Raw genomic sequence first — 72,089 nt, 5'->3', positions numbered from 1 at the left:
ACAATAACAGATAAATAGTAGCCTTATAGCTTCTTTAGCATATGCAGCCACTAGCCAGTGACGTTAACTGCATCCAACACCGCCGAGTCAGTTTCAAGTAACGTTACAAGAAACCCGCAAAATTTCTGGAGATAAAACACCAACAACTGTATTTAGACATCGTGACCGTGTTATAAGTGGAATAATTGATGACAGACCGTGTAAAAATAATGAATGTTATGTCTGTGTTATGTTAGCCTAACGGTCGCTAGTTCGACAGACACAAAAAACCGAGGATTCGTGTAATATAAGGGTCCGTCGTCAATAATTCATAGATAATTTCAACATAATTTCTTATTGACTTTCTGACTTCGTTGACTAATAACGTTAGGATAATTTTAATAAAACACTGTTACTCACCTTAAGCTCGCTCCTGCTTGAACCTCCCCTCCTGTTGACGTTGATTCAGTGTGTGAGGACAAAAGCGCGCGTAGAGGTGAGCGCTGGGTCAAAAGTTTCCAAAACAAACCCAAATGCTGGGTCATTGTCAGCTGATTACAGAGAAAATAACCCAGCAACATAATCAAAATGCTTAACCCAGCATATGGGTTTAAAAAATAACCCAGCATTTTTTAGAGTGTAGCTTTACGGTAAACTATACAGTAAACTCCGTCCATTTACGCTTCTTTCCATATGGTGGAGTGACTCCTCTTCTGTTCGGCGTTAACGGCTGCAGTATACTTGGCGCGTCAGCACACACGAGGGCTGCAACTACAGTGTGGTCTCCCTAGTGGACCAGCACCACATCCGTCTAGATTGAGACGTAGCCTTTGCCTCTACTACAGATTTATTTGCTGACCACTTTCTACCAGTTTTTAACACAGGGGCTGTCCCCTTATACATTTGTCTTGTGACTCTACTAAGGTCATTTCCAGCCTGATCTTGGCACACTTAAACTCTGGCAGCTGTAATATTCCTTTACTATAAAGTCAAACTCTGCTGAGGCACTGTCGAACATTCAACCATTTCCTGATGTATGAACTTCCAACTTATCAACTGTTGTCAAAGAAACCTTGTACACCGTCAGTGGCCACAGCAACCTTGGCAGTAGACCAAACTGAAAGCACCAGAGCTTTAGTTTGCCTGGTAGAGCACAGCTGTTTATGCTCTTCAACCCTTTCACTGCTTGTCATCTAACTTCTCCCACTCAAACTGTGTCCTTTAGATCCCCATCGTACCATCTCTCAAGACTCTTCACTGGCTTCTCAGAAACTGTTTGTATTGCCTTACCATTAATGAAGAATGTTTTATCTACAAACTTTCCTTAAACTATCGAAATGCACCTTGATTTAGAGGGCTTAAATTGCATTCGTGCCCATTCAATATTATCGGTTAACTTCCCCAATAACTGATTAGTGCAGGCTATTGATGTAGTCATGGCATACATGTATGCTTTGATTAGTGGTAGTCGCATCCCAAAAGCCAAGCGCTCTCCTCCTACTACCCATCTTGATCTAATGATTACTTACATTGCTTACTTACTTACTTACAATGGTGCATCCTGCCATTATTCCAACCTCTAAGCATTGCCATGCAGTGCCGAATTTTGGAGTTGAGAAAAATAAATTGCAAATCTCCAAAATAGGCTTTCACTAACTTAATAGACATTGGTACTCTGAAAAAATCAAATGCTGCCCAAAGAAGCTCATGTGGTACTGAACCATACGCATTAGCTAAATCCAGGAATGTAACATGGAGCTCCTTCCTCTCCTTTTTAGCAGACTGAATTCGTTGTCAGATAACTAAGCAGATGTCTAAGCATCCTGAGAACCCTGGAATGCCCGCTTTTTGAACTGAAGTGTCAATGAAGCCCTTCTTAATAGGTAGGAGGACAATCTCTGGGCAATAATGCTGAAGAAAATCTTACCTTCAGGGTTTAATAGCGAAATAGGACAAAACTGACTGATGCTTGTAGCATCTTTTTCTTTAGGTATATAGACTCTACCTGCTCTGCACCACGCTCTAGGTACAATCCGGTACAACCGGGTTCACAAGTATAAAAATGTTCATCACTGGGGGCTTCCGGTCTGAGCATGTAGCGAGTAGACGTGTGAGAAGTGGCTCCCGAATTACTTTTTATTTTCTACCTAATTTTTTCGACATAAAGCCTGGCGCACCCTGAGTTGACAACGTGTACGTTAAGGGATAACTTTACACAACTAAATGAGACCAAAGAGACGTGACTGAGGGCAAAAAACGACCGAGATGGATGAAAATGGCGCAAGTGAAGACAACATGGCTAACGTTACACAAGCTAGCCCAAGCTCGCAATTACCTGCTGATCTTGCTAGGCTTCACTCGGTGCTTCTGTCCGATCTCGCACAGCAAACGGATTCCCTCTTGAAAAAATCTCTCGGCAAGGCATTGGCATCAATTTCGGCATCGCTGGAACTGGTAAAGGCGTCTCTTGACTCTCAAGAAGAACCCATCCATGACATGGAGGAAGGCCTAAACGATCAAAGTGATAGGATTGAGGCTATCGAAACAACATGCACCGCACTTTTAGCTGAGAACGAGAGGCTAAAAAACAAAGTGGAGAACTTGGAAAATCGCTCACGTAGGTCCAATCTGCGAGTTGTCGGTATTCCGGAGCATATGGAGGGACCGGATACAGTCAAGTTCATGACTGAATTCTTCGAGGAAGTCCTGGGTAAAGAATTCTTCCCGCAACCTCTCATTATCTCCCGCGCGCACCTAGTGGGACCGAAGCTGACCACCAACTCCGGCGCTAACTCCAAACGGCCGAGGATATTCCTCGTTCTCTTCCACAGCTTCCAAAACAAACACCGTATCATAACGAGGAAACGAGAGCAGCTGTTTTTCAGGGGGCATAAAGTATTTTTCTACGAGGACGTCAGCGCGGAACTCGGCAAGAAACAAGCTGCCTTTAAAGAAGTGAAATCCCTCCTGTATAAGAAGAACGCGTCCTTCACGATGGACAGGTGCTGTTCTTCGAGCCAAAGAGTTTTACGAGCTTCACTGGGGAGAGTAAACTATGCTGGAGCGCAGACTTTGTATCTACGGGGAGGTGAAAGTTAGCTTATCTTTTGATATAGGCACTTTTGATTCCTTGGGTCTAATTTTTATTTTAATTATTTACTTATTTTATTTTATTTTTATTTATTTATTTTTTTCTCTTTTTAATTTTTTTTTCTTCACCAAGTGATCTACAAGCCTACACGGTAATGTTAATTGTCATGATCCTGGTTCTTCTCTCTTTCTCGCATTACGCCCTCAGGATCTCATTATCTCATCTCTTTCAGCTGAGGCTACTCTTCCTATTATCTGTGCTGGTCTGCACCAGCTGTTTCCATTCTTCCCCTGATTGTTTCTCCTTCTTCTAGCGCTTTCTGTCCCTAGATCCTTGTCGGATTATTCTATGTTGTGGCTTAATACTGACGCCGGAATTATCTCTCTCTACTTAGTCCTGTCCTGTCCTGTCCTGGTGTGAGCTGTAATTCATACCTGCATATATTACTGTGTGGTTTTGCTCTCTGACTTCAGTTCAGCACTGGAAGCTGTGGTCCTTTGCCTCGCCACCAACCTACTGCTGACCTCACCGCATTCACGGGAGGTTCGGGGTTTCTCTGCCTAGCGAGTCGCCGTCCGAGGCTGCATTCGGGGCTCACCAGAAGAGGGGATTTCTGTTCTCGTTTAGTGCCGTGTGGCCGTGACTGTTTTCTGCTATTATTCCCCTGAACTTCTGATGATTACTGTTGGTCTGCTTACTATCCATTAAAGACTATCAGTTGACCGCATCCTCGCTGTTGGGTCCTCTTTCCATCCAAACGTTACAGAATAATCCGACCACGATGGACTCAGCGAGTGGCAGTCCCCTTCATGCGGCTGTCGAGATGCAGGGTGTTTTACTGGGCCGACATGATGAGGACATCTCGTCGGCAAGACAGGCTGTAGAATCTCTGGCTGCTCAGATGACGGGTCTCTCTCAGCGGGTTCATCAGTTACGTTCAGAGCCACCTTCTTTTCCTGAGACCCGCGGAGTGTCCGAACCCCGGATAAATAACCCGCCCGTGTACTCGGGTGAGCCCACGCAATGCCGCTCCTTTCTGACACAGTGCGAGGTGGTCTTTTCTCTCCAGCCCTCTACGTATTCTACTGACCGGTCTAGGGTCGCTTTCGTCATCTCACTCCTCACTGGCCGGGCACGGGAGTGGGGCGCGGCGAACTGGGAGGCCGAGACCAACTGTGTGTTTGACTTCTCTCTTTTCAAGGAGGAGATGATAAGAGTTTTTGATCGCTCAGCCTATGGTGAGGAGGCTTCGCGCTTGCTCTCTGTACTCCGTCAGGGGAGGCGTTCGGTGACTGACTTCTCCATCCAGTTCCGCACGCTCTCGACGACCTGTAGGTGGAACAATACGGCTTTGGTGGCCCGTTTTCTGGAGGCGCTTAACCCGGAGCTCAAGGACGAGATTCTGGCACGCGAAGCACCCACCCAACTCGACGCTCTCATCGATCTGGCGATTCGGGTGGAGAGACGCTTTGACTCACGCCGTCGAGCCCGCGGAATGGAAGCCGCCCTCTTCGCTCCGCCTGAGGGTACTCCTTTTCAGCCTGCCACTCCGAATCCTGAGCCGATGCAACTCGGAGGTCTTTGTATCTCCCGCAAGGAACGTGAGCGACGTATCATGAATCGTCTGTGCATGTACTGTGCTGCCGCTGGACACTTTGTCTCAGACTGTCCAGTAAAAGCCAGAGCTCGTCAGTAGGCGGAGGGTTACTGGCGAGCGCTGTTTCTAGGATCCCTCCGTCCACGTCCTGCACCACTATGCCTGTCCTCCTTCGATGGTCTACAACCTCAGTGTCCGGGACCGCCCTGGTCGACTCCGGTGCTGAGGGAAATTTCGTCGACGAGACGTGGGCTCGTGAACAAGGTATTCCCCTCATTGACTTAAAGAGCTCCACCCCCCTGTTCGCCCTAGATGGCAGTTCCCTTCCTAGGGTGCGGAGAGAGACTGTTCCCCTTACTCTCTCCGTCTCAGGGAACCATAATGAGACTATTTCTTTTTTAGTTTTTCACTCTCCCTTTACACCGGTAGTTTTGGGCCACCCTTGGCTCGTTCAACATAATCCCCATGTTGACTGGTCTAACGGCTGTATTTTATCCTGGAAACTGTCGTGTCATGTTAAGTGTTTGACTTCTGCTGTTCCCCCCGTGTCATCTGTTTCTGTTTTCCAGGAAGGGCCGGGTGATTTGACAGGAGTACCGGAGGAGTATCACGATCTGCGGGAGGTTTTCAGCCGTGCTCGGGCCACTTCTCCCTCATCGCCAGTACGACTGTAGCATAGATCTTCTCCCGGGGACCTCTCCTCCTCGGGGAAGACTATATTCGTTATCAGCTCCAGAACGTAAGGCGCTCGAGAATTACCTGTCAGAATCTCTAAATGCTGGTCTGATCGTTCCATCGTCGTCTCCTGCAGGTGCCGGCTTCTTCTTTGTCAAGAAGAAGGATGGCTCTTTGCGCCCTTGTATAGATTATCGAGGGCTGAACGAGATCACTGTCAAGAATCGTTACCCCTTGCCACTGATGTCTTCAGCTTTTGACATCTTACAGGGAGCAAAGATTTTCTCTAAGCTCGATCTCCGTAACGCTTATCATTTAGTTCGAATAAGGGAGGGAGACGAGTGGAAGACTGCGTTTAACACACCCCTGGGGCACTTTGAATATAGGGTTCTTCCTTTCGGTTTGGTCAACGCTCCCGCAGTTTTTCAGGCTCTCATTAATGACGTCCTCCGCGATATGCTCAACATTTTTGTCTTTGTCTACTTGGACGACATTCTGATTTTCTCTCCGTCCCTTCAGGTCCATATTCAGCACGTCCGCCGAGTCCTCCAACGGCTTCTAGAGAATCGACTATTTGTCAAGGCTGAGAAGTGCACCTTTCACGTGTCTTCGATTTCGTTTTTAGGCTCTATTGTCTCCGCAGAGGGGGTCAGTATGGATCCAGGCAAGGTGTCGGCGGTTACCGATTGGCCCATACCCGACTCCCGCGTCGCGTTACAGCGATTTCTCGGATTTGCGAATTTTTATCGTCGTTTCATCCGAAATTTCAGCCAGGTAGCCGCGCCCCTTACAGCTCTGACGTCCGTCAAGTCCAGCTTTAGGTGGTCAGATGCCGCACAAACGGCATTTGATCGGCTAAAGACCCTTTTTACTACGGCTCCGGTCCTACTCACTCCCGATGTCTCGAGACAATTTATAGTGGAGGTGGATGCTTCAGAGGTGGGGGTCGGGGCTGTGCTCTCCCAACGGTCCGTCGCTGACGGTAAAGTACATCCCTGTGCTTTTTTCTCTCACCGCCTCTCACCTGCTGAACGCAACTACGATGTCGGTAATCGGGAGTTACTCGCCATTCGCCTAGCTTTAGGGGAGTGGCGACAATGGTTAGAGGGGTCCGCTGTTCCGTTTCTAGTGTGGACTGACCACCGTAACCTGGAATACATCCGTTCTGCTAAGCGTTTGAACGCACGCCAAGCTCGCTGGGCTCTGTTTTTTACTCGCTTTGATTTTTCGATATCCTACCGCCCAGGTTCCAAGAACGTTAAGCCCGATGCTCTCTCCCGTCTCTTTGATTCATCTTCTGCGCCAGTCAATCATGAGGCGGTTATTCCCCCAGGGCGCTTCGTGGGGGCTATTGTTTGGGGAATCGAGAGACTGGTCAGAAGGGCTCTCTCTCGAGTCACTGCCCCTCCTGAGTGTCCTAGGGATCTTCTTTTTGTTCCCGCGTCAGCGCGTCAAGCGGTCCTTAGATGGGGACATTCTTCCAGATTAGCCGCTCATCCGGGAGTTCGGGGTTCGCTCGCCTCTATCCGTCAGCGTTTTTGGTGGCCCACGTTAGAACATGACACGCGTTGTTTTGTTGCCTCTTGTGTCGTATGCGCTCAGACCAAGTCGGGTCATTCTCCCCCCGCCGGTCTCCTTCGACCCTTGCCTGTGCCTGCTCGTCCGTGGTCGCATATAGCACTTGATTTTATTACCGGACTTCCCTCCTCAGCTGGGAGTACAGTCATCCTGACTGTAGTCGATCGTTTTTCTAAGTCGGCTCACTTTATTCCGCTCCCTAAACTTCCCTCTGCTAAGGAGACTGCCCAGATCATGGTAAACCATGTCTTTAAACTGCATGGGTTACCCTCCGATGTAGTATCTGATAGAGGTCCGCAGTTCGCCTCATTGTTCTGGAAGGAATTTTGCCGCCTTATAGGGGCCACCGCCAGCCTTTCGTCGGGCTATCACCCCCAAACTAATGGGCAGGCCGAACGGGCTAATCAAAGCATTGCTCGCATTCTCCGTAGTCTGGTTTCTCGCAATCCCGCATCGTGGTCTGAACAACTCCCTTGGGCTGAGTACGCTTATAACTCGCATCCGTCTTCCGCCACGGGCCTTTCGCCTTTCCACGGTTGCCTTGGTTACCAGCCTCCTCTGTTCTCCTCACAGGAGGTGGAGTCTAGGTGTCCGTCCGTTCAGGTCTTTATTGCTCGCTGTAGACCCACCTGGAGGAGAGTTAAATCAGCACTTTGTCGTTCAAGGGGACGCATGAGAACAGCGGCCAATAAGCGTCGGGTAAAGAGCCCTCGTTACATTCGTGGTCAGAGAGTGTGGCTCTCCACGGCAAATTTGCCTCTCCAATCCGAGTCTCGTAAATTGGCACCCCGTTTCATTGGTCCTTTCCGCATTATCAAGATCATCAATCCTGTCACTGTCCGTCTTCGTCTTTCGTCCAATCTCCGTCGAGTCCACCCTGTTTTTCATGTCTCATGTATTAAGCCGGTCATTCGCCCTCCCTCCCGCCCTTCTTGCCCCCCCGTTCGTGTTGAGGGCGTTCCTGTCTACACAGTCAGCCGAATTTTGGACAGACGCCGACGGGGTCGTGGGTACCAATATTTAGTCGACTGGGAGGGGTATGGTCCTGAGGAGAGAAGTTGGGTTCCCTCCCGAGACGTCTTGGACCCCTCGCTCATCGAGGATTTCCTCCGGTCTCATCGGTCTTCAGCCCTGGGAGCGCCAGGAGGCGCTCGTTGAGGGAGGGGTACTGTCATGATCCTGGTTCTTCTCTCTTTCTCTGTCTCCCTCTTGTGGCCGTTTGTTCACTCTCTCTCTCTTTCTCGCATTACGCCCTCAGGATCTCATTATCTCATCTCTTTCAGCTGAGGCTACTCTTCCTATTATCTGTGCTGGTCTGCACCAGCTGTTTCCATTCTTCCCCTGATTGTTTCTCCTTCTTCTAGCGCTTTCTGTCCCTAGATCCTTGTCGGATTATTCTATGTTGTGGCTTAATACTGACGCCGGAATTATCTCTCTCTACTTAGTCCTGTCCTGTCCTGTCCTGTCCTGGTGTGAGCTGTAATTCCTACCTGCATATATTACTGTGTGGTTTTGCTCTCTGACTTCAGTTCAGCACTGGAAGCTGTGGTCCTCTGCCTCGCCACCAACCTACTGCTGACCTCACCGCATTCACGGGAGGTTCGGTGTTTCTCTGCCTAGCGAGTCGCCGTCCGAGGCTGCATTCGGGGCTCACCAGAAGAGGGGATTTCTGTTCTCGTTTAGTGCCGTGTGGCCGTGACTGTTTTCTGCTATTATTCCCCTGAACTTCTGATGATTACTGTTGGTCTGCTTACTATCCCAGGGCTCCAGACTAACTTTTTTTACTAGGAGCGCTGTTGCCCCTGACTGAAAATTTTAGGAGCGCAAGCAAAAAATTTAGGGGCACACCTTAAATAAGCTTGCAATGCAATTATTCAAATTTCCCACAAAATAACTGTAATACTGACAAATTCTTTAACAATAAATAGACTTAACATTATGATATGCTGTTTTATTTTAACTTCACAGGGCTCCAGACCCAAAGTTGAGGGCAGCATCACCTCAAATGAGAACTCACAGTTCTATAAAAAAAAAAAAAAAAAAAAAAAAAATCTGGTAGCACTGGGGCTAACAATAAATCACTAAGCTTAATTTAGGGTGTAGATGAAATTAACTTTAGTTTTTATCATTTATAATGTCTTAATATTAATTAATAAAAGTAGTGAAAATATGTATATGGAGTGAAAATAGCCAATAAACATCCTACTGTTTACAATGGTATTATTATTATTATTTTAAGTGTTTAAATAAGAGTTTTCCAACATCTTAAAATTGTTCGTTTAAGGGCAATCTTTAAAGGATGAACAAAAAATGTGTTGGTATGGTAATCACATAAAAAATACAAAAAAATAAAACATTTATATGATATTATTGAAGTGCTGGGAAAGGATGTGTAGTAGGCTACTTACACATTATCATATTTATGGTAAGAGTTAACTTGCCTAAATTCATGGTTCTGTTAGGCTGATTTGTGGACTGAAAGCCTTCTATAAGTGTTTTTCCTGGTTTCCACGTCAGCGCTGTTTGATCTGATATGGTTTATAACAGAACTCTGCGCCGAATCGGAGTGTTCACTGGATCTCGTGGTGTTAATGTTATTAATTCTGAGGCGAATTCAATGGATTTCTTCACTGGCTCTAGTAACAGTGTTGCGTGAGCGAGATCGGCCCGCGACTGGCAAGTTCGGGGCTTTATTTTGTCAATGGTTCGGATCGCTGCTGCAGCTCCACGGTCCTAATCATACATGAGTGGCGTATTTTCGTTCCACTTTCATTTTGTTTGCATTCGTTGCTAGGTAACGACTAAAGAGTCAATAGATCGCTGATTGCTCAGACGCACATCAGTTTGTGATATTTGTTTCCGTCTCCTTCCCACAAACGTTTACGCGCGCTATTCTTGTCACAGATTCATTGACGCGCCTCTTCCCTGCTTTACCATGCGTTTAACGTGTGGCAAATTTACTGGTCGCACATGTGCGACTGGATGTAAAATTCAGTCGCACACTCTCAATTTTTGGTCGCAAAATGCGACCATTTGGTCGCAGTCTGGAGCCCTGTATCCATTAAAGACTATCAGTTGACCCCATCCTCGCTGTTGGGTCCTCTTTCCATCCAAACGTTACATTAATGCGGTTTTTGCACATGTTCATGGTAAAATAACAACGCAGTTGCCTCTGTGATTTAAAAATACAACGGCTATGTGTTATATGTTTTCTTTTCTTTTTTTCTTTCCCTCACCAAGTAATCTACAAGCCTACACGGTACGTTAATGCGTTTTTCGCACATGTTCTTGACATGGTACAATAACAACGGCCTCTGTGATTTACAATGAAACAGCAATTTGTTTTTATTTAATTTTTTATTTTTATTTTATTTTTATTATTATTATTATTTATTTATCCTTCTACACAAATGGTCATTTTACAGACCGGTCAATTTTAGTAAGGTAAATAAGTGGCAATATCTGTCCCAAGGGGGATTGTTTTCAATATTTATTTATTTATTTATTATTATTATTTTTCCTCTCTGTTCTCAAGGTGAGCCAACTAGATAATCATATATAGGTAGAATACAAATCACTTGCTGAGAGTGGGGCCACCCTCAGGTTAGGTTAGAAGTTATAGACAACACTGGATGTCTTGGAGGTTTTCTGTCTGGGAATTCCTGCGGTTTTCTTCGTTTGGGGAAGAAGATCTAGGTTTGGGGTGTTCAATGTTTTTTTTTTTCTTCTAAAGTTCAACTTAAGTTGCACAAGAACTGGGGAACATGTTATTTATATGGTAACACCTTATCTTCTAAGGATACACACAGCTATGTTAAATTGTATTTTTAGTTCAGTATTATGACTATTTTACTTTACTTCTACACAACTTCACACACTGTGTTGACATCGCTTACGGTCACAAATGCACTTCCATAATATGGTTCAGGCTAATCATACACATTTTGGAAGTCTCCAATTATAAATAACACGGGCAGTACATTTAATATTAATCAGTTGATTAATAAGCGAATTCAATTCTCATTAAATACAATAATTGCAGACACCAATGGGCGATATATCATTGTCTCAGGCCTCCTATTTCAAACACCTGTTCTTTTGGTAAATATGTATGCACCTAACTGGGATGACACTGATTTTGCCAATAAGCTTTTGTCATCCCTCCCTAATTTAGATACACATAGATTGATCCTTGCAGGAGATCTCAACTGTACAATTGACCCCTTGCTTGATAAAAGTAGCCCTAAATCTGCCTCACCTTCTGCAATGTCAAGGGTCTTCTCAGACTTTATGAGACAGAATGGCTGTGTAGACCCATGGAGGTTTCAAAATCCAACCTCCAAACAGTTCTCTTTCTTTTCTCATTACTTCCTTCATCTGGAAGAATAAAGTTCCAAGAGTTAACAAATGCTTGCTTCAGAGGGGTCGTGATGTGGGGGGATTAGCTCTCCCCAGCTTTATTCACTACTATTGGGCAGCTAACTTACAGAAAATTTTATTTTGGCTTCATGTGCCAAACACCGTCTGGTGTACACTTGAGGCACACTCTTGCAACTCGTCATCACTCCCTGCTTTGGTGTACTCCTCCCTGCCCACGAAGTGGTCCAGGTTTACCTCCAATCCTATAGTACTGTCTACCCTTAGAATTTGGGCCCAGTTTCGAAATCATTACAAATTCACCTCTCCCTCCCCCTTAAGCCCTATTTGTAAGAATCATTTATTTCCAGCCTCCTCTCTTGACTTAACATTTACTCAGTGGGACAGGAAAAAGCTTTCCTGTTTTAAAAGCTTGTATTGTAAAGAGGGGTTTGAAAGCTTTGATAACATATGCCAGAAATATGATCTTTCACGCAATAACTTCTTTAGATATCTTCAAATACGCCACTGTGTCAAAGCACTGGTCCCTTCTTTCCCGGTCCTCCCTACTGAGGCACCATGGGAAGAATTGACCCTTCTCTGTCCAGAAAAAGGACTGATATCACGGTTATATTCTCGACTAATGTCTCTGGAAAACTGTGACCTTTCAAAAATTAAGACTAGGTGGGTAGGCGAGCTGATGGTTGAGTTGTCAGATAGACAGTGGGAGGATGCACTACAAAGGATTAACTCATCCTCAACCTGTGCACATTTGGGGCTCATCCAGTTTAAGGTAGTACATAGGGCTCATTTCAGTAGGGCTAGACTAGCAGATATATATCCAGGAACGGACAGGAGTTGTAATAGATGCTCCCTCTCTCCAGCCGATTTAACACACACGTTTTGGTTGTGCCCCCATCTACATCAATATTGGTCATCTGTTTTTCAAACTTTATCCGAAGTTTTAAAAATTCAAATTAAGCCCTGTCCGTTGATTGCAATATTTGGTATTCCAAAGGAGAGCTTAACTTTAACGCGAGACCAATCGGACATTATTGCTTTTACATCACTTCTTGCTCGTCGTAGAATCTTATTGGTTTGGACATCCGCTACTCCACAAGTGGTGGCTACATGGTTAAGGGATGTTTTATTTTTTCTTAAAATAGAAAAAGTTAAATTCACATTGAAAGGGTCAGTCCAGAAATTTTACTTAAAATGGCAACCCTTTGTCAAATATTTTGAGAATCTCAAAGTATTGCCTGAAGCTTGAGACAACTTTTTATTTTATAATCTACCTTTTCTTCTCTCCTTTTTTTGTTTTTTCGTCCTCTCTTCTTGATAGGGATGGGAATGGAGTAGCCTGACTGACAATTGTGATACTGTGAGTCTAAAGCCTAGTTAACCAATAGGGGTCAAAATGTGGACATGCATTTTTTTTTTTGGGGGGGGGGGGGGGGGAGGGGTTTGTTATAAGGTTTTGGTTTCTTAACATGAAAAATGAAACTGGAGAACTATTTCATTGCTTGTCAAATGTAACATGCTTCATCCTCCAATAAAAAAAATATAAAAATGTTCATCACTAACTGTGCAAGCCCTCCTCTCCTCTATGACAGGGTTGCTGATATCCTGCGAGCTATGGTTTGCTTCCTGGATTTCATTCGACTGACTTGACTGACTTCATAAGAAGTACTGATCAATTCGGTCCCTTCCCCCTCAAGCATTTAGTTTTCCCTTGATGAACCATCAAACCCCTGACCATTGTCGTCTTGCTCCAGCCACAGACACAAACTTGGAGTTCAATGACTTTTCTAACTGAAGATCCTGAACTAGTCTTACTCTCCATAGTCATATCCATTTCCATTCCGAAGTCGTTAACCATGTTGTCCAACATTGAGTCATCTTCCGCCCCCGCTCTCGCAGACTCTAGGGGTATTTTCCTCTTTAATTACTAATACTGACAGAAAAGTATATATATATATGGCCTATACTTGTTTTCTGGGAGTATTAAGTATTCTGGGAGTCATTATAATATAAAACGTATGACTCCCAGCATGCATTGCAACATGACGTATGTCACCATTGTTGAGATTCATAAGCTGATTCTTGATTTCTGTGTCTAAAAAAATACAACAAAAAAATCAAAATCAACAAAATAATGTTGGAGAAAACATATCAATATAAAATAACTAGTTTTGGTCAAGGATAAGATAAGTGATTTATTCTACTTCATGGTGCTGAAAACTACATCATCTGATCATCTTTGTTTCTGGCATCCTTTTCAACAATTTATGTTGTACTAAAACCACAAATTCACATAAAACCAGGAGTCAAAACTAGCCAACTAAACAAATACTGTTCACCGCAATGGTGACCATGTTCAATAAGACAGGGTTTCTCAACTCCAGTCCTCGCGACCCACTGCTCTGCATATTGTGAATGGGTGTTTCTCAAAACCAAGAATGCAAAGAACGGACTTGTGCTCTTGGGAAGAAAGCTCTTGCTGGTTGTTCTTGGAATAATGAACTCACAAGGTGACGAGCACACTGAATGCTGCTGACAGTTTGAGATGATGTGTTCTTGCTGGTATTGCGCAATAGTACCCCCGAACAGACGCCGTCTGCAGTGCCCAAACAAAACGAGAATTACTGACGATAACATCCAGGCTTTATCGACCAAGCCTACCCTCAGCTTAAGGGATTACTCTACATACACTACAATGTAATGTATATTCATAACAATAAAGCAACACCTGTGTCATTTTAATTCTGCTTCTGTTGTTTGTTTGTGTACATCACTAGCCAACGGCGGGAAAAAATGCCGGTAATATTAAAATTGACCTGCCTCTCTCTCTTCCCGACATAGAGTCTATCCTAACGAGCTGAGGGTCTGAATCAGATGTGTTAAATAAGGGAGACATACACAATATGCAGAGCAGTGGGTCGCGAGGACTGGAGTTGAGAAACCCTTCAATAAGACATCATCATCTAAAGCTCTGTTAATTCTCAATAAGAACTTCTGTAGACGTATGACAGAAATTAAGTCAGTCTGGTTTGTAATAAGAGAGATTTAATGTCTTTTCGGTTGATTACATCTAAGACTGTAGTTGGACAGTCAGTTTTACAGTTGTACAATAGTTCTTGTGTTTCTCTTTTCTTCAGTGATTCTGCTCGGTATCATAAGGTGTCTTCAAGGTTGGCAGTAAAAAAAAAGAGTTCTTAATTCATCTTTGATGTCTTTTGTTTAAATTTTGCTTATTTTTTGTGTGCTATTTGCAGTTGAATGGAATTTAAGGAATTCATTTGATTAATTTTAACTCAATAATTATTTGTTGAATTTAAACAAATATATTGCTTGTAATCTGTTGCCACAATTTTATTGAGTAGATATAGTGTATCCTTTAAGTTATATGATTAAATACATATTTAGAATCTTATCCATGTTGGTTGGTTCAGCCAGTAATTGCAAAATAAACTTTTATATTTTGTTATATTTTTTGGTTTTATCAGCAAACAAATGTTCTGCGTAGAGAGTTAATATCTGTTGCTGAGCAGTGATTTTGGTGGTTCACCGATGTATTAGATTTCTCCAATACATAAAATAAGTATGTTTGACCAGTTCTTGTGGGAAGAAGAATTTATTAAAGGTTTGTAGTGTAGCAGTCTGTCACAGGTCGGGGCGGGCCAACCTGACCTGCACCCGCCCCTCGAGATCCGCACCACCCTTGGGGAGCTTGACAGAGGAAGGAGCAAGGAGGACAGACAAGGAGGGAATCAATTAAAACCAAGTTTTTATTAATTACAAAAAAAGGATCTTTAAAAGAGGGCAGGGTCAGGGCTGCTTTGGGTCACTTTCTCCAGGGGTCAACCAGGGGAAATTTACAGCACTTATCCCTTTGGTTGCAGGCTGGTGGTCGCGAACTTGCAGCAGGAAGCTTCAGGCTGGAGGTCTCATTCTCTTCACTGGCGGGGTCAGCAGGCACAGAGCGGCTAACGTTTTACTGCAAAGCAGACTGGTTGTATGCCAGAGGATTACGTACCTGTATGCTCACCTCACAATCCTTGTCTTAGCACATAATCCTCTTCTTCTCCCTAGACAGACAGAGAACTTACGGCTAGTAGCTCCACCAGTGTTGTAATGTAACAGAGTACAAATACTTTGTTACTGTACTTAAGTAGAAATTTCACGTATCTGTACTTTACTTCACTATTTAAATGTATGTCAACTTTCACTTTTACTCCACTACATTTCCTAGATAAAATGTATACTTTTACTCCGCTATATTTCCACTATGCATTTTCGTTACTCGTTACTACAAAATAAAATCAGAAGAAATGTGTGCGACTGCAATAAGGGAGGTTTGGCGAATCACTGCGCTAGATTGCATCACGCTACGCTTACGCACGCTCTTTTTCAGCGCGAATGCTTGTTTGTTGCCATTGCCAAAGGAGGAGGAAGCAGCACAACTGTATACCGCCATGGAAGCACCCGAGGGACCTACCGTTATCGCAGACGACCACCCCGACGATAGTGATGAAGATAATGTTATACACCCGTGGCCGTATTTGAAAGAAATGTTTTTGTACATTGGATCGAAAGATTCTTCCTACCGGATGAAGTGCCTCTTATGCCTATCGAAAAAAATTTAAATTTTGGCGTTCAAAAACTCTCCGTCCAACCTGAAGAAGCACATCGAGGTAGGTTAAATTAATAGTTATTCAGTAATGCCACAATATTAATGTGATTCAACACAGTTATCATAAGCCGTATCAGAGATATCTGGCTAACGTGATGGCTAGGCTAATGTCTGCTTGTTAATGTTGCTAATTAGCTGATATGGCGCACATGTTTCACTAACCCTAACTTTAACGTTAACGTTCTTTACACCACTGATTTTCCCCTGAATTTAATTTAACAGAGAACTCTCAAATACATGTCTATAATACTGAAACACACTTAACTGGTCTGGTATAGCATAACGTTAACTGCCGGGCCAAATATTTACTCAGGTAGGCTAATGTTAGATTGAGAAATATTATTTGAAAACTGCGTTAATCAGTGGGAGGTTAGAAAGTGTTAAGGGCTATTCATGTCTTCAAAAGCATAATACGTTTACTTGATACGTCAAACCTGAGATTTACTTTAATGTTAATTACCTCAAAACTCAGTGGTTATTGGATAATGTTGGGCTAATGTTATAAATTGTGAATATAGGCTTGCATTATTGATCAAAGTCACAGTGCTTTTTAAGGTACATGCAGTGTGAGATAAACAATAACACAAGTACAGTACAGGCTACAAAACACAAACAACAGTTAATAGTGTTATTAGTGTTAATAGTGTTAATTGTCTAGTAAGGGTGGCAATCAGAGTGTTTAGAATTCTTTTGTAACATACGGACAGAGACGGTCGGATCCATGTGCAGCACTTTATTATACTTCAAACAAGCAGACAAACTTAGATACAGAATCAAACAAAGGGGCAATCCAGAAACTCGTGGTCTAAACAGGCAATGGTCGAGGCAGGCAGCACAGGTTCGTGAACAGTCCAGGAAACAGGCAAGGGTCAAGAGTCCAGGGAAACACGGAGACACAGAACAGGGAGTAACGCTCGGAATTGCACGCTTACAGGGTAACAAGACTTCGCAAGGGACACAGGGAAAACTTAAATAAGGAACTCAATAACCAATAATGAAACACAGCTAAACATAATGAAACACAAAGAGTCCATGGGGAAACAACATGGGGAGAGAGTGCCCTCTAGTGGCTCTCGAGGGCACCACGGCTGCTGATCGTCACATAACCCCCCCTCTAAGGAGCGGCTTCCAGACGCTCCTAAGAGCTCCGGGGGGAGGTCAACGGGGGCTGGGATGGAGGGCCAGGCCCATGGAGAGGCAGGAGACCAGGCACATGGAGAGGCCTGGGGCCTGGGGCCTGGGGACCAGAGCAGGGCAAGAGACCATGGGGAAGTAAGCTTGGAAGAGTACCAGGATGGAGCAGACTCAGACAAGGGCGGAGCAGACTTGGGCGGAGCAGACTCCGACAGAGATGAGGGCGGAGCAGACACAGGCGAGGTCCATGACAGCCTCGCCTCCATGGCCCTCACAGACTCAGAGGTCCATGTCAGGATCACCTCCATGGCCCCCACAGAGTACCTACTGCCCCCCCCCAAAAAAAATACTTGGGGAAATTCACGGGAGGAAGCTCTGGGTGGTGAACGGGTACAGGAAAGGCCTCCCGGAGCTTGAAGGGTGCAGGCAGAGCGAGGCGCAGAGGCGGGGCCGGCAGAGCGAGGCGCAGAGGCGGGGCCGGCAGAGCGAGGTGCAGAGGCGGGGCCGGCAGGGCGAGGCGCAGAGGCGGGGCCGGCAGGGCGAGGCGGGGCCGGCAGGGCGAGGCGCAGAGGCGGGGCCGGCAGGGCGAGGCGCAGAAGCGGGGCCGGCAGGGCGAGGAGTCTGGGCACCCTCACCGGGGCCTGGCGAACCGAACGAGTCCTCCTTCTCCTCCTCCTGCGGCGGCGCGTCACAGGGCTGGACAACTCACTCACTTGAACTGGAGATTCAGCGCTCACTTGAACTGGAGATTCAGCGCTCACTTGAACTGGAGATGCAGCGCTCACTTGAACTGGAGATGCAGCGCTCACTTGAACTGGAGATGCAGCGCTCACTTGAACTGGAGATGCAGCGCTCACTTGAACAGGAGATTCAGCGTTCACTTGAACTGGAGATTCAGCGCTCACTTGAACTGGAGACTCAGCGCTCACTTGAACAGGAGACTCAGCGCTCACTTGAACAGGAGACTCAATCACTTGAACTGGAATTATTATTTATAAATGGAATTATTTCCCATCTGCCTTTCTGCTGTTATCTCGGGACGCTTGTCCCGAGAAAAATGGCGTTCGTCAGGTCCAGTTTTGTGTCCAGCCTCTCACGGGGATTTCGGATGACCCAACGCCTGTGATGAGACGACTCAACGCCTGTAAAGAGACGACTCAACGCCTGCGATATGTTATGGCGCCGTTTGATTCATAAACAATATTTATATTTAATATTTATATTTAAACAATATGAATGTAAGCCAGAGGAGAACTGGCCCCCGACTGAGCCTGGGTTCTCCCAAGGTTTTTTCTCCATCCAATCTGATGGAGTTTGGTTCCTTGCCACTGTCGCCTTGCTTTTGGCTTGCTTTGAGCTTGCTCAGTTGGGGTTATTTAGTGTTTAGCAATGTTGTTGATCTGTGTTGTGCTACTTTCATGTTATCACTGTGAAGCTGCTTTGATACAATCTGTATTGTGAAAAGCGCTATATAAATAAATGTGACTTGACTTGACTTGAACTGGAGACTCAATCACTTGAACTGGAGACTCAATCACTTGAACTGGAGACTCACTGGACAGACTAAATTCAACACTGGACACACTTGATTCACTCGGCTCAGCACTTGACTCGGCACTCGATTCACTCAGCTCGGTATTTGACTCACTTGATTCACTCGGCTCGGCACTTGACTCACTCGAGTCGGCTGGCACGCGCTCAAACTCCGGTTCGACCCGCGACACCTCCGCTGTCTTAGGAACAGGGCCAGTGCGGGATACGGGCTCGAGGGGTCCGACATAATGAGTGGGTTTGGCAGGAACGATATGCTTAGAAGCTCCTCTGACGGTCCTTAAGGGAGGATCAAACAGTTTAGCGAGTTGAGGCTTATGCGGCGTGTGGAGTGAGTGAGAGAAATCCGCCGCATACAAACCTCCACGGCGCAGGGAAAAGAACAGTTCCTCGAGACCCTCCTTTTCTGCGGGGAGTTCAAAAGCCTTTCTGAACAGGGCGGTAAACACGTCGAAAGAAGGAAACGACATCCGACCTGGTTCCCAAAACGCGCCTGCCCACTCCAGAGCCTTTCCAGTCAACAGTGAGCAGATGAAAGAAATGCGGTCGATATCCGAGGCGTAAAACTGGGGCTGATGACTCATGTGCCAGCTGCACTGCTGCAGAAATTCTTCACACGCTTCAGGTGAGCCATTAAACTTCTCGGGAAACGGCGTACTGGAATTACTGCATGCGGTACTCACACTGGGTTGCGGTGGAACAGGTGCAGCGGGGGTTTGGGCTTGATTAGCCGCTGTGCTTGAGCTCTGCGGAGACCATGACTGCACGGAGCTAGCTAGTTCCTCGAGGAGAGAAGTTAGTCTCGCCAGCTGAAAACTAGGTCAGGCTAACATAGAAGCTCGGGTCTTGACCACGGCGGATAGATGCTGAAAGTCTGCTGGATCCTCGTTTGGCGAAGTCTTCTATAACGTACGGACAGAGACGGTCGGATCCATGTGCAGCACTTTATTATACTTCAAACAAGCAGACAAACTTAGATACAGAATCAAACAAAGGGGCAATCCAGAAACTCGTGGTCTAAACAGGCAATGGTCGAGGCAGGCAGCACGGGTTCGTGAACAGTCCAGGAAACAGGCAAGGGTCAAGAGTCCAGGGAAACACGGAGACACAGAACAGGGAGTAACGCTCGGAATTGCACGCTTACAGGGTAACAAGACTTCGCAAGGGACACAGGGAAAACTCAGGCTTAAATAAGGAACTCAATAACCAATAATGAAACACAGCTGAACATAATGAAACACAAAGAATCCATGGGGAAACATAACATGGGGAGAGAGTGCCCTCTAGTGGCTCTCGAGGGCACCACGGCTGCTGATCGTCACATCTTTGTTATTGAAACAAGATAATATGGTGACATTTAAGTTAACACGTTTTTAAAAATGAAACCATATTCCCATCAGTGATGCAAATTAGATCTAGTTCCTAGTAATTTGCATCATTGATGGAAATATAGTTTCATTAACTTACTTGCAGTTAGATAATGTTTAACAGTCAAATGACAATTGTTTGTGTTGTGTGACTTAAATCTTGTAGCTAAAGTTGCTCATTAAATGTCTCTTCCTCTGAAACAGAGAAAGCATGTACACCACCTCAAAAAGTATGAAGAGCTGACATCAACAAAGAGAAAAAGGGCTCCTGAGACTCCCAACACCACCTCCAGCATCAAGCAGAGTACATTGGTGAACACCAGGACTGTGTCTCAGAGGTCCATTGACAAAGCTATAGTGACTTATGTGGTCCAAGGACTCCGGCCATTTCATGTTGTTGAAGAACAACCATTTAAAGATTTTGTGAAGGAACTGCAGCCTAATGCAAAAAATATGTCACGGCTGACTCTGCGCTCCATGATTGATGATGCCTCCATGGGAATGAAGAGGGCTGTTACTGAGGCCATGAGAGGAGTTGACCACATCGCCACCACCACCGACTGCTGGTCTGTCAGAAGACAGAGCTTCATTGGGGTTACTGCCCATTGGCTTGACCCTAACAGTCTCAAAAGATGCTCAGCAGCCCTAGCCTGTAAACAGCTGAGAGGTTCGCACACATTTGATGTGTTGGCAAGTGCCCTTAATGACATTCACTCTGAATTTGAAATCCGAGGGAAGATTGTGCGAACAACAACAGACAATGCACAAACATCTCCTTCTCTATTGTGGAATAATTCAGTTGGTGTTTTTTGAACTTAGTTGAGAAATAACACACAGGTTTACACATGTCTCCATCCCCTCTCTGCATCAGCACCGCCCCAGCCCCGGTAGCACTAGCATCAACTTCTAAAAGAAAAGGTTGGGAAACGTCAGGCGCTATCAGTACAGGTGCACTGCACAGAAGAGACTTGGCAGCTTCAAAAGCCCGATCACACCCATCATCCCAAACAAATGGTACTAAAGGACTACACAGTCTGGTGAGTGGAGCAACTACCACCGAAAAGTTTTGGCAGAAACACCTATAATATCCCACCATACCCAGAAATCTCCTAAGTTCACGTCTAGTGGTGGGAGTCGGTAACGATAAAATCGCGGTCACTTTGGCATTCAGAGGTCAAACCTGCCCCTGACCAACCTGCTTACCAAGGTAGGTTACTGTGGCCTTCCCGAACTCACACTTGGCCAAGTTCAGTGTGAGGGAGGCATCTTCCAACCGCTGACACACCATCCCCAAACTGGACATGTGGCTACCCCAGTCCTCAGAGTACACGACCACATCATCAAGATATACACTACAATTGGGCAGATTTCCCAGTACCAGCTGCATTAGGCGTTGGAAAGTAGCAGGAGCATTTTTCACTCCAAAGGGCATTACAGTGTACTGCATGAAGGCGTCGGGTGTCACAAAGGCAGAGATCTCTGAAGCACGTTGGGTCAAAGGCACCTGCCAGTATCCCTTCAGCAGATCCAACTTGGTAATACAGTTAGCCGGTCCAACCCTATCAATTAAGTCATCCATGCGGGGCAACGGAAAAGAGTCAGTCACAGTAACAGCATTCACCCTTCTAAAATCGGTACAGAAACGAAACGTCCCATCAGACTTAACCGTTAACAGACAGGGTGAGCTCCACGGACTGAAACTAGCCTTTGCTAGTCCATGTTCGACTAGGTAACTAACTTCCTTACGCATCGCTTCCCGCTTTGTTAGCGGAGAGCGATACGCATGCTGCTTAATAGGGCTAGCATCCCCCACGTTAATATCGTGCTCTAGTAAGGTGGTGCGAGAGGGCACATTACCTAAGATGTTAGGGTGAATATGAAGTAAATCGATCACATCCTGCCGCTGAGATGTGGGTAAGTAAGACAATTGCTGATCTAAAGTAGCCATAAACTCAGAGTTAGTCAACCTGCCACATAGGTGATCTTCACACGGCGTTGCTAGGTCAACGTCAGACCCATCACTGGGAGGTTGTACCAGTGGCTATGACGGCTCCCACTACAGCCACTGTTGGAGTCTGCACCGGTTCCACCAGATCGTCATCTCTGGAATGAAAAAACTTCAACATATTTACATGACATAGCCGTGTCTTCCGTCTACGGTCAGGTGTACGGATGATATAATCAGTTTCTGAAAGCTTCCTTTCCACCACATATGGCCCTGAGAATTTTGCAGTGAGAGCAGACCCCGGAACGGGCAGCAAGACTAACACTTTGTCACCTGCTTTGAACTCTCGTTCCACTGCCTTTTTATCAAACCGCAGTTTCATGCGCTTTTGCGTGGAAGATAGGGATTCCCTTGCCAACTCCACAGCACGATGTAATCGCTCCCTGCACCGAGAAACAAAATCCAACACATTAGTTTTGGAAGACTTATCATGCATCATTCTCTCTCTCAGCATCTTTAATGGTCCCCGCACGTTATGGCCAAACACAAGCTCAGCTGGGCTAAAACCTAAAGACTCTTGCTTTGTGTCATGGGCAGCAAAAAGTACAAAAGGCACCCCTTCATCCCAGTCTTTACATGTTTCATGGCAATATTTCTTGAGCATGGATTTCAATGTTTGGTGCCAACGCTCCAAAGCTCCCTGTGACTCGGGATGATAGGCACTAGACACTGAGTGAGCGATTCCCAATGAGCTGAGAGTTTGTTTAAACACATTTGAGAGGAAATTAGTTCCCTGATCAGTTTGTACCATCTTGGGCAAACCATAGGTAGTAAAAAACTTGATCAGGGCCCTAGTTACCGTCACAGCAGTGATTCTCCGCAGGGGAATGGCTTCAGGAAAACGAGTGGCTTCACACATCATGGTGAGTAGGAACTGATTACCCGCTTTGGTTTTAGGTAACGGACCCACACAATCTACCATGACGTGTTCGAATGGTTCACCAACCACAGGAATGGGCCGCAACGGAGCCAGGGGGACAGGCTGGTTTGGTTTTCCGACAACCTGGCAGGTCTTACAGGTCTTACAAAAACGGGTTACATCAGTTTTTAAACCTGGCCAAAAAAACTGCTGTAATACACGGTGGTAAGTTTTACCAATACCCAAATGACCTGCCCATACATACTTGTGCTAATGACAGAATCTGCTGCCGACAATCAACAGGTGCAACCACCTGGTAAACTACTTTCCAATCACCATCCGACTCCGTCCCTGCATCATCTGCCTGAGAAACCCATCGCCGCATTAGTACCCCGTTATCCAAAAAGAAAGGTTGCTTACTGTTACACTCTGTTTTATCTGTCTTTACTGATACCAAACATTTAATCAATGACGGATCACACCTTTGAGCTTTTACCAACGCATCATGAGTGAGCGGTAAAAGTGCAGGGTTTAACTCACCCACAGATTCCATTACCCTCTCCGTTCTGTCCGCTTTGTCACTCACCGGATCATCATGGGGTAACCCTCTTTCAGAGAAAATGGGGGCAAAAAGTGAGTCAGACAGGTTAATTTCCTGGTTCCGCTTACGAGCCTGTGCTCTCGTAGTCACACTGGCTACAAAAGTATGAGGGTGGTTTTTCCCCAACTCATCCTCTTTAAACTCAGGTATCGGCTTGTTGACTACTTTAGGTATAGGAAACACTTTTCCTCCAGCAATGTCGTTCCCCATTATTATCTCAATGCCCTCTATCGGAAACTCTGCACGTACCCCCACCGTGAAAAACCCCGTCACCAAATCAGAATGGAGAAAAATCTGGTGTAGTGGCGCTGGTACAAAACCCATCTCAATACCTCTCACGACTGCACTTACATCTGAACTATCACCCACGGGGAGAGTGCCAGATAGCATTAGCGATTGCGAACAGGCTGTGTCCCGCAGTATCCTCACTCGCTGCTGATATTCTGCTTTCCCTGTCAGAGAGACAAAACCTTCAAAAATAAAAGGTTTAAAACAGTCATCTGTTGCCTCACACATATTAGATTCTAACCCCAAGAGTTTGGGAGATGTTTTAATTAACCCCACACCCTTTGGTTGCTTTTGACTTGCACTACAAAAAAACACACTCTGTCTGCCTTCTGAATGGGGGACCCCTTGGGACGATTGTCAATGGGACTGCATACCAGCTGTTGAGTACTTTGAAATCCCCCACGTGATGAAACCTCACGCTTTGTAAAAGTGGACTTATTTAAAAGCGCGAACTCATCTGTGAATATGGCTACCTGCTGTAGAGAAGCTATCTTTTGTTCCCCTAGATATACCGCAGTACGTTCAGGTAAACTGTTTTTAAACTCCTCGAGCAAAATTAGCTCACGTATAGCAGCCACATCATCTGCTTTACACGATGCGCACCATCGATCAAAAAGAACACCCTTTTCGCAAGCAAAATCTGTAAAGGTTTGATCGGGACTTTTCCGTAGACCGCGAAACCGCTGTCGGTAGGCTTCCGGCACTAAGTCGTAAGCTCTCAGAATGGCATTTTTAACTCGATCATAATTCAGGCCGTCCTCTACAGACAAGGCTGCACACGCTTCCTGGGCTTTACCGGTCAATTTACACTGGAGTAAGATGGCCCACACCTCCTTAGGCCAACGTAGAGCACCAGCAACACGCTCAAATGCCCCAAAATAGGTCTCCACTTCAGCCTCACGAAACACAGGCACCAGTGAAATATATTTACTCACATCTAGTGTTGTCACGGTACCAAAATTTCAGTATTCGGTACCGATACCAGTGAAAATCCACGGTTCTCGGTACCAATTTCGGTACCAAACCAAAGTTTAATTTAGACTCAATTTAAAGAAAAAAAATCCATGGTTCTCGTTACCAAAGCAAAACACAAAAACATGCTAGTTGAACAACTCACTATTTTTTATTAATAAAGGTAAACAATGCCATTCTTTATACTTATTTAAAATTCTGTTTCAAGTTTTTATACAAGTAATAAATAAAAATAAATTACACACCTAAAAAAACAAAAATTCGCCATGACTGAATAAACACGCTTCTTATTTATAAACTTAAACATTTTTATAAATGAAACAAAATATGCCATGGCTGAACAACACTTTATAAACAAAAATATTTTCAAAAAGCAAAAAACAATGGCATAATTTAAGTATTTCAAGCCAAGGATTGTAAACATTTGAGTTATTAAATAACTAGATACAAGTTTCTAATCTATGCTTAAAGTTTCACCCAAAACAATACTGGCCTACATTTACAGTTATTTCTTAATTTACTTTCTTTGCCATTTCCAGATTTTCTGAAAGAAAGACTAACATGTCAACATGTTCCTGACTCAGTCTTGAGCGTCTTGGGCTAACAATAAAGCCTGCACTACTAAAAACTCTTTCAGATGAACAGCTTGATGCAGCAATGCATACTTCCTGGCAAACTGTGATAGTTGAGGTAGTGTACCCATATTTGTTTTCCACCAGGAAAGTGGATCATCCTCAGCACTGATCTCAGGCATCTGACTGTACACCAAGAATTCACCATTTAACTCGTCACTTGCAGAAAGATTTGCTTGACTTGAGCATGTTGGCTCTCCTTTTTCTTTCTTTTCCCCTTGTATGGAGGAAAGCAGATGCTTCAGATCATTTTTGGATTTTTTTGATGGCCTGACTTCTTGACTTGACTCTCCTCCCGACACCCGAGATGCACTTCCTGCATTGCCCATTTTCCTCACCTCATCCAGGAGACTTTGCTTCACATCATCACCCTTAAGAGAAACAAAGCTGTTTTTAAATCTTGGATCAAGGTAAGTTGCAGTGTTCAAAAGAAACTGCAGCTGCAGGTCATCATAGCGATGCTTAAGATACTCGTGTATCTTTTCATTCATCTCTTGGGCTAATGCAGAGTCACTTTGTTCATGACTAAGACACTCAAATATCTTCCAGAGTAATGGCAAGACTGAGGACAGGGTGGTATGTTTTTCCCCACTAAGTGCATCAGTAAAAGGACTGAGTGGCTCAAGAACGGCTTTAACAGTTTCTAAAACTGTAATGTCTGAGTCTTTTGGCATCAGATACCATTTTTTCCTGTCTTCAGCCAGGACTGCACAGACAACCTGCTGCTGCTCCAAGAAACGTTCCACCATATCATATGAAGAATTCCAGCGAGTGGGTTCATCATGAATGAGTTTGTGGTCTGGAGAGGACAGATCTTTCTGTTTTTTGGCCAGCTGGCGTGAAAGTTTTGGTGATCTTGTGAACGCAGAAATTGTTTTTCGAAGCCTTGACAGCGCTGCGGACACCCTGTTTATTTATATTGCCTTATTCACAGCAAGGTGGAGATTGTGTCCAAAACAAGGAATCCAGGTGTAATCCTCAAAGGCTTTTTTGTTATTTGTGGCATTGTCTGTTGTGATACCTGACATTCTTGCAATGTCCAACTTCCAGTCTTCAAGTTTTTCTTCAAAGGCCTCCTTCAAACTTTCAGTGGTGTGATCAGTGTTGAGACCACAACATCCAAGACACCAGGATTGCAATTCCCATGATTTAGTAATGTACTGCAGAGTTACAGACATGAAAGTGTCAGCCGTTCTACTTGTCCAAAGATCAGTTGTGCAACTGTAAAATGGTTTCTCTCCGAGATGCTGCATTATGAGGTCTCTGGTGTCATTGTAGATGCGTGGAATCTCAGTGTACAAATGAAAAGTTTCGACTTGGAAGCTGGTATTTTGGGTTGAAGTGATGAAGCAGCTGCTGGAATCCACATTTTTGAACAGTATAAATGGGGACTTTATCCATACATATGAATTCAGCAACAGCTCGGTTTAGCTTTCTTGCCTCAGGTGAGTTTTTGTCATATTTCTGCTGCCGCTGAAAAGCTTCTGTAACTGTTGGCTGTTTTAAAGTTTGCTGGGGTGTTTCATGATCTTCCTCAGCCTGCATCTGTAAAAGGAACATTTGATATAAGTCTGTCTGATGACCAAATGCAACATTAGGTCATTGACACCAGCTAAAATATAACGTTTCTGTAAATAACAAACCTCAGTTTTATAATAAATCTACATAAGATTACAAAATGTATAATTTCTAAATGTTCTAATACATTTTTAAAATTAAAAGTTTTATCTGTTAACAGTTTAATGCACAATGAATAAACATGAAAGATCAAGTGTTTGTGTTTTTATTAAATAACATTCACAAACATTAATGTTGATACATAAATAGTTAATTCACTGTAAGTTGATGTTAGATAATGCATTATATGTCATGATTCTGCCTTCTTGTCTTTGATATTCTCTAGTCGTGAGGCAGGATCATGACAGAATCATGTTTTGTGTGCAAGCGCATGGCCAGTTTGGGCCATGTGCTTGTGTTGTCTCGTTACGTTACCCCGCCCCCTTGTTATCCTAGTCTTGTGATTATTGTCTAGTCAGTTTCACCTGTCCTTGTCATTAGTGTTCCCTTTATAATCCCCTTGTGTTTGCTGTCTTGTGTCGGTTCATTGCTAAATGTTACCTGTGAGTAGTCTGTGAAAAGCATTGTCATTGTTAGTATTATACAAAGTGTTGTTGGTTTCTTGTTCAGTCATTTTCTAGTCTTGTCAGTCTTATTTCCCTTGTTTCGTCTGTTTTGCCCCCTCGTGGGTTTTGTTTTCCTGTTTTGTCCTAATAAACCCTGAGTTCATTGTACACTGTCTGCGTTTGGGTTCATCTCCGTGCACAGCCGTGACAGAATGAACCGACCAGAACCGAACCCAGCAGACAGTATGTCCTCGCCCATCAAGTGCCAGTCGGACCCTCTAGAAGATTGGTGGCTCAGGACTATCTCCGATTCACGGAGTGGCAAGCTTTCGATTCCCTCCCAGGGAGAGCTGTCTTTGAACGAGTATGCCCGGGTTGTGGATGAGGGGAGGTGTCTCTTACCTGAACGCCTCTTAAATTGCTACCTTATTGCGGGTCTCAATGATCCTCCTCCTCTTGCTGAACGGGAGAAGCTGGCCCGTCGTCCGTTCCGGGATATGGTGGTCTGTTTGTCGCGGAAAGACCCGCCGAGTGCCACCGTGTCGCCATCACCTGGCTTGCTCCCCGTGATCCCGGAGGGTCGCGTTCTCGCCGTGGCTACGGTGGGGGACCGGACTCTTCCCACCTCGACTCCCGAGGCGTCATCCACTGTCACAACTCTTCGCGGAAAGCGGGGAAGACGGCTGTCGTGGGAGTCGGCGTCTGAGTCCTCTTCGACAGAGTCTACACTTCCTGGGACCGTCTTCCCAGAGCCTGCTACGGTCCCCGCGGAGCTCCTTCAACTGGTCACTAGTCCAACTACGGTCTCGGTACCGCGACCTAGGAGAAAGAAGAGGAGGAGGGGAGCGCCCTGTCCTTCGTCTCCGCCTGGTATAGAGCCCGCTGCAGCAGTGGATGTCCCAGAGCCCGCTGCAGCAGTGAATGTCCCAGAGTCCGCTGCAGCTGTGAACGTTATTCCTGAAGCTACAGTTGTAAGCGCTGCAGAGAGGGCCGAGGCCGATTTAGCTGCTGAAAGTGTTTTGCGGTCTGTTTCTGCTCGTCAAGACATGCCTGTCCGCGATGCCGCTGAGGTTTTGTCAGAATACTTAAAGACCCTTGTCAAGATCCTTGAAGTCCCTGTCAGTCCTGTCAATTTGCCCTGTCCCGAGTCCACAACTGCAGTGAGTGCCGTACCCCAGACAGCTGCAGTGAGCGCCGTACCCCAGACTGCAGCTGAGAACACCGCTCCCAAGTCTTCTTCGATAAGCTCTGTCCCAGTTTCCCCTCTACGATCTCCTACTACACTCCCCGTCATGAGTCCTGCTTTGTCTCCTTCGTTCGATGTACCCCCAGTTGCTATCCCTGTTGTGACTTCCACTGTTCCCAAGACCCCGTGTGTTTCCCCGGTCAGCCCTGTCTGCGCTCAACCCTGGACTGTTTCCCCGATTGTTCCTGTCTCCACTAGATCCCAGACTTCTAAGTCTTCTCCTCGTGTGTCTCCGTCCAAGCCAGCCCAGAGTCCTCGTCCCCAGTCTTCCTCCCAGTCAACCAGGATCCCTTGCCCATCGACTCACCCGGAACTTCCCATCACAAACTCTGGCATGCCCCCCATGAACTTTGTGTTTCCTCCACCCCCTCTACCCTGTATGATGTTTTTGATGTTCCACCCCAACCCTGTCGTTGTGTATTCTTGTATGCCTTTGTTAGTTTTTGCCATGTACTGTTGGTTTGTGTCTGTGTCACAGTCTGTCATGTCCCGTGTTTAATGTCCCCTTGAGGAGCGTCTGGAAGCCGCTCCTTAAGGTGGGGGTTCTGTCATGATTCTGCCTTCTTGTCTTTGATATTCTCTAGTCGTGAGGCAGGATCATGACAGAATCATGTTTTGTGTGCAAGCGCATGGCCAGTTTGGGCCATGTGCTTGTGTTGTCTCGTTACGTTACCCCGCCCCCTTGTTATCCTAGTCTTGTGATTATTGTCTAGTCAGTTTCACCTGTCCTTGTCATTAGTGTTCCCTTTATAATCCCCTTGTGTTTGCTGTCTTGTGTCGGTTCATTGCTAAATGTTACCTGTGAGTAGTCTGTGAAAAGCATTGTCATTGTTAGTATTATACAAAGTGTTGTTGGTTTCTTGTTCAGTCATTTTCTAGTCTTGTCAGTCTTATTTCCCTTGTTTCGTCTGTTTTGCCCCCTCGTGGGTTTTGTTTTCCTGTTTTGTCCTAATAAACCCTGAGTTCATTGTACACTGTCTGCGTTTGGGTTCATCTCCGTGCACAGCCGTGACATTATATTAGCATGATGTTAGCCTAATGTCAGTGAATGGTACTATATTGTAAACAAAGTGTTGCCAAACTATACAGGAAAAGATAAAACCTTTTTATTTGAATTCACTTTTTTATTTAATCAAAGTCAAACTCTATTCATATTTTTTTATTTTAAACCTGCTTGTTATCCAGCCAAGAATAAGCCTAGAACTGCCTTTTTGACAGATGTTTTGCATACAGGTCATTTAAAAAACCTTTGGTGTGTCATTTTAAAAAAACAAACCTTCATGTCCTACGTTTTTTTATACCATAATAAAATGTATAGTTTTAAATAGTTAATTAAGAAGGTTAATTCTAACACTCAGTATATTTGCGTTAGCTGCACCATGTAACATTATGCTAACGAGTTACACGGCTAACATTGTTTATTTCAATCCGACATTAAAATAAAATAAAAAATGGTATATAACTCAAAAGAGAGGCTCTAAATGTGAAATTAATTGGAAACGTACCTGCTTGAACTCTTTCATCAGATCCGGGTGTCGGTCTTTGAGGTGTTTTATTAGGTATGATGTGTTTCCTGCTTTTGAGAGAAAACTTCGATGACATCGTTTGCAAATTGGTTTTTGAGGATCTATGATGTTCCCCTCGTCATCAGCCGCGAATCCGAAATGTTTCCACACATGGCTTTTCCCTCCTTTCTTATCAACAAGTGCGGTCACCACCGCAGCGCCGCCAGTCGCCATCTCTCAGTGCTTTCATAAAGAAGAGGACGCAACTTCACGCGCTTAGAGCGTGCATGCGCGAACTTTGACCAGGTACTCGGTACCACCGATACGTGGTACCGAGACGTTTTTTTTTTTTAGTACCGACTTGGTACCGAAGTACCGAATATTTTGACAACACTACTCACATCATAATCACCGGCCGGCTGAGGAGATATTTTATCAGCAGCGGGCACAGGACGAGCAGCGTCTGCCGTGGTTTGTAACTCCAATTGTCTCATTTTAAAAGCTGTATCTGCCTCTAGTTTCCTAAGTTCCAGCTCCCTGTGGAGTTCGAAATCTCTCTCTTTTTCTTCCTTCTCCATCTGAAGCCGCAACAAACGGACTTTTAATCGGCTATCCTGCTTAGAGCCAGGAGATGACTCAACTGAGAATGGCAAAAACTGCGGTATCGTTATAGGCTTCCTTGTCGGTATTGCCTGCCGGCCAGCAGGAGTTCCATCTTCATGTGGCTCCCCCCCCCTTCTTTCAGTTCTGGCCCAGAACCACCCATAGGCACCGGCATTATGATAACCCCTTTTTTAACGAGTCCATCTAAAACTAGAGCTTTTAATTCAGATTTTACTAGAGAAGTGGACACAGAAATACCGTAATGGTTTGCAATGGCGTGGAGCTCAGTTTTCTTGCACTTATCCAACTGGTTCAAATCTGGATGGGACACAAAAACATTTAAGTCAAACGTGGCCATGACCACAACACAAGATACACACAATATCACTACGCTGAATAAAATAAACCCAATGTTTAACATCGATCCCTGTTTACAAACTCACAACTTCCCTCCACAGAACAAACTTCCTCAGCACCTGCCTCACCAAAACGTACCTATCTATCTTCAGAGGCTTGCCGGGCTCGAGGCGACTTACAGGCAGTACATCAGCGGTCGAAACCCTGAAACGCCAGCCCCCTTTGGAGAACGCAGTCTCCGCCCAGGATTCGCCTCCAAAAATAACAAAGGAAAAATAATAAACTAGTGCCCGATGGAAAAGCTTCTCAAGCCCAGCTGGACACTACCCTGCACTAAGCTGAGAAGGCAGTCAAGTAGATATTTTACTCGGGATTAACATCAATCATTACATTACCATAAACAGCAATACATCCAACCTGAAACATGAATTAAGCATCCTGATGCTCCAGAAATAACATATCCTGGACGAGCCCCCACTCTTGTTTTAACTTCTTAAAAGCATTCAACATTTTTGGTGAAGATGAGAACAATAATGCCATTGGAAGTGATGGTGATCATGGCAGTGCATCTCAACCAGAAAAGGAAGAAGAAGAAGATCAAGAAGGGGATGAAGAAGTGGAGTGTGTTGATGTGTCAGCACTTCTGACTGAAGATGATGGTTTAGAGTTCCAGCTCCCAAAGCACCAGCACTGTGCTTGTCACCTACTCAACCTAATAGCTACTGTTGATGCCATAAAAGCAACAACATCCAATGAGGCATACAAGAAAGTGTACCGTTCAACTTTTGGCAAGTGTAGTGCACTTTGGAACAAATGTGGAAAATCCACCCTTGCAGCCGAAACTGTTGAAAATGCTTGCTCCCTCCAGCTGCTGCGCCCGAATTTCACCAGGTGGAACTCCCTGTTCCTGGCAGTGGAAAGACTGCTGAGAATAATTAAAGAAAAGGGAGAGGGGACCATCAGAGTCATCTGCACTGACTTAAAGCTTCCAATGTAAGTAGGAATTATGTTTTATTTTCATAATCGAACATCTGGAATGTCTTTCTTTGTCCCATTCTTTCGTGGACACTTTAAAAACTTTACATCAGATTCTATCCCAACTTCCACTTCAATTTTACTGAATTATTCTTCCAACAGTTATTTTGATGAATCCAATGAAATGGTTACAGTGTTATAAAAACAATTTTGTTGTGTTTTGTTTTCAACAGGTTTAATCCAGCTGAACTCGCCTTTCTCGCAGAGTATGTTGCTGCCATGAGCCCTGTCGCCCAGGCTACCAACATCTTGCAAGCAGAAGCAAATGCCATGATGGGGTGGCTACTTCCAACCATCAACCTGCTCACTGTCAAACTTGACAGAGTCAAGTCGACACTGAAGTACTGCAAGCCTCTGGTGGATGCTCTACAGGTAACCTTTACTATTGTATTTATTTTCTATTGTCTTATCTCTTCAATGATTAATTTTTATTACATTTAAGTTTCTTTGGCACTTTGTCTCATTGCTTAAATGTTTTATGTAAAGTATATTTTGAATTGCCTTGTTGCTGAAATGTGCTATAAATAATCTGCCTTGCAGGTGGGAATCATGAACCGTTTTGGTCACATGTCAGGAGAACCAGAGTTGATTGCTGCTGCGATTCTGCTTCCGAAATTTCGAACGATGTGGATAAAGGATGAAGCCACAATCAAAATGGGTAAGATATCATGGGGATAGTGAAACATTAGGTGTATATTTTCACAATTTGTCATACTGGTGTCACAGGTCGAGGGGAGGAACGCTCGGGTGACCAACCACCCCCCCTCTAACCGAGTCACCACCGTGAGGAGCCGACACCACAGGCACACAACAGAGGACCACAGAGACAGAGATAAGTTTCAAAGGAGTAACAACCTTTATTAAACCAAGGGTTTCTCACAGTTTAAGATACTCTCGTTGATGCACGATAATGGAGCAGGGGGTTGCAGCTTACTTCTCCCCAGCGGTGCTGCAGACTTCCAGACTCACGAGTAAGTATGACAGGTAAGGATTCTTCACGGTACAAGGTACTCTCGTTGGTGCACGATAATAAAGCAGTGGATTAAAAGCTTACTTTTTTACCCCAGCGATGCTGCAGACTTCCAGACTCAGACAGTAAGTATGGCAGGTAAGGATTCTTCACAGTACAGGGTACTCTCGTTGGTGCACGGTAATGAAGCAGTGGATTAAAAGCTTACTTTTCCCCCCAGCGGTGCTGCAGACTTCCAGACTCAGACAGTAAGTATGGCAGGTAAGGATTCTTCACAGTACAGGGTACTCTCGTTGGTGCACAGTAATGAAGCAGTGGATTAAAAGCTTACTTTTCCCCCCAGCGGTGCTGCAGACTTCCAGACTCAGACAGCAAGTATGGCAGATGAGGATTCTTCACAGTACAGGGTACTCTCTCTCTCTTCAGTTCACAGTAGGGCGACAGTGGGTTAAATGATTACTTTATCAGCGTTGCTGTATACCTCTGGGCTCAAACAGTAAGTAGAACAGGTGAGGATATTCACAGTACACAGTACTCTTGTAACAGTTCTGAAAGAATGTTACATTTCTTGTGCTGTAATTCAACTCCCCGCCTCAAGGGGCTATAGAGGTTTCTTTGGGTAGGGCTATCCTTTTAAGAGAGACAAGTAAGAGTGTTTAGACAGGTATTGGCATGGCTTTGAGTGTTTGCTCAACTGAGCCGTATGCAAGAAACCCTATTTTGAGGAATCTTTTTGGTTCAACAGCTCAATGTAAGTTGTATATATTTTGTAATTTGATTGTTTATTATCAATGTTTTTTTTTCCATATTTTGATTTGTATTTGCCTGTTTGTTTAGAGGGTTCTCTGTTGACTTCATTCAATATGGACACTTCATCTGGACTATGTTGTGCTCTGGTTCTACACCTTTGTTGATTACGAGGACTGATGCTTTATGATTTAAAACACTTTCTGTTGGACTTCTACTCCGGGACTTCTAATGAACTTTTGGAATATTGGAACACTCACTTCTAACAAGAGCTACTTGTGATGTGATGATTTGCTGACAATTTTGATGTTGTATTTATCTACACAGTTTGGGGTTTTCACAAAACCATAAATTTACTTAACTCTACTCTTGGATGAATGGATCCCCTTCATTTAAGTATGTGACCAAACAAGAGAGTGTTACACTCAGTGTGAGGATATTCACAGTACAGAGTACTCTCTCTTCAGTTCACAATAGGGAGACAGTGAGTCATAAGATTACTTTACCAGCGGTGCTGTATGCTTCTGGGCTCCAACAGCAAGTAGAACAGGTGGGGATCTTCACAGTACAAAGTACTCTCTCTTCAGTTGACAGTAGGGCGACAGTGGGTTAAACGATTACTTTACCAGCGATGCTGTATGCTTCTGGGCTCAAACAGTAAGTAGAACAGGTGGGGATATTCACAGTACACAGTACTCTCTCTTCAGTTCACAATAGGGAGACAGTGAGTCATAAGGTTACTTTACCAGCGATGCTGTGTGTTTCTGGGCTCAAACGGCAAGTAGAACAGGTGGGGATCTTCACAGTACAAAGTACTCTCTCCTCAGTTCACAGTGGGGTGACAGTGGGTTAAACGATTACTTCACCAGCGATGCTGTATGCTTCTGGGCTCAAACAGTAAGTAGAACAGGTGAAGACATTCACAGTACACAGTACTCTCTCTTCAGTTCACTATATCACTCTGGGCTTCTGACGGGGGCAGATATAATATCCTTCCACGAACGTGTAAGCATGGATAGGGGCCACTTCTCAACAAAGACACAGCACACTTGTGTTCACTTCAATTCCACAGCAGTAAATCAATGTGTATTAATAAGGCAAAAATACTGCAATTCACTCACGATAGGGTTGGACAGAGGCCCCACTCCGTCCGTTGCGCTCGTTTACAGGGGTTTCACTTTTAATTCCTCCTCATCACACTCTGAAACACATAGCTCCTCCAACAGTCAGATCCACATTCACTATATCCTCTTCAAGCGGTTTAAATGTTCATAAGATAAAATCAGTTCACTTATCTTTGCTCTCTCCTTTCACAGCACAGATCCAGTCGATAGCTCAGTCCAGCAGTCTTCCTACAAACGATCACTCTGATCCAGCAAGCTTAAATGGGCGTCTCTCCCTTTCCCCTGTCCCTTCCCTGTCAGTGGGTCCTCCACCTGAGCCTCCTCCATCTGAGCCTTCCCCGTCTGTGTCTCCCCCGTCTGTGTCTCCCCCGTCTGTGTCTCCCCGTCTGAGCCTTCCCCCATCTGTGTCTCCCCCGTCTGAGTCCCCCCCGTCTGAGCCTCCGCCTCCCTTCTGTCTGTCTCCTTTTATCTTGTTTATCTTGACTCGTCAAACAGGAAACCTGTGTGAGTGCCGCTCCTCTCTCTCTCGCACCTGCAGTGCATTAGCGCTAATCAGTGCGGGCATGATTCCATCACGCCCGGAACCGCAGTGGTGTGTTGCACACAATCCGTTCTCCTAGGAAACTTGCGATTTTGAGGAGAGTTCCGATCGCCAAGCGATTTTGTCACCCGTGACATCCCCCCTTGCCAATCGGTTCTAGTCCCTAGAACCGACGTTCCTCAGTTCCATTTGCCATATCTCTCCAGTGGCTGTCCTCGGGTATCCCACTGAGGTCGTCGGGGTGGCGAGGGCGGAGCCGCTCTTACTTCACTTCGAGGTCCCTTGGGACCACAGCCCACCCTACCATGGGTACCTCTTCGTCCGCCATCGCATACCTGTGGCCGCTACAACTCACGGTGTGTACCCTGCCGACTACGCCACTTTGTCACAGGTCGAGGGGAGGAACGCTCGGGTGACCAACCACCCCCCCTCTAACCGAGTCACCACCGTGAGGAGCCAACACCACAGGCACACAACAGAGGACCACAGAGACAGAGATAAGTTTCAAAGGAGTAACAACCTTTATTAAACCAAGGGTTTCTCACAGTTTAAGATACTCTCGTTGATGCACGATAATGGAGCAGGGGGTTGCAGCTTACTTCTCCCCAGCGGTGCTGCAGACTTCCAGACTCACGAGTAAGTATGACAGGTAAGGAATCTTCACGGTACAAGGTACTCTCGTTGGTGCACGATAATAAAGCAGTGGATTAAAAGCTTACTTTTAATAGAGAGAGAGAGTACCCTGTACTGTGAAGAATCCTCATCTGCCATACTTACTGTCTGAGTCTGGAAGTCTGCAGCACCGCTGGGGGGAAAAGTAAGCTTTTAATCCACTGCTTCATTACCGTGCACCAACGAGAGTTGGTGTGATTAATTATCAGTATCTAACCTGACGAAAATGAATTTATTCAATGTTGTCCACATTATATTGCATTTGCAGCAGCATTGTGAACTTTTGTAAAGACATGTTTAGCCATTACTTTTTAAATGCATCATTATATTCAAATTGCAAACATGAGGAGAGCATGAAAGACCCACAACTGGCAGATGAACGTGCTTTGCGAAACGGTAGGAAATCAAATTACATAGAATGGAGGATTTTAACTGTGACAAGATGATTGACAGGGCAGTTTACGGTGACAGGATGCACGCAGCACGCGACAGAGCTGTCCGTTAAAGATGACGTGATAGTATGTCCCAAAGCTTGCATACAATTTTGCTACACACTCAAAAGTATGTACTTTTTCCTCTCAAAAAGAGTACATACTTTTAGTGCGTAGTATAAGTAAGCGAATTGGGACGCAGCAATAGTATAATCTCCAGCGTGTCCTAGGTCTTCTCCGGGGCCTCCGCCCAGTGGGACGTGCCCGGAACACCTCCCCGGGGAGGCGTCCAGGAGGCATCCGGAACAGATGCCCGAGCCACCTCAGCTGACCCCTCTCGATGGGTAGGAGCAGCGGCTCTACTCTGAGCTCCTCCCGAGTGACCGAGCTTCTCACCCTATCTCTAAGGGATCGCCCAGCCACCCTGCGGAGAAAGCTCATTTCGGCCACCTGTATCCGGGATCTTGTCCTTTCGGTCATGACCCAAAGCTCATGACTATAGGTGAGAGTAGGAACGTAGATTGACCGGTAAATCGAGAGCTTTGCCTCATGGCCCAAACACGGAATAAATGAATCTGATGACTGAAAATTCAATCTATCATATCCCAGAAAGCAGAGTGCATGTGTGCAGTAAGACTCATTGACCTGTTGTCCAAACTCAGCTTCACACAGCCATAAAGAAGGCACAATGTATTACTTGTGTGTACATTATGCATCCTCTTGGCATCCTCTTGGCCAGACTGAAGTAGCGTGTGTATGACACGCCAATTCGTATTTCCATTTTTGGCGTGCTATCAACATGCATAATTGCTTTTCAGCGTGTTTATGAACGCCGTTGACTTAACATTATTACTGTATATATAAATATATGACTTACCTCAACCCCGTCCCTAAACCTACCCGTCACTGGGGTTAATGGCATTTATGACTGTTCCCTTACCATCCTAGGGGAAAAAAAGATAGCTCCCCAGATGTAGATCTACATTTTGCTTCGTTTCGCTCGGACATTTGATGGCGTGTACAGAAATGCGGAATCCCTCGGACATTAATGGCATAGACATACACGCATACACGCGGATAGCTCAAAATGCGTAGAGATTACACGCCACTTGACTCGAAAGTGGCGTCTATGTTTACGCAAAAGTCATGATATCATGTTGTCTTGGCACACTTTCATCACATGCTACCCAGCCAATGCTGGCATGATTCTGATGTTCTGATGCCACTGGAATGCTTTGTTTTTGCTTTTGCCATTCAGAAGCTACACATCAAGATGCTCACAGGTCTGTCTAATAATGTCTGGTTTGCTGGCTTGAATCAGCTTGGCTGATGTGCAGGTTTTATGCATTCCAGCCGCTAGATTGCATGGACTCAGAAGCTTCCCAGATGTGCTGGCTTGCAGTGTTGTAGAGCCACAGCTGTACAAGAGAGGAGTTCACATCGATGATTTGGGTGGGTCTGACATTTAGCTCTCAAGCATCTATTTGGCAGGAGTTTTTTAGACAGCGGTCTTCCCCTTCAAATAGACTTACTAGTTCAAGTTTTGGATTTAACTGACATCTGTGTTTAAACATGATTTGTATCAACAGGCTCCTGTTGAATCATTTATATTGAACTATGTGTTTCTTGAACGTGCAATGAATAAAGTATTTAATGCAACATAAAATGCAGAAATCACTTTAAAACTACTTAAAATGATTGATTTATTTAGAAGATAGAAGTTATTTTTGGACTGTTGAATTGTGGATGTGATGGTTTAGTTTAAATCATGTTTTATAATTCAGACGTTTAACTCTCAGTTTCTAGCATGATGGATGGTCTTAACTGAACAATCACATAGTCAGTGCTGAATTTATTGCACATCTCTGAAGACCAAATACTTCCAGAGAAACTTGCCTTGGTTTTCCATCTGTCAGTTAAATGACACAAGCAACTTTCTAAAGTACTCCTATTATCAGCATATTGAGTAGGACTGGGTATTGTTAGGAATTTCACAATTCAATTCGATTTCGATTCTTGAGGCTTTGATTTGATTTCAAATCGATTCGATATTGATTTATTAGCTTCGATATCAATTCAATAAGTAAATACACAAGTAATTAAGTACCAGAGTATATCTTTAAATAGTTTGCAGTATTACCAATATTTAAGAACAAATTGACCCCAGCATGGTTTATTTAGCAAACAAACTGTACAATTTTGTACGTGTGTTGAATAGCCTACAAACCACAACTGTAACAAACAGGTGCTTTATTAACACTTCTAAAGTGCACGTAACTGTAAGTAGTACAAAGTATATTTCTTTCTTCCTATAAATTCAAGTTATAAAAGAAATGTAAACAGAAGCACAAAATGTTAGGGGTGTAAAAGTTCACAAAATTCAGTTTGGTTGGAAACGATACAGTGAAGTCACGGTTCAGTATGTTTTCCATACAGCAAAAAGAAAGAAATTCCAGTTAAGTAGAAGTAAATATTTTTAAATAAATGTGAGTATTCCTACGCAAGTTTTGAAGCGATGGAAAAAGATGTGTGATGCACTTGAAAGAATTTTACTATTTATGCCAAACTTCCATGGTTACAAGTTAGTGTTGCTACATTAAAAAGGTGAATGTTGCTGATATGTCGATTTAGAACCTACCTAGTTCACACAGAATCAGAATCAGAATCAGAATGGGGGTTTATTCACCCTGAATGTTTGTACATACAAGGAATTTACTTTGGCTGGAGGGTGCAAACATATAACATACAACATATAGGGTACAATAACACAAAAATGTGCCCACATGGGGTACCTAATAAAGTAATAGTGCAAATATGACAAAGTGCAAAAATAGCAATGAGTTCAAGTTTGAGGTCAGTGTCACTGAGAGCTCCAGGCCTTGTTAAGGAGGCCAGTAGCAGAAGGGAAAAAACTGTTCTTATGGCGAGAGGTGCTGGTTTTGATGGTGGCGAATTAAATTTTTTTTTTTTCACTGGATCTCTTAGTGTTGTGTGTAAGAGATGTGTAGGAACCTAACAGTGCTGCTTGATCAAGATCGGCTCGCGCTACACAGATGCTGGATCCGAACTGATAAACGGCTAAAGTAACACAGTTTCGTTTCCGCTTTCATTACGTTAGCTATTTGATGTTGCGCAATGTTGTGTTGGTCGGCAGGAAAAATGGTCCAAGGAATCTAAGGAACGCTCTTCACTAGAGTGTTGCCCACAGCGCCGCCACTGGCCGGTGGGCTGAATCGATTCACAGGGTTTGATGAACAGGGGTCGATATTGAATCGAGAAACAAATAATTGCAATGCATTGATGAATCGATATTTTTACCCAGCCCTAATGTGGAGACAAACAAGTCAAGTCAAGTCACATTTATTTATATAGCGCTTTTCACAATACAGATTGTATCAAAGCAGCTTCACAGTGATAACATGAAAGTAGCACAACACAGATCAACAACATTGCTAAACACTAAATAACCCCAACTGAGCAAGCTCAAAGCAAGCCAAAAGCAAGGCGACAGTGGCAAGGAACCAAACTCCATCAGATTGGATGGAGAAAAAACCTTGGGAGAACCCAGGCTCAGTCGCACTGATTGGTTGTAGGTCTACCGACTATCCAATTGAGTGCAGAGGTTGTTGTTTTTTTGCCTGTTTCGGTTAAGACACGCCTCATAATCAAAACCCTATGAAGCAGTTTCAGACTCATGTTCTCTCTAGAATATGAGTACAAGCTCCAAAACAGAACAAGGATACTCATTAAGGCACATTTTCAAGTCACATCATTTTATTGTATATTACACAATTATTAGCCTGACTTCGTCATACTCATATTCTAGAGAGAACATGAGTCTGAAACTGCTTCATAGGGTTTTGATTATGAGGCGTGTCTTAACCGAACCAGGCAAAAAAACAACAACCTCTGCACTCAATTGGATAGTCGGTAGACCTACAACCAATCAGGGCAATGCAGTAAGGTAAGTACTTTGCATTTCACAGTTGTAAACAGAACTTACTTACTTTAGAAGTAAAATAACGAGTGTTGCTTCTTTTACTTGGTCCTCCATAAGTGCGATGTAGGAAGGACGGCAAAAAATATCTTTCTGATCGACAAATGCCTTGATTGCAGTTTTCTGTTTGTCTGTTAAAATTAATGCGCTGTCGATTTATTTTACAACAGACGCGACAGCGGAATCTATACATCTCAATTCTTCAGCTGCAGTCATCTTTGAGGGAAACCAGTTAAGCGCTCTTTGATAACGTGATGATTACGTCCCTGAAGATCATCTGTCCATCATCATGTAAAGCCCGTCCTGGCAATTTGATTGGCCCGAACATCTTTTGCCTGATCATAATTGCTCCTCAATGGATAGAGTCCAGACCGAACTTCCCGAACAAAAAATGTTGTGGGCGGAGTTCGGGCTGGCATCCAGGCTACACAATTATGGAACTGAATTGGGTTATTTATTATTTACATATCATGACAACCGTCTGGATTGAGACATGGTTTTGTTCACTATTGATTATATACTATTTAGGCACTACTTAAAGTTCATCATAATCATATTTACTAATTAACTATATTATATTTTTTGAGCCGTTTTCATAAGCCCAATAACAAACTTGAACGTATGTGTTTTTTTAAAAAAAGCCTTTGCCTTTGAAAGAGGTGATCCAAACGCAGGCTTTATTAAGAGGAGAATCCAGAGACAAGTACAGGGAAACATGCAGGGATCAAAACCAGGTAAGCTGTCCAGATCAGCAATAATACAATGTATGGATATGGCAAATGGGAAGACCAGATACAGACAGGGAGTCCAGCAACAGTGAAACTAGAAAAGACTCGGAAACACTAAGAAACCAGGAAGACGCTCGATGCAGTAAGACACTAACACCGTGTCCTAACCACACGCGATGTGATAAAATTCCAGTGACAGCAAGGGTGTCTGTCCACACTAGACACGACTGTGAGACACCACACGTCAATCAAAAATCACAGCCGTTCAGAACAGCGTGAAAGCGCACTGCTGGCTTAGAAATGGGTAAGGACATACTCAAATCAAGAAATAACATTAAAAACCAAAACATTAACAAAATATATTCATTGATTAATTTTGTAATGAAGTAGCCTACAGTTGTATATTTGCATAGAATTCATTTTGAACGCTATATTATATGCTTTCAAAATCTGAGGTAAATTATCCGTTTGTGGCACAGTGACCTATTTTTAACTAAAAATAAATAATGTGTACTCATAACCAGTGTAATTTCTTCATTCTGTCAGCTGCGACGTCGCAGAAATATGAACCGTTTCTAAATTAGAAACTTTGCGTGTTGCCGTCTCATCTGGTTAGGACAAAAACTCATGGATTTAACATGGAAAAGATACCTTTTATCGCATGTCACGGCGTCACGCAGCATGTAGTTAGGACACGGTGTTACAATACTGAGACCCAAACAAAGGGGAAACTCAGGCTTAAATCAGGGAGGCTCAATCTAAAACAGGTGCAACAAATGAATCAGTCCAGGGTAAAACATGAAAAATGTTTTCTTGAAAAATTGTGTTTTGCGGTAGGTGGCATGCCGTATGGAACCGTTGCCACTGAAACTGCATTAACGCACCAGTGGGGCTCGACAGCCTTAGTCAAACGGGTTGCCGCGTATGGTTGGGTTGCGGAGAGATTGTGATTAGGTTTCAGCAGCAGGAGGGATGTAGAGGTCAGTAAGCTGGGCTGAGTTGAGTGAGGGACGAAGGGAGCCCTCTTGAGGTGTTGTAGGCAAGTCGATGAAACACTGAGGAGAGAAGGTGCCCACTTGAAGACCCTAGAGATGTCCCCTACTCGGCTCAATCCAGACGGTTGTCATCCTGTAGTTGCAGCTGTCGCGTGTGCTGACGCACCAAGTACACTGCAGCCGTTAAAGCTGGACAGAAGGAGAGTCACACCACCATATGGAAAGAAGCGTAAATGGATGGAGAAGCATAGTTTACTGTAAAGCTACGCCTTAGTATCTCGGCGAAAGCCGAGTACAAATCAGCATGAAGTTTTAACATCTACTCTCATTTTTCGAGACGACGCCTCCTATCAAATTGTATTGGATAAACGTGTGAAGAACTTAACTTAACTTAACGTTCTGACCTCTGTGATAACAAAGCTAAGACACATCTCTTCACCTGAAACAAGAACATGCACAATTTCGAGTATATGTGGTTTGTGTGTGATTTTGGATATTTTCATATGAATAAATAATGTTTACAGTATTGCTAAGGTGTATCCATTAGCTGCATATACAATGCTAAAAATAACACTTTCAACATCTTTTTTTACTTTAAACCATTTTAAACCATTTTAAACCACGACCACGATATGAAACAAATACTCGAAGGTGGATTAAGATTAGCTTTAAGTAAAAGTGTAATATTAATCTTTTAAATTGTGTCATGTAGCTTGATGCTTCTTGCTCTAATCCACCTACTGCAGGAGCTTTTCTATTTCATAATCTTATTTGTGAAATATATATACTGTATTGTCACCATTGTTGAGATTCATATGCTGATTGTTGATGTCTGTTTGTCTGAGTCAAGCAGTTCAAAATGTTTAATGCACTATATGATTACTATATTCTTCAGAAGGTCTGATTACAGAGTTATTGCTGGATTTAATTTCGAAAATTCACAGATATATGAAAAATCCATACATTTAAAGCTTATACACAGAATGAGATCAGAGAATCATACATGTCCAGGATGATTATAGCATCATCACAATAGCCAAAAACACCTGATCAACTTTCTTGTGCCATAACAAATGTGTTTTATAAACTCGGAGTTATAGCAGAGACAAACTAATGTTATAAAGTCAAGGGTCAAGAGACCAACTAAATCAAATACTGATCTCCATCATGGTGACAAAAATTATTAACTAAATCTCGCAATTCTTAATTCTCAACAAAAACTATTGTACATGTATGAAACAAATAATGTTACACTGGTTTGTAAACTGTTTTCACACTCATTATTGCTGGAAGTCAGTTTTCCCGAATCATGTAGGAAGGACGCCAAAAATATCTTTCCGATCGACAAATGCCTTGATTGCAGTTCTCTGTTTGTCTGATTTATTTTACAAAAGAGGCGACAGCGGAATCTATACATCTCAATTCTCCAGCTGCAGTCATCTTTGACAAGCGCTCTTTGATAACGTGATGATTACGTCCCTGCAGATCATCTGTCCATCATAGTATAAAGCCCGCCCTGGCAATTTGATTGGCCCGATCATTTTTTGACTGATCATAATTACTCCTCAATTAGTCGAGTCCAAACCAAACTTCCCGACCAAAAAATGTTGTGGGCGGAGTTCGGGCTGGCATCCAGGCTAGTATATTACTGTTATAATGGAAAATGGTATGATGCAGTCACTTTTTTACAGCAAGGGTTAACAGTGTAGGAAGCTAATGGTGTGTTTGCTATAATATACTGTATCACCTAACAGCAGCATGTACAAGGGGAACATCAAAGGGCCTAAGACCGAGCCTTGTTGTACATCATAGTTTACAATTGTTATGTTGGACAGGGGCAAATAAGCAAAGTAGTAATGATCTGACACATACAGTAGGAATTAAAACTGGTTAGTTTCTCTCTCTAAAAATGTCTATGTGATTTTATTTTTCAGTTTAGCTGGATTTCTAGGTACTTTTATGACTATACCATCTGCATGGTCTCTCCCTAAGTGTAATGGATGGATTGATGTTGCAGTCAACTGATAGTCTAATGGTTCATGATTATCTTCCCAACATCCACATGCTGATTTTTCTTTCTTTTTTAAGTTGAATAACGTGCATTAACAAGTACTTGTTAATTTACACAAGCTTTAAACTGTAAGTCAAATTTAATTGGACTGTTTTAAGAATAACTAATATTTGGCAAGAAAAACTGAATGTAATAAAATACAAGTAGAAAATTCCTGGGTGTATATGAAGAGTTCAGATGCAAAAGCCTCTAAATGCCATTTGAAATTTTCTTCTTTAATGATGATTTTTATCAAACTTGTATATTTGAGTTCAGTAATTTCACTTAAATGACAATTAATAGGTAATTATCATTGCCATTTAAGTGAAATCACTGAACTTAAATATACAAGCTTGATAAAAATGATCATTCTAGAAGAAAATTTCAAATGGCACTTAGAGGCTTTTGCATCTGAACTCTTCATATGGTCTTTAATGCTGAAAGGAACTTTGAAAGGGCTCTTTGTGCTTTGGAAAGATTACTGTGTTCAGCTAATCAAATGGATTAGAGATGATTTGAAAACCATTCAATTTTTAATAACCATCCATGCAAAATAAACAGCATCCCACCATCCAGTAACGTGTGTGCATTTGCGTGAGTGGTTTTATAGAGTTTCATTTGATAAAGAGAAAAACATTCAGCACAGATGAATTGGAGACTTTATATGCAGTAAGTGATTATATAAAATGATTCATCTGCTTATTTAGATTGGTAGTCTTACTCTGTAGTCTTATTCTTACTCGATCGGTAGTCGCTAAGGCTGCATTCGAAATTGAATAATCTCTAGAGTAAGTATACTTATTCTGAATAAGTAATTCATGACTGCTAAAAAGTATGCTATCCACCTTATTCTGCACCCGTTCTATTTCCCATGATTCATAGCGGGTTCAACTGACTGGTTCTACTTCCGGTTGAAGTATTTGTTTACATAGAATGGTAGCACTCTAGTCCAGACATTAGAAAAATATCAGTCTACACATGCGTTTTAGATTTAATTTGAGTGAAATGCACATAACACAAGAAATCTTTAACTTTTACGTAACAAAATATTTTTTTTGTAATTGTATGAATTAAATTGCGCGAAACAAAAGTAATTGCCTAACTAGTTGAAGATTTCGTGATTTCGTGTTCCCATTTATGATGTTACGGAAGTGACAGTTCTCCATTACAAACATGACCGCTCTGAAAGCGACTTTAAAACTTTTACAGAGATCTTAAAGAGAAACCACAAAGCCTTTCTTTAAAGTGAATTTCGTTTTTTATTAATTGTATCTTAATTTCAATCACTGTTTCATTAACCAATTGCCTGGTTTTATAATAAATAGAAGTAAATATAGTAGAAAATAGATCATCATGACGGAGGCGCCGGCGCGCAAACTGGACTCTTGTCTCATAAATGAACCGAAACTCTACATATAATGAATGTAGCCTACTCTCCTCATATAGACTATGCATCTTTGAAAGCAGAGGTAGACAGGAGTCAAAGGGCTGTTCATGTTCATGTTCTTTGGAAGTTTGAAGAAAAGAAGTCACTGTTTTTATCTGTGATTTAATAAAAAAAATATGAATGTTTAAAAATTAGTTTAGCGATGTCGGGATGACGCAATCTGAAACACACAGCAAAAAAGCATATAGACCAGATTCGAACTGGAAGTTGGTAACCGGAGTCGTCGTCATGGATAGTATGAATGTGTGCTGTATGAATGTAATCTGGACTAACTACATTCGCCATTTTATCATTTTCACGTGACTTATAGACTATAGTACCTGTGAGGGTTCTGTCACTTCTGTCTGGTTTTAATCTAATTGGTGACAGAGCTCTGACATTCCCAGTTTGTCATGTGCTTGTGTTCTAGTCCTGTTTGTTGTGACCACTTGGCTTGTCATCTGTTTCTCTGTACCATGTGCTCTCCTGTCTATTGTCTTGCCCCCTCCCATCTTGTTATCTGATTATTGTTTAATTGGCTTTATGCACAGCTGCACTACTTCCTGAACTTCAGCCAGCTCCTTTTTTTGTCTGTCTTCCATTATTGGACAAACTGATTAATCCATGTGTGCCTGACCTCAGTAGTCACAACAACAATAATCAGACATAAATAAACATTATATCCTAATAAACATTCTCATTCTCGTACGTTATTATGAGCACCATGAATTCGGACATACTTCTTTTGTGACATACATTTTTTTGGATACAAGGAAGGAAGGAACAAGGAAGTATAATATTTCGGATGCATCACAACATTTGATTTCACGAAGCGATATCAATTTGATGACGTAAAACTGTACAAAGTGGCTGCCGACATGCATGTATACGGTATACAGATGAGGCCTTTGTGACACGTTTTGCTCTGTAACTTGCAAAACATTAGTAATAAATCACACACACATCTTTATTTAGAGCATTATGTTTTGTTTTGTTTTTTGACATTTTCCGGTACATTTTAAAAAATAACTGAAAAATTACTGAATCACTTTTAAGTAAAAAAAAAAAAAAATCTCATTTACTTTAATCACACTTCTTTCAATCAGTGATAGGCACAAGAGAGTGAGATCTTTTTTTACAAAATACCCCATTTTAGTGATAAAAGCTGATAACATCAGTCTCAGCTTTCCTGAAGTGATGGAGCACAAATCTGTCCCAACAGGAGTGAAGGGGGGCTTTCTTTGCTGAAACTGGGAAGCTAGTTCCTGTATGTAACAGAGCTCTTAACAGGTTCCTTTAAGTCAAGTCAAGTCAAGTCACATTTATTTATATAGCGCTTTTCACAATACAGATTGTGTCAAAGCAGCTTCACAGTGATAACATGAAAGTAGCACAACACAGATCAACAACATTGCTAAACACTAAATAACCCCAACTGAGCAAGCTCAAAGCAAGCCAAAAGCAAGGCGACAGTGGCAAGGAACCAAAACTCCATCAGATTGGATGGAGAAAAAACCTTGGGAGAACCCAGGCTCAGTCGGGGGCCAGTTCTCCTCTGGCTTACATTCATATTGTTTAAATATAAATATTAAATATAAATATTGTTTATGAATCAAACGGCGCCATAACATATTGCAGGCGTTGAGTCGTCTCTTCACAGGCGTTGAGTCGTCTCATCACAGGCGTTGGGGCATCCGAAATCCCCGTGAGAGGCTGGACACAAAACTGGACCTGACGAACGCTATTTTTCTCGGAACAAGCGTCCCGATCTAACAGCAGAAAGGCAGATGGGAAATAATTAGCATAGCTGATGTTCATAATGATTTCCGTTATAACTCACAAACTCTCCGTAACCTGAACTCTCCGCAACCCAACCATACGCGCCGACCCGTTTGTCTAAAAGGCTGTCGAGCCCCACTGGTGCGTTAAGCAGTTTCAGTGGCAAACGGTTCCGTATGGCATAACAGATGACTTTACAAATGGATCTTTCCACACTGACTGTCTAGGATTCCCTTTCCTGACTTTTAAGGGGTCAAAGTGTCTACTGTATATTTGTTTCTAATTCCTGCAGTCTTTTCCCATCACACACACACACACACACATCAGTCATTCAGTTTTTGTAAACATGGGGTGTTTCGAATATCGTGTCTCATATTTGTAATGGAGAACATCTCAGTATGAAAAGTTTTGAAACAACACCAGCAACTGTATATAATACGTGTGTGTGTAAATGGCTTAGTATGTAATGGGCAGATCATGTTATGACAGACAATGCCATGGACTGACATGTGATATTTTCCAGCCATGATGACCTCAGTGGGCCCATGTGACTATCACCAGTTCAACAGCTCAACAGAAAGCCCAGTTGTGGGGTGTTTATGTTCATCTTGTGGTGTCAAGCTCTGCTCCACAGACACACATTTACTAACAGATGTCTGTGGTCAGTGGCGAACGTTCAGTGTTTCCCAGGAGCTCATTCATTTGTACGACATTGGCAAAATTTTGCGGGAAAAAACATGTTGTCAATAATGTAGCGATGTACTGTATGAAGCACAGCTCACACAGAAGTCTCTTTTGAACCAAGCAACTTTCTATTGGTCAACATAGCAAAGCCAATTTGAAGCCATTTTGACCAAAATTGAACCCGTTGTACCCACATGACCAAAATCCCTATCATGTGGATTTCTATTGAAATCATTATATTTTGTCAGTCAAAATTTGCCAAACAATGGTAAATGTGAAATGTGAACCATACCTTTTGGCGATGGTTTGAGTACTTGGTCTCAACCTGAGTTTCACTGATATTGAAGTATTTGGCCCTTTGGATTTAGCTCCAAAACTTTATATGTACACAACGGCACTTTTGTTTGTCTGCTTATAAGTCAAGCAGCTGAGACCGGGAGGTTAAAAAATACAATTATTTGCCATAAACATCTGCTGACTCCTAGAGTTAGAACACACTGCTTTCATACATGTTTTTAATTGCATTAGTGTACACATGAACCAGACTCTCTCGTTGATGATAAAGATGCTTTATGACAATAGGGTTTTATATCAAAAAGGGCCCCTTTGACACATTGACATTCCTTTAAAAATTTTTTAACATTTTGGATAATATAGCATAATGTCATTTAACTTAACATGCAGCACTTAACTTTTAACTTAACATGTGTCATTTAACACAACATTTATTAACTCTTATAACTCTGCACTTTAAAGGTGCATTGTGTATTTAGGAGGATCTGTTGACAGAAATGCAGTGCCTTACATAATGAACCGTAATGTTTTTATTACCTTAGAATGAGCCGTTTCTATTCACACACACCACGGGTCCCCTTACATTGACATGTTTCTACAGTGGCCCTAAACGGACAAAGGCGGTTCGTCACTACAGTATGTTGTTCTTCGTGCAAAGAACCAAGCTAAAGTTAGCGAATAAAACACTGACACGATGATGGTGAAGTAACAATAATATTCGCAATAACATATCGTTTTACTAAATAATTAAGTAAACCAATCCCTTACTTTATCCCAAAGAAACCTCATTGCTGAACTGGCTCTCTGCTGTCTCAGACAATGACATCACTTCCTGTCGGCCACCGTAACTCCTGTTGGTTGCAATTCGCAATCTCACCACTAGATGTTGCTAATATTTACACACTGCACCTTTAAAGGGGATATGACATGATTTTTTAAAAATTATTATATTGATATGGTCCTTGAGGTTCACTAATAAAGTTTTTGCACACACAAACAAATATTTACGTGGACTGTTATTTTCAAACTGTTATTTGCAACCCTCATTCTAACCCTCTGTCTGAAATGATCTGTTTTGAAGGTGCGGCTCCTTTAAGGTTTTGTTGGTAAATGGCCACTGTTCTGATTGGCTAAAGGCATTGCATAGAAAACAGTTTCAGAAACAAATATCCATATAAAAATGTCGTTCACAGTCAAAGCGTTATGAGATCATTTTGTTGCGGTTTGTGATGCAGCTCCTGTCAGACCCAGTACAGCTGACTGCTTCATCTGTCATCACACATTTCTTTGCGAACTCGAAGCTCTGACACTCGTTTACAAAAACATCCATGGTCAAATCCTCTCATATTGAGGAATTACTTCAACTTGCCCGCACAATCCACTCGTGACCATAACTGTACATAACATTCCTGATACAGTACATATTTTTTACAGTGCGTTTCCCTTGTGTTTGGATTGTGTGCAGTTAAACAAACAGATGCATGTATTATTTTCTCAAACTTCCCCAAGTAAATCTATAGACTAAGCTGAACTTGCACAAACTTTTCAATCATCACAGTCCTTTGCTGTTCTCGTACTGTGTGCTGCCCTCTGGCGCAGATCTCCCACTAAATGGCTCAGTCTTCAGTGAGGGGGGAGAAATATAAGGGTCTTTAATCTGGAAAATGTGTTTCATTCCCACCAGATGGTTTTAATGACTGCGGCAGAAGCCGGTCCAGAATCCCAGTGAATGGAGTTGGCGTCTCTGGGCCTGGGCTTATTCCAGTGGGCCTCTCTGATGGCATTTTGCTTTCCGCTAAGAATAAAGCTCCTTCATAAGTCATGCACTTCTGTTATGACCTCTGCATGTCCCAATGTGTGCACAGAAATGTTAATTGCATAGGGTGAAGAGTGTAACTATGACGCACATGTGGACAGGCGACGCTCATATTGCCTGCAGTCGATGCTCTCACACTAATAAAGAGATTCACACACTCAAATAAGAGTTAATCACACTGACACACGTGTGCCTAGTGAAGAACATGCTGTATTATATGAGGTACAGTACCTCCTGCTCTGGATCTTTATGACTTTGGAACATGCTGCAGATGCAAAGTTTAGGAAGACATTACTAAACCAATCTGCCATTTACATTTATTCAGCTTATTATTCAGTGATATTGTACAAGAGGGTTATTTTTTCCGTTTTCATCACTTTTGAAGCAATATTATGTAAAAATTATTTATTAGGGGTGTAACGATACCCTCATGTCACGATTTGATACATAAAGAGGGCATAAATTGCGGTTTCTAGAAATTTGGTTTCCTGAGGTGCACTTAGTATGATTTTTACATCAAAAACATTTTAGTTTAGATTTTAGCCCTCTAATTTGACATCACCATTTAAAAGGACGTCTTCTTTAAAACTTTGATGTGAACGTCCTTTGCTATAATTGGGTAACATCTTTGCATATAAAGTATCATGACAATTCTGCAAGAGAGAGGACCCAGACGCAGAATGAACGTTGTTTCATTGAGGTGAACGTGATTTCACCAGGTACCACATGTTCCTGGATCAACATCTTTGTTGATCCTGGATCAACATTCTAATCAACCAATCCGATTTGAGGGACAAGTACATGTAACATTTTATGTCAAGTTTAGGCTTAGATCCAAGGTACTTAATGTTTAGTACTTAAACATCAGTGTTATTCACCAATCATTACCCTATGCTTTTATGGAAAAGTTATGGGTAGGGTTTGGTTTAGGGGTAGGGATTGGGTTAGGACTACATTTTGGGACACGAATGTTGATCCAGGACCATGTCTTACTTGGCAAAACCACGGTGACCGTTTCATTGACAAGATTGTGGACAGGACACAAGGAGAGTGAGGCGTGAAAGAGTTCAAACAGGGAAGCCGATTCGATGACAGGCAGAGAGGACGACCACTGAGACCAGCACTGGAAGACTGAGTTGATGACTGCAGAAGAAGAGGTGGCATTTGGTGAGAAGATGGGGAGGAAGACCAGGCAGGAACACAAGGAACCAGAGGCTTGAAGATCTCTTAGCTGTAGCATCAGTCTTACTGCCAGGCAGAGGCTCACAGAGCCAGAGGATTGACACTTGAGAATCAGCTTACTAATACGCATTAGCTGGGTTTTCAGTGTTGGGCCAGTGCGAGCCAGGCTTTAAATGGGCCGTGCCGGACTAAAAGCCCCAGGCGTTCCGACTGTCGGGCCAGAAGCTCCACAGTGTTTCAGTAAAACACACCCGTAAGACGCCTCTCTGGAACAGCGTCACACTAACCCATCATTTCCCCAACAGATGGAAGTTTTATCAGAAAAAAAACCAGAAAGAAATCGCTGTTTGCTGGCATTTTTGTTGTTTACTTGAATACTTAAAACCCAACAATTGATGTTTTACCACAGGTTTACAACCTTACAATCTGACCTGAAGAGCTTTAGCACTCTCGACTCCCTCTAGTCTACAGTTATATTTTCAATCAAAGAGAGGAAGCCCCCCCCCAAAAAAAACCCCAGTTGCTTTATTTTATGATAGTCCTGTATAAAGAGACCAGAAGTACTTATAGATAAAATAAAAACATGATTGTGTTAGCTTTTCTGATTTGTCTGATTTCGTCAAGCGCTCATATTTACTATGGTAATGGTTAGCAGCACAGCGTGCATAGTCTTTTTCATTGTGCATAAATATTTCCACCTTAAATGTACGGTGATCAGAATCCACATCGGATAATAAACAGAAGGCATTCGAACATGGAAGTAGGTTTTGAGGTAAATGATTTTAAAAGTCTTTAATACTGATGTTAGCTGACAGAATCATCTGGTGCTGCTGTCTCCAGGAGGTAAACTCCTCCAGTGAGGAGTGGTTCGTAACCACTTATTGGTACATCTTGACTTAGGAACACCCCCCCCCCCCACTCTTTCCACATAGCAATGTTTTCTAGTCCACACTGCCCCTTTTCCCACAGTCAGCATGCTGCAAAGAATGATGTCCCTGGAGTGGCCCAGATCTAGATTAAAGACAATGGCCACACATGTGCCAACTGGCCCGAGTTTCAGACAATTACTAACCCATAACTGGACTGGGCCTGAATAGGTTTTAGGGTTTGGTACCGACTCTCAGCCTTTAGTAAACCAGAAACCCCCAAAACTGAACATTATCCACACAGTAAAAGAGAGGAGAGGAGAGAGAAAGAGAGAGAGAGAGAGAAATTACAACTGACTTCAGACAGCCTTAGATGAAATCAACTTAAATAAATAAAAGTTTTGAGGATTAAACAACTCTAGAAACAGCATTGCCAGCTTCACTTATTACTGACCAGACTGACTGACTATTTCTGTCTGCACCAGTTCTCATTTAGACTCAACAGAGGTTCAGATGTTGAGGATTTATTGAGTTTCATTTGAAGTCACTATGATGGTGATCAGTGTTTGCTTTATAACATCCCTTTATACACTTCATTACATCTTTTGTTCATCTTTTGACTTAATTACATCTTTTGTTCTCTGACTGCCTTAATTGTGTGTTTATAAAATACATTTTTTATGACAGAGGATCAATGGTTGTGTTTTGATGATGTAAATCATCAATTAATGATTCACTGAACTTTTGCTGAGCCTAATCTCTGACTAAACAGATGATCTTTTATTTGTTTGTTTTATATTATTCATTAAATAGAATTATAGCTAATCTGTGATTCTTTAATGGTCATTACTGTGTAACATTCTGATACACACAGACATAAAGAATCAGCATATGGACCTCAACAATGGTGACAATTAACAAAATATTCTGATAAACCTCTGAACATCAGAAAAAAAGCAACTAAAGTCATAACAAAAACAGTTAACATAAAAGCAAATAGTAAGAATAAAAGAAAATGGACAAATCATCTGTATATATATCATGCCCACAATGCAGGTAGCCATGGATAAGTTTTGTACTATGCTAGTACCCAGTATGCATTGCAGCATGAATGTTTTTTAATGGTCACCATTGTTGAGATTCATATGCTGATAATTGATGTTTGTGTGAGTCTTAATAATGGCCATAGATGAAAACGTTTTTGTGCAAAATCTGGTTGTAAAAATACTTTTTTATGGCAATCAGATTAATTTTATCTGATTGCCATAAAACTGCTGACTCACATCATGTAAAATCACAGTTTTAGTATAATGAGTAAAACATCACACATTTTATAATAGGTTATAATCTTAATGAGATAAGTAAAGCAAAACATTAAATGATGATTGTCATCACAAATCCTTAAACCATCAACACCTAATCATATTATTTCTTTGCTTTTGTGCCATTATGTGTTTTATAAACAGTTAAAGCAGCCAGAGAAAAACATATGTGCAAAAGTCAAGGGTCGAGCCCAACTAAAGCAAACACTGATCATGGTGACCTTAAACAAAACTCAATAAATCATCAACTTCTAAACCTCTGTTAGTTCTCAATAAGAGGGTCTGACAGGAATAAAGTCAGTGTGGTTAGTAATAAGTGAAGCTGGTAATGCTGTTTGTGGAGTTGTTTAATCCTCCTCTATTGAGATCTTCAGAGATTTAAAGTCTTTTTTTATCATCAGTTGATTTAATCTCTGGCCCTGTTTACATGAGGATGCTCGCGGGTGATATCATAAAAATATTTTATCGATATTTTTGCACTCCAGGTGGCCACCTAGCCACCTGGAGTGAATACTACATCAAATTTCACACACTTCTGGATCACCATACACGCATATTTCCCACCCATAATGCTCATCTAAACGCAGAATAAAAAGTGATAACGCAATGACACTTTTGCGTTTTCTCTTCAGATAATTTCCATGAAAACATAGCCTAAGGCTGTGGCTGGAAAACGGTTGTACTTCTTGTGTTTCTCTTTTCTTCAGTTATTCTGCTTGTTAACAAAAGCTGTTCATCACTAATGCTTAGAAAGTAATTAGACACTTTTCTTCTTGACTGCAATGTATATCTTTTTTTTAAGCCTGTTTAAATGTCACCGTTTTCATTTAGAAAACGTAAAAGATTTTATTTCATGTCGCAATGCATTTTGGGTTCTAGGATAGTATAAAACTCCCAGCATGCACAGCTGCATGAATGAATAAATACAAAATATATTGCCACCATTGTTGCAATTCATGTGCGCATGTTTGATATCTCTGTTTTTACAAGACAGTGTAGCTCTGTATTTTTTTTTTTTTTTGGTTGCGCATATAAGTTCAAAAAAGTCATTGTACTGTATTTTATTATTGTAGTTTCACAGTGATGGTAATGTAACAGGTTTGACAGAGAATTAAACACTCATATGGTTTGTTAATGAACAAGCTATATTTGTCATCAGAATCAATATAACCATAATCATTCACAAACCATGCCTGTACACAAGTGTGAACTAAAGAAACACAGTTCAAGCAGTAAGAGAAAACGACTCGGTTACGGATGTAACCCTCGTTCCCTGAGTAGGGAACGGAGACGTTACGTCAGAAGTGACGGAGAATGGGGGTTTCGCATAGAAAGCCAATCCTCTTCGAGTATTTAAAAACGAGCCAATGGCATGGAAATGCCTTGGGGCTGCGGAATTTGCATAGCGTATCTCCGCCCCACGCCGTGGGTATAAAAGGAGGAAGTGAACGCAACCGCAGTATGTCTTCGCTGAGGAGCCAAGACTGAACTCCGGCGTCTACCCAGCGATACAGCAGAAGTGGCAGGGAGACGTAACGTCTCCGTTCCCTACTCAGGGAACGAGGGTTACATCCGTAACCGAGACGTTCCCTTTCGTAGTCACTTCGAGTTATGTCAGAAGTGATGGAGAATGGGGGTCAGTGCCATCACGCCATCTTCAAGCTGTCTTCCAGTGCCCTGCGAAAGTCTGGACCCCTGAACATAGCTTATCACCAGGGATCCTACTTTGACACAGGAATACCAAGGTACACTGGGAAACATATCCCGGGAGGGACATGCTACCAAATGCCTACCGAAGGAGGACTTACAGATACACATATGGCCGCATAGGGACGCATATGGAGAACACTGGAGCACCAACCGCAGGTGGCTACAGGAATTTAACTCCAGGGGTGGCAGATGGCTTGCCAAGGGAAGACACATGCTCAGAGAGGCTTACAGTGGATAATACACATGAGACAGTTACCATCGGGAACCGTGCACCTAGCCGGCATCCAGAGCAACAGCAGTGGTGCCCGCATCGTAGGTGCTGGAGGACTCAAGGCTTCAACGGAAGACTACTGAGGAATAGCGCATTTATCCAGTCCGAGGAGTGGAATGGCGAGCAAGCGAAGACACCTAAGCGGGTCCAGTACTGGCGGAAGCAAGTACGTGAGAGGACACCAGCTCAATTCACAGATTATAGAATCTCGCGAAGGTGTTTGGTGTCGCCCAGCCTGCAGCTCTGCAAATGTCTGTTAGCGAGGCGCCATGCGCTAGAGCCCGAGAGGAAGCCACGTTTCGAGTGGAGTGGGCCGTCACACCAAGGGGGCACGGTCGGCCCTGCTGCTGGTAAGACAAAGCAATGGCGTCCACTATCCAGTGAGACAGCCTTTGCTTTGAGAGAGCCCTTTCCTTCTGGCTCCCCCATGACAGACAAAGAGCTGGTCTGAGGTCCTGAAACACCGCGTTCTGTCAACGTAGGTGTGGAGAGCACGTACCGGACAGAGCAGTGCCAAGGCTGGGTCTGCCTCCTCCAGGGGCAGCGCTTGCAGGTTCACCACCTGGTCCCGGAAAGCAGTGGTGGGAACCTTGGGCACGTATCCAGGCTGGGGTCTCAAGATCACGTGAGAGTAAGCCGGCCCAAACTCCAGGCACGCTTCGTCAACGGAGAATGCGTGCAGGTCCCCCACCCTCTTGATGGAGGCCAGTGCAACCAGGAGTGCTGTCTTCATGGACAGAAACTTTAACTTTACCAATTGCAAAGGCTCAAAGGGAGGCCTCTGCAGAGCACTTAGAACTACTGAGAGGTCCCAAGAGGGTACAAGGGGAGGACGAGGCGGATGTAGCCTCCTCGCTCCCCTCAGGAACCTGATGACCAGGTCGTGCATCCCTAAGGACTTACCTTCGTCATGAGACGCGGCAATGGCCGCGACGTAAACCTTAAGGGTGGAGGGCGACAGCCTGCGCTCCAACCCTTCTTGCAGGAAGGAAAGCACGACACTGATCGAACATCTCCGGGGGTCTTCTCCGGGAGAAGAGCACCAGCTGACGAAGAGGTTCCACTTCAACGCGTAAAGGTGTCTCGTGGATGACGCTCTAGCGGAGGTGATGGTTGCCGCCACCACAGGTGGCAGCGAACTCAAACCTGCCTCGGAGGTGCCACAGGAAGGAATAGGCCAAGGAGGTGCTGTCACGGGGAGCATGAGTTCGGAGAACCACGTCTTGGTGGGCCAATAAGGGGCTACCAGCAAGACCTGCTCCTCGTCCTCCTTGATCTTGCACAACACCCGTGTAAGAAGGCTCACTGGGGGAAACGCATACTTGCGTGGGCCCCGCGGCCAGCTCTGCACCAGTGCTTCTGTGCCGAGTGTACCCTCGGTCAGGGAATAAAACTGGGCGCAGTGGGATGAGTCCCGGGAGGCGAACAGATCTATCTGTGCCTCCCCGAACTGGTCCCAAATCAGCTGGACCGTCTGGGGATGGATTCGCCATTCGCCGGAGATAGGGCGGACCCGTGACAGCTCGTCGGCTGCCAGGTTCCGGTCTCCTGGAATGTACACTGCACGAAGGGACCTCAGGTGCTTCTGACTCCATAGCAAGAGGTGGCGGGCGAGCTGCAACAACCGGCATGAGCGTAGACCCCTATGGTGGTTGATGTACGCTACTGCAGTGGTGTTGTCTGAACGGACAAGTACATGTTGACCCCTGAGTAGTGCTCGAAAGCGGTGCAGGGCCAGGCGTACTGCCAGCAGCTCGAGGCAATTGATGTGCATGAGGCGCTGGGGTCCTGTCCAGGAACCCGCGGCTGCATGCCCATTGCACATGGCACCCCAACCCGTGGTAGATGCATCCCTGGAAACAACGAGATGCCTGGAAACTCGCTGAAGAGGGACACCGGCCCGTAAAAAGCTGAGGTTCGACCACAGGAAGAAGATTCGGCGGCACGCTGGAGTCACTGGAACTCGGAGCGAGCCGCGATGCCATGCCCACCTCGGGACTCGATCGCGAAGCCACAGCTGAAGCGGTCTCATATGAAGCAATCCTAGCGGCGTTGCCGCGGCTGCGGATGCCATATGCCCCAGGAGCCTCTGAAAAAGTTTCAGTGGAACCGCACTCTTGCCCTCGAACTGACGAAGACAAGTCAGCAGTGAGTGCACTCGTTCGTGAGCTGCGCGGACATGGCGACCGAGTCTATCTCCATGCCGAGAAAAGAGATCCTCTGCACGGGGCAAAGTTTGCTCTTTTCCCGGTTGACCCGAAGGCCCAGACGGGCTAGGTGCCGGAGCACCAGGTCTCTGTGTTCGCAAACCTGCTCTCGAGAGTGTGCCAGTATCAGCCAGTCGTCAAGATAATTCAGGATGCGAACCCCGTGTTCGCGAAGGGGAACAAGGGCTGCCTCGATGATCTTCGTGAAGACACGAGGAGACAGAGCTAACCCGAATGGGAGAATCGCGTACTGATATGCCTGGCCCTCGAAAGCAAACCGAAGATACGGTCTGTGTCGAGGCAAAATGGAGACATGAAAGTACGCGTCCTTCAGGTCGATCGCTGCAAACCAATCCTGAGGCCGAACGCATTCGAAAATGCGTTTGGCTGTGAGCATTTTGAACGGTAGTCGATGAAGAGTACGGTTCAAAATGCGCAGGTCCAGGATCGGTCGTAACCCACCGGTCTTCTTGGGGACAATGAAGTAGGGGCTGTAAAACCCGGACCTCATCTCGGCTGGAGGGACCGTCTTGATTGCACCCTTCGCCAGCAGGGTCGCAATTTTCGCTCTCATGACCGGGGCATTGCCGCCGACCACCGTGGAGCGAACTCCCCTGAAACAGGGAGGAGACCGTGCGAACTGAATGGCGTAGCCGAATCTGATCGTTCTGATGACCCAGCGGGACAGGCCGGGGAGCTCTAGCCAAGCTCCCAGGAACTGTACCAGCGGGGTCATACGAACCACAGACGCCCCCCCGGAGGGGCAGCGAGGCGGGGAGACTGGCATGCGCACAGGAGTTACCCCGCACGGATGCACAGTCGAACCCCGCTCCCCAACAGAAGAGACCAGGGAAGGACGCATGTTCCACTGGTGTCTGTTCTGCCGGGGGTCTGGCGACAGAGGGAGAGGGGAGGGGCGTAGTCGAGGGACGACACACGCTCCCCTCAGCACCCTTAGAGACAGAGAGGAATGAGCGGGTCGACGCACTGGGACGTCGAGCGCACCCATTCCTGTCTGTGTGCTCAGTGATGATGTTGAGTCTTTCTTTAACCAACTGTGGGTGAGCAGCGAGGAGCGGAGAACAAAAGATTCTCCCCCGACCCTCCACCGGGGAAGGAGGGGGCCTGCTACCTCCTCTTGGGAAACACTCAACTTCATCAATGAGCAGCCCATCTCAGGAACGTCGCTTTGCCTGGCGTTTAGCGGGGCGTGCGGCCTGAGGGGGCTGTGACGCCTGCCTGCGGCCTCCTCCGCGACGCGACCCGGATGAAGGCTGCTGCTGGGAGGGAGGGGAGCCGCAGGGGGGAGTCCTCGGCGGCGAGCAGGGGGAGGCGTCTGCACCGATGGCTGGGTGGAGGCAGCAGCTGGCCGTCGGGGCAGAATATGTTTGATCGCCTCCGTCTGCTTCTGGGCAGTCGAGAACTGCTGGGCAAAGTCCTCGACTGCACTGCCGAAAAGGCCAACCTGGGAGAGTGGGGTGTCGAGCAGACGAGTCCGCTCGGCTTCCCGTGTGTCTGCCAGGTTAAGCCAAAGATGGCGCTCCTGGACCACGCTAGTGGCCATCACCTGACCAACGGAGCGAGCGGCCACCTTCGTCGCCCGGACGGCAAGGTCGGTGGCGGCTCGCAGTTCATTAAAGGCCGTTTGGTCAGTCCCCCCCTCGTGCATGTCTCTGACTAGTTTGGCTCGGAAGACCTGCAAAGTGCTCATCGCATGCAGGGCGGAGGCCGCCTGTCCCGCCGCTCTATAGGAACGCGCCGCCATAGCAGACGAGACCCTACAGGCTTTGGATGGGTGCTTAGGAGGACCGCGGGAGGAGGCGCTCTGTGGACACAGTTGCATCGCAACAGAACACTCCACCGGGGGCATCCCAGAGTACACACGGGCGACCGCGGCGTCGAGGGGAGGAAAGGCGGGGGAGGCTGGAGCGCGCTCTCGGGAGGACAAAGGAGCCTTCCAAGTGCGCGTCAGCTCCGCATGCAGTTTGGGGAAAAAAGGTATTGGGGTCGGCTGCGGCCTTGCGGCGGCAGCCTTGCCCAAAAACCAATTATCCATCCGTGAGAGATGGGGGCAGGGCGGAGGGTTCCACTCTAACCCGATACTCACGGCGGCCCGAGATAGCATGGCCGTCAGCTCGGGATCAGACACGGGCAATGCTGGCGCTCCCGAGGGAGGCAACGCAGCCGCATCCTCACTTCCCGAGGAATCAAGCCCGCCTTGTGATGCTGCGATCGACATCACATCATCCTCTGGAGCGCCGAACAAAACAGATGGTGCCTGCGAAGAGGCAGACGGCTGAATCGAATCGGCGCTCGCTGGCTCTAACACTGGAGCGGGGGGTGTGGCCCGAGGAACTAACGTCGAGGCTTTGTTCCACACCGTCACCGTCAGATCACCCTGTCCGCGAGTCGAAGAGCTTCTCGTGGAAGAAGCAGATCGAGTAGCGGAGACGGGGACTCTCACTTTTGTCAGATCATTGAGTCTAGATCTCAGTGTAGAGATGGTCATGTTCCCACACTGGAACATGAGTCATCCACGAACGCTGCTGCTGCATGTTGAATGCCCAGACACACAGAGCAGCGATCGTGACCATCAGAAGATGACATGAATCGACCACACCCAGAAGAACACGGGCGAGACATCTTGAAAAAGACGTGCTACGTGCAGCTCTTTCAATGAGAGGAGGAAATTCACTCTTTCAGCGCTGAGGCGACCAGGGAGAAGCGCAAAGTCTGGCAGACCACTGCTCAGATCGCAGGCGATGCAGAATCTCGCTGGGTACCACCGTCACACCAACACTGAAGAGGACGCTCGTCTCAAAGAGTCTTGTCAGTGAGAATGGCTTTAGGAGTGAAGAGGTCTCTTGGCTCCGAAGCGAAAACATACTGCGGTTGCGTTCACTTCCTCCTTTTATACCCACGGCGTGGGGCGGAGATACGCTATGCAAATTCCGCAGCCCCAAGGCATTTCCATGCCATTGGCTCGTTTTTAAATACTCGAAGAGGATTGGCTTTCTATGCGAAACCCCCATTCTCCGTCACTTCTGACGTAACTCGAAGTGACTACGAAAGGGAACTAATGTAAAAAAGTCAAGGGTCAGCATCTCAACTAAAGCAAAAACTGATCTCTATAATGGTAACTTTAAACCAAACATTTTCAAACATCTCAACAACATCTTCTAGATGTATGATAGATATAAAGTAATACTGGATAATAATAATGAGTGTGATAATGTGTGATGGCTGGAAGTCAGTGTCTTTCTATTTTCTGTTAGTGTGTTCCTGTTTCCTTCCGTGATTCTGCTAACAGCAGGTGTTCATCACTAATGCTCAACAATCACTTAAATATTCACTTAAAGGTCCCATTCTTCGCGATTCCATTTGTCAAACTTTAGTTAGTGTGTAATGTTGCTGTTAGAGCATAATTAATGCCTGTAAAATTATAAAGCTGAAAATTCAATGCCTAGCGAGATATTTTATTTAACAGAAGTCCCCTTTCAAAGCCTATACAGTGAACGTCCGGTTTGGACTACATCCCTCTACTTCCTTTTTTAATGAAGTAATTAGAACAGTTTTTTGACTGATCTCCGCCCACAGGAATACCTATAAAACATATTACTAATCAAAACTCGTGCACACGTGTAACTAAGGTAGGAATACACAGTGGACTTATTTTAAAAATTCAACAACACCATCGCTAATTCGACAGATGGGCAAAAAAAACATATACCACAAGCTTTTATAACAGTTTGTAACATTTAACATTACAATTTAACCAAATAAGAGTATGACAACTACTAAATAAACAGCTTACCACTGTGAAACATCCGGCAAAAGTCGTGTTTGAACAGGTTCTAATCGATTCTCTTCATCTATGTTCTCCGGGTCTGATTCAGGCTCAAAGTGATATGGTAGTTTGACATTTTTACAATAACAATCAGCGCATGCATCTCTGATTTATGGTAAGAGGTGTGACCTTTCCAAGCAACGTGAGATAAGCTGCTGTCGAATCACAACACAGGAACCGTTGGCACAATCAGAACTCATTACGTATTTCTGAAGCAGGGACTTCAGATAGCAAGGAAGTCATCGGCCCGTTTTTTAGACAGTGAAAACATCGGTATACAGGTAAGTAAATTGTAAAGTAAAATACTGTGTTTTTTTACACGCGAAACATGAACACATGTTATATTGCACATTATAAACAAAATCAAATCTTAAAACAAAAAACATGAAGAACGGGACCTTTAATTATCTCACTGCAACACTGTGTCAATGTTAATTTTTACTCTTTGTAGTGTAGATTTTCCTGTGGGATTGAAAGGGTCAACAGTGTAAGATAAAAATACACACCAATGAAATGTATTTTAACAGTAATAAACTGTAAGTTATAAAACAGGTTTAATGAAGTTCCTAAACGTAAGTTAGGGAGGAGCGAGCCCATCCAATCTTTCAATCAACAACCATAGTATATAAGCACCCGCTTACCTCTCCCTAGTATCAGCCGTTCCAGTATGCTTTACTGCTTCATGGAATAATGTCACACAGCTCTTCCCGTCAGATGACGAACTGACAAGCCTTCCGGATATCACGGATCATCTCCACAAGCGTTCTGGCAGAGAAATCCAGCGCTCATATAAACCACGTTCTAAAAGACAACGCTCTCCTCCACCTTCAAGACCGCCAGTTTAACTGTGCCGTGTCCGTCTTCTCAGATTTCATCTCTCCACGCAACAGCCGCTAAAACACCCATTACACCAATTTCGAAATGTTCAGTCAACAGCCTATATCAAGTCCTTTCCAGTTCCGGAATCCATTTCTCCCACAGATCTTCAAAAGCGCAGCTTTACGATCTCTTCATCAGTTCCAGCACCGGGCGTCCTGATCCCACACAATCTCAACGTGGCGATCCAAAGGCTACCGGCAGCGCCGCTGCTAGCACTTCCTGGTCCGCCAGTAATTCCACCCGGCCAAAAACTGAGGCCGCAAAAAACAGTTCCGCTTCTTCTCCAGCTCCAATAAACTTCATCCAGTCAGCCCCACTCCTCAGGCAAGAACCAAACTCTCAAACACTTTTCTCAGCACTTCCATTCGCTTCTCCAGCTTTCTCTAATCCTCTTCAAAATAACCCTTGTGCCATGCCACCCTCGCACACGGTTACATTTCTATCATCCCCAAACCAACCTACCCAAACAGTGGATTCTAGCGTGAGCCTGCCTCCTAGCTATCGCCCCTCCACCCCCTCCTCTTTCTTTTCATTCCAATTCACCCCATTCCTTTCCTCCCCCCGCTATTTTCCAATTGTTTCCTAATATTCTTTCCAGTTCACATCAGAGCGTGAGGTTGCCTCCGCGAAGGATTTCTTCTCCTTTCTTTCCCACAAACCCTCCCATTTCTCTAACTTCACCCCATGCCAGCCATCTTGGACACCAGCCAGTATTGGGACCCTCCGATCAACATTCATCTATTTTTCCCATCATCAACACCTACTCTCCAGGTACAATCCACTTGCCAGCCCATTCACTCTCCACTGCAGTCCATCTTCCCGCTCCTCCTAATGCATTGGCCATGGAACCACCTCCAGTTTCAGCCCATCTCCGGTCCTTAATTCTATCAGGTGCAGACATTGATCTTCCTTCTCTATTGACTTCCGTCTAGAGGTCTTCACGGGTCCAAAAATTCATGCCCGACCCGGAAGAGACCCGTAATGTGCTACAATGTGCTTAATCCACTCATTATTTCAGCTTTAAAAGTCCACTTGATGTCACGGTGATGGATGAAAAATGCAGCCTTGCACATGCACATTCTGACTCGAGTTAACTCGCATAATAACTTTAACTGTTTGCCCTTTTGAACTATAATAACGATTGCTTGTTCAGCTTGATCATATCTGTGCTCTCTGCTCTTCATTGAGTCTGAATCTGACCACCAAAACTTTAAGATTAAACAAGATGGTTCATTTATATTATTATAAACATTGGAGAAAATGCAAAGCGCGGTTTGGCGGAAGCTCTGCTCTGGTTGCCATAGAAACATGACACGCGCTTGAGATTGCACTCCGATCGTTCTCAGCGCGTGTTATATTAACGATAACGGGTGCCATGTGAGTAGTATTTCGCCGTTTTGTTACACAGCGCGTCCTATATGACGCTAAAGGACGAGAATGCGTTGGTATTACACACAATGTTAAACAGACCCGGCACCCGAAGTAATAGATTCGGACCCGACCCGGACCCGGCTGATCATTTAAAATATAGACCCGAACCCGTAAGGGTCCCGGGTCGGGTCCGGGGCCGACGGGTCTCGGGTGCACTGTGAATACCACTACTTCCGTCCCCCTCAATGAATCCTACCGCTCGTTTGAATGCGGCCCATTAACCATCAATCTAAAAAATTCTGTACAACCTTCAAAAAGAGTTATCACACTCGCAGAATTCTGCATCGCGTTTGCTAGATATACTGAAGTAATTTGCACTTCATTTCCAGCCAGACGCAAGGAATTAAATGACTACCTCTCTATTGTAGCAGAGCTCAGTCTCTCTTTCGGAGGTAGCCATTTTTACACATATCATAAGCTTTTCTCAGCTAAATGTTCCACCCGCGTCACCCACTGGAACCAGTGTCCTTATTGGGGAGCTTTGGACCTCAAACTTTACAACCGAGTCTTCCTAGGCATTCGGAGCCTTTCGTGCGCCATCTGCAGGTACATTATTCATTCTACTTCAGAATGTCCCCAAACCAACCCAGATCTTCCAACCCATCCAGCTCCTTTCCAAGAAAAATTCACAGCCTACGTCCCTCAACCAAGGAATGACTGCAGTCAGATATTTACCTCAGTTTCAGGTAGACAATTGTGCAACAGCTTCAATTCCTCAGGTTGCAACAGACAACGATGTCGCTTCCTTCATGTGTGCAATTTCTGTGGCGGAGCTCACGCCCATTCCATTTGCCCCATGCGCCGCTCTTCTGCTAACCTCAATAAAAAATTTCAAAATTACCTCTCTAGTCCAATCATTATTTCCTCACTAGCTAGAGAACTACACAACCATCCAGACAAAAACTCCACCCAGTTTCTACTTTCAGGCCTGAAAGAAGGGTTTGACCCCGGCTTGGTAAGCATACCTGATTCCAGCCTGATTTGCTGATTGATTTATAGTGGAAGCCCTAATCAAAACAGAACTAGATTATCCCGTACAAAACAAAAATATATTGCAGTATATTGGAATATGTACCATGTGATATATTAGGCAATATATTCCTATATAAAGGAATATAAAGAATATATTGCAATATATGCATAGTCCATATATTCATATATGTTGATACATATATTACAATCAAGACCAAAATAGTCACTATATTTATACATATAGTTTGTCTTTTTAAAGTTTGTCTTTATATGCTTTAATATACTGCAATATATGTGCTATATATATATATATATATATATATATATGAAATTATATGGAAATATATAAATAAAATCTGTTGTGGAAATATTTTAAATTGTATGGAAATATTTAAATAAAATACATGTATAGATATGTGTTCCAGGAATATATTTTAAATAATTTTAAAATTGTATGGAAATATATCAATAAAATATATGTATAGCTTTGTGTTCATTATATTATGGAATATATTTTAAATATATGTATAATTATATGGAAATATATCAATAAAATATATGTATAGATATGTGTTCCATATGTTGTGAAATATGTTTTAAATATATTTAAAATTGTATGGAAATATATAAATAAAATATATGAATAGATATGTGTTTAATATATTGTGGAATATATTTCAAATATATGTATAATTATATGGAAATATATCAATAATATATCAATAAAATATATGTATAGATATGTGTTCCATATGTTGTGGAATATAGACAATATATTGCAGACAATCTATAATATATATATATATATACATACACACACACACACACACAAATTGTATGTATGTATATATATACATAGGCTATATATGATATGACATGCATGGCATAGCTATTTAGCTCAATTAAAACATCTTTAATAATTTACAAATAATTAACTGCATTACAAAGTGTGCTTTTCCACAGTTCCCTAAGGTCCTTTAAAGTTTGTATATTATTTATTTATTCCTTTTGTTTACAGATATTTTATTTAGCTATATTTCATTACAGCACTGCTGAAAGTTTGAAATAGACATTGGTCATTGAAATTCCTTTAATTTATATTGTATATTTTCTGTTCAATGGCACTCTGTTAAAAATGTTGCACTGTTAATAAATGTAGTCAATCACATTTCCTTTGTCTGACCATATGCAAGGCGTTTTGTGGTTTTAGCTCAAATTGGTTTAGTGATTTAAAAACAAAACAAAAACAAAGGTAGCTTTTGATAGATTACCCATTAGTCTGTGTTATGGTATAAAGGTTTGCACATATATTGCAGTTTGAATATTTATTAAGTATTCATATATTTTAGATTTTACATGTACTTATACCAGGGTTGCCAACTTTTGAGTTTAGCTTGGATTGAGATTTTTTTGGGGGGGGGGGCGGGGGGGGGGTTGGGGGGATCACAAGATCTTGTAGGGCACAATGTATATTTTGTCCAATTTTAATTTGCCATTAGGCTAACAGTTTTACTGATTTTGTACATTTTAAGGTTAAATGCATCAATCTGGTGCACTTTGAGAGCTTAAAATTAATAGTTTTAACCGGCTTCAAATCATGAACTGTGACATTCAACAAAGCAAAAGCCTCGACTTGTACCTGGACATTAAAGAGGGATCAAACATCTTTTTAGTTATGATATAAAGTCTATGATATAAAGACTTTATGATATAAAGTCTCAGTCTCTTTTAGGATGCCAAACGATTATTATAATAATCTAATAATGATTTATATAATTATTCCTATTACGTAAAATCCATATAGGCCTAGTCTATAAATGTAGGCTGCTGTATAAATGAAAATGAATATTTCAAAACAAAGTATATTTTACTTACACTATTGTATAGGAAAATTACAATAGTTTTGTCCTAATTTCTTCACTTGCAAGAAATAAACCCTTGAGCTTTTATTTTGGAGAAAACACCAGATGAGAAGAGAGAGTAAAGGCAAAAGCCGGATTCGAACTTGGGTCGAAGTTTGCTATCAGCACCTCACGCCCTCGCCCTACGCCACTGTAGATATTTAGTGAAAGATATCTTTTTTGCTAAAAAGACAGGCACGTAGTGCAAATGTACGCTCTCAACTCACGTTCAAGGTCATAGGCAGCGCAGCGTCTCCCTGTGCATCGCAAAAGCCCGTGTTGACAGTTTGTTAATATAAAGCGGGAGATTACCAGATACAGTATTTTGCTCGTGCCCTGTGGGTGTTGTAGCCTAGGCAACTGTATCACGTGCCGTTTGAACTCATGCGCTACTGCGTTCTGTCACATTTAAAAGCGCCAAAACGCTGCATATCAGGAGTAAACTTCTCTGTAGTCTGTCGATGTCAGTGTCATCTTTTTCCGCGATTTTTCTCTGCGTCCAATCAGTAGTTAAGAGCCTGAACTTGCTTATAGTAATACAAAAAAATACAGCCCAGAAGAATGTCTAATTTAGCGTGAGATTTCTATGTTGAGCGTGAGACCGTGAGATTGAGGCTGAATGTGTGAGTGTCACGCCAGATGCGTAAGAGTTGGCAACCCTGTTATACTGAATACTATATCACCGTATACATTTTTTTAGTCACGGTGTGGGTTTTGTCTTGTTCCTTGTTCTTGTCTGTCATGTGATTCCCTGTTTGTCATGTGATCCTGCCATGTGTCTTGTCCCATGTTCAGCTGTTCCCCATTATGTTGATTAGTCTTCCCAAGCATTTCAGTTTAACCACACCCCCTTGTTATCTTATAAATCAACAGGAACATCCAAGGCACTCTCTTTAGAAAAGTTAAAAAGCCTTTATTTCTATGGCTTGGTCATAATCAACACCATAAAAACACTCCGACGCGTCTCGGCATAGCCTTCGTCTGGGAGCCCTTGTTATCTTGTTTAGCTTGTGTTTGTGTTTTAGTTCAGTCCTTGTGAGTTCTTGATGTTGTAATGTTTGTTGTCTCATTGTTCCTGTCCTGAGTTCCCTGTTCCTGTTCTGAGTGTTCTGTCATTTACCCTGGTTTACCTGTTTGTTTATTTGTTTGTTTATTAAAGTGCTTGCAATTGGATTCAATCTCTGCTTCATTCCTTCCTGCATCGTTACAGAATGTGCATGTTCTCAATACATATTGACATATGTACAACACAGTGGCGCAAAAAGTGGGTATGCGCTATATGCGGCGCATAGGGGCGCAGCACAATGGGGGGCGCCAAAGCGATGGTAAAAAAAAAAAAAAAAAATTATATATAGGCTACAACGGCAGCTATTTCTATATGTAGCTGCCGTTGTGCGTTTCTAAATCATTTCTGCATTCCTTCAATGTTATATAAAATTTTAGAGGACTAACAGCCAGGCTATATGGGCTCTATGCACGGCAGTATTTCCGGTGAAGCATTAGGGATGCTCGATAACTTCCGCCGATCGTAGAGTCCAATGCAATGCCGAGAATTTATATAGAATTTTATACTCCATGGTTATCCTAAAGAAACGTTAGTCACAAAAACAGATAAAACAGACACCCCTCGTTGTGTTTATGCTTCTTTTTAAAATTATATTAAATAAATATAACTGTATATAAAATTACATCTAAACGTATGTACGTTTCATTTCAAAGACTGGAGGACAGTAAATATTGAAGACTCTGCCATAATCCCGTTTTCCTCGGTTTTCCTCCGCTTTAATCTCCACAACCGGAAATGGACGAGCATCCTTGCGTCAAATGCGGAATTTATGCGTGCATATAGCCCATAGGTGCCCTCATGGAGAAGGGGGCGGGTAATATCGCGAGCGGGCGGGGGCGCCTTGAGCTCTGAGCGAGCAGGTACGAGTAGTTAGTTGTCTTCGAAAAAGATGGATAAAACAAAATGCTGTGGTGCTCAAAATAGAAAAAGAAAGAGAGAAAAGGAGATGGCATGTCAATTGATGCGACAGCACCTAAATAACTGCATGCATTGCTGAAATCCAACAGGTAGGATTTAAAATGTGACATCCAGGCATGGCTATCTATATCTCGGTGGCCATCGGAACTGAGATTCCCGCTGGGCCGACGTGCTTTTCAGACAATACATTTCATCCTTTTTTAATTTATTTGTCTTAACGGCCCACAAAACTCATACATCGGCGGCCCATTTGTTTGTTTGTTGTTTGTTTTTGTTTTGTTTTTTGCTTAATTGGCGGCGCTGTGCTGGTGTAATGCATTGATCAAAAAAAGTCAGCTTTAGTTTTTTTTTTCTGACACACTGGCCCATGAAATATGTCATTATGCGCAAGTATCTTTCAAGTATAGAAATTAGTGCAAAACTAATTTTGAAAGTTTCCTTTATTTTTCTGTGCATTTGTTTTACAATAGCCTTTATGGCAATTACTATCATGGGATTAATATTATAACTATTATTTTGTAGTAGTGTAATTTATACAGACACTAACTAAAAGAGGATCAAAATTTTCTCTGTTTAATTTGCACCCTGAATATGGGTTGGAGCTTTTAATTTTGAACTCTCAAAGTGCACCAGTCTGCTGAATTTAACATTACAGAACACAAAATTTTCTTACGGGGGAGCATGCCCCCGAACCCCCCTAGAGAAACAGAGGTCCACCTACCACAGTTTTACCTAAAATCCTGTGAGAAACACTGGTATTGCTGTTACAATGGAGCTTATAGTTTTCTTAGGGGGGGTTCATCAAGGTGGAGTAGCTATAGTTTAATTGTGTTAATAAACGACAATTTGCACTATTTTTTTCTGTTAGCTCTCATTTCTTCCTACTCACTTATTACACAGCACACTTACATTACATTTATTTTATTTTTATTTTATTTTTTTTATTTTTTTTTTGGGGGGGGGGGGGGGACCCCCCGAAACTGGGTAGTTGCACCCCTGGTACAACATATGTACATACATTTCGATATAAACAATATATGTACATATATTTTGATATAATTTTACATATATTTAAAATGTATTCCACAATATATTGTACACATATCTGTACATATATGTATGCATATATTTCCATATAATTGTACATATTTTTTAAAATATATTCCACAATAAATTTAACACATATCTATACATATATGTATGCATATATTTCCATATAATTTTAAATATATTTAAAATATATTCCACAATATATGGAACACATATCTATACATATATTTTATTTATATATTTCCATATAAATTCATATATAAATTGAAATGTATTCTACCATATATTGAACATACATGGGACCTTATATCTTTACATATATAACCAATACATTATCCCATACAAATTGTAATACATTATGGTGGATATTAATAAATATAAAATTGCATATATTTTCGGATATATAATTACATGTATTATATATTCACAGTGTTGGGAGTAACGCATTACAAAAGTAATACATTACAGTAACATATTACTTTTTGCTGTAACGCAGTAGTGTAAGGCATTACTAATCAATTTTCAGTAATATTTTACTCGTTACATGTTCAGTGAGGCTTGTATTACAGTTGTATTACAGTGTATTGTCTGCTTTTACTTCTTAAAGGCAACAGTATATGTGAAAGTTTTAAAGCAGTCTTTTAGTGCCAGTTCAGAGCGGTCGCGTCTGTAACATTGTTTTTTCCTCTTAAATGCGAACACGAAAACTAAAATAAAATGAATATTTTAAGTTCTATGGAGACTGGAGAGCCAACCCTTCCTCATCCGATTTGCGCAGTGTAATTAACAGAATTACAAAAAATATATTTTGCCTCCTATTTTTTTGTCATGCATGAATGTGTGTCTTTTCCCTAATATTAAAAATAAAACATAGACTGATATTTGTCTAATGTCTGGAGTCCTTTATGTATTTTCTGAGAATTTTTATTTCAAGTTTTGACTGCAAATGTCATGTCCATAATGCTGGACTTCCCCAATTTTAAATAATTTATCCTATACTAGTTTTGTGGTGTAGGTCTATGTATTTTATAATGTTAACTTCAAATAATACTAATAGCCTAATTTAAAGATAAGGCAGCATTGGATCTGGATTGTAAGGAGAATAACGCTGGGAGTTGGAAGAGGTTTGTCGCGATTCTGTAGGTTCGTGGATCTGAGTCGTGTGGCGAATCGCGTTTTCGGTTTCATATTAAATATCGTTACAGCCCCAAAGTTAAGTTCTACTTAGTTATTTTGGTGAAAGTAACTCAAAAGTAATACATGAGTAATGTAACGCATTACAATTCTGAGACAGTAATATTGTAAGGTAATGAATTACTTTTAAATAACAGTAACAAGTAATACCTAATGTATTACAGTTTGGAAGTAACTTGCACAACACTGTATATTTATTTACCATATATTTCAATATATTGAAAGCAGCAATCATTTGTATTTTTTGCAATATATTACAATATATTTAATATATTGTATAATATATCTATCATATATTACTCCATGTATTTCCAATATATAATATATTGGAAAATGGAAAGGAAAATAATATATTACAATATATTACAATATATTTCAAGTAATATATTGGTAAATATATTTTTCTTTCGTAAGGGAAGGATTCATGACCGGCCCTTTGGATTATCCACCATTCAAATTATTCTGTATAAGTCCTATCGGAGTAGCCACTAGAAAATTTTCAGGCAAAAAACAAATTATCATCGATCTCTCAGCTCCCCATGGAAGTTCCCAACCCAGTATCAATAGCCTAATTCCTCTAGACCAATTTTCACTGCTCTACCACGATATAGACCAAGCAAACATCAGCCTTTAAAGTCATGCCAATTCACCCAGATTTCTGGCACCTTTTCGGCATTCATTGGCACAAAAAAAACTACTTCGCAGTGCGGCTAACTTTCGGTTGTAAAAGCAGTCCCAAAATTTTTGACATGCTTTCAGAAGCACTCTGCTG

General features: G+C 43.2%; 1 protein-coding gene across 1 annotated transcript; it reads left to right on the top strand.

Annotated features, from left to right (window-relative positions):
- Positions 1–20,546: 20,546 nt before the first annotated feature.
- On the top strand, positions 20,547–50,503 carry LOC148970532 (uncharacterized). Its single transcript, XM_089124593.1, has 7 exons — positions 20,547–20,789; positions 31,700–32,205; positions 32,421–32,619; positions 32,788–32,905; positions 35,281–35,592; positions 35,836–35,985; positions 50,370–50,503. Exons 1-7 carry the CDS (start codon positions 20,547–20,549, stop codon positions 50,501–50,503), a joined length of 1,662 nt encoding a protein of 553 aa, XP_088980719.1.
- Positions 50,504–72,089: the final 21,586 nt, after the last annotated feature.

This window comes from Pimephales promelas, chromosome 20 (assembly GCF_988280905.1).
Source record: "Pimephales promelas chromosome 20, fPimPro1.hap1.1, whole genome shotgun sequence".
In the NCBI taxonomy this organism is placed as follows: domain Eukaryota; kingdom Metazoa; phylum Chordata; class Actinopteri; order Cypriniformes; family Leuciscidae; genus Pimephales; species Pimephales promelas.
Note: the sequence above shows the minus strand (reverse complement) of the source record. Positions and strands in the feature narration are given on the sequence as shown.

Bases quoted from the DNA above. Each gene is read 5' to 3' on its own strand.
- LOC148970532 (XM_089124593.1), top strand. From the start codon at position 20,547: ATGAGAGGAGTTGACCACATCGCCACCACCACCGACTGCTGGTCTGTC. The intron at 32,620-32,787 runs GTAACCTTTACT...TCTGCCTTGCAG, and splicing joins CTCTGGTGGATGCTCTACAG to GTGGGAATCATGAACCGTTT. The intron at 35,986-50,369 runs GTGTGTACCCTG...CATTCCCACCAG, and splicing joins TGTGGCCGCTACAACTCACG to ATGGTTTTAATGACTGCGGC.